Source organism: Lolium perenne, chromosome 6 (assembly GCF_019359855.2).
Source record: "Lolium perenne isolate Kyuss_39 chromosome 6, Kyuss_2.0, whole genome shotgun sequence".
Classification (NCBI taxonomy): domain Eukaryota; kingdom Viridiplantae; phylum Streptophyta; class Magnoliopsida; order Poales; family Poaceae; genus Lolium; species Lolium perenne.
In genome coordinates this window covers 224,378,486-224,447,774 of record NC_067249.2, presented here as the reverse complement: position 1 = coordinate 224,447,774, position 69,289 = coordinate 224,378,486, and the positions used below count along the sequence as shown (strand labels likewise).

The 69,289-nt window shown below is 46.4% G+C and overlaps 7 protein-coding genes, 1 long non-coding RNA gene and 1 pseudogene across 10 annotated transcripts in view; 4 read left to right on the top strand and 5 right to left on the bottom strand.

Moving 5' to 3' along the window:
• Positions 1-514, top strand: part of LOC127305824 (DIS3-like exonuclease 2) — a 6,246-nt gene extending 5,732 nt beyond the window's left edge. Inside the window, exon 6 of the mRNA XM_051336351.2 lies at positions 1-514. This exon is cut by the window's left edge and continues 388 nt beyond it. Within this exon, the coding sequence (XP_051192311.1) occupies positions 1-20 (20 nt within the window). The 3' untranslated portion in view covers positions 21-514.
• Positions 515-14,942: 14,428 nt separating this feature from the next.
• Positions 14,943-17,459, bottom strand: LOC127305823 (uncharacterized). 2 transcript variants are annotated; one of them, XR_007854190.2, is made up of 3 exons: positions 17,016-17,459; positions 15,986-16,085; positions 14,943-15,323 (listed from the first exon to the last, which is right to left on the bottom strand). It is a non-coding gene; the product is annotated as an uncharacterized lncRNA (long non-coding RNA). The 2 variants fall into 2 exon arrangements; XR_007854189.2 differs by lacking the exon at positions 14,943-15,323 and adding an exon at positions 15,424-15,869.
• Positions 17,460-17,706: 247 nt separating this feature from the next.
• LOC127305818 (uncharacterized) lies at positions 17,707-19,267 on the bottom strand. Its single transcript, XM_051336346.2, has one exon. It carries the CDS (start codon positions 19,083-19,085, stop codon positions 17,850-17,852), a length of 1,236 nt encoding a protein of 411 aa, XP_051192306.1. The 5' UTR covers positions 19,086-19,267; the 3' UTR covers positions 17,707-17,849.
• Positions 19,268-27,764: 8,497 nt separating this feature from the next.
• On the bottom strand, positions 27,765-31,981 carry LOC127305820 (uncharacterized). The gene is made up of 8 exons (XM_051336347.2): positions 31,555-31,981; positions 30,204-30,712; positions 30,053-30,125; positions 29,729-29,809; positions 29,581-29,644; positions 29,199-29,286; positions 29,001-29,085; positions 27,765-28,065 (listed from the first exon to the last, which is right to left on the bottom strand). The coding sequence occupies exons 1-8, from the start codon at positions 31,660-31,662 to the stop codon at positions 27,982-27,984; spliced, it is 1,092 nt and encodes a 363-aa protein (XP_051192307.1). The 5' UTR covers positions 31,663-31,981; the 3' UTR covers positions 27,765-27,981.
• A 5,099-nt stretch (positions 31,982-37,080) lies between these two features.
• LOC127305817 (uncharacterized) lies at positions 37,081-39,730 on the bottom strand. 2 transcript variants are annotated; one of them, XM_051336345.2, is made up of 7 exons: positions 39,506-39,730; positions 39,150-39,387; positions 38,888-39,062; positions 38,512-38,545; positions 37,836-38,393; positions 37,597-37,709; positions 37,081-37,472 (listed from the first exon to the last, which is right to left on the bottom strand). In XM_051336345.2, exons 1-7 carry the CDS (start codon positions 39,557-39,559, stop codon positions 37,346-37,348), a joined length of 1,299 nt encoding a protein of 432 aa, XP_051192305.1. In that variant the 5' UTR covers positions 39,560-39,730; the 3' UTR covers positions 37,081-37,345. The 2 variants fall into 2 exon arrangements, with proteins under 2 accessions (XP_051192305.1, XP_051192303.1); XM_051336343.2 differs by lacking the exon at positions 38,512-38,545 and adding an exon at positions 38,595-38,790 and having other exon boundaries at positions 39,506-39,729.
• A 7,161-nt stretch (positions 39,731-46,891) lies between these two features.
• LOC127305821 (annexin Gh1) lies at positions 46,892-50,287 on the top strand. Its single transcript, XM_051336348.2, has 5 exons — positions 46,892-47,058; positions 47,179-47,324; positions 47,436-47,654; positions 49,217-49,429; positions 49,839-50,287. Exons 1-5 carry the CDS (start codon positions 46,983-46,985, stop codon positions 50,130-50,132), a joined length of 948 nt encoding a protein of 315 aa, XP_051192308.1. The 5' UTR covers positions 46,892-46,982; the 3' UTR covers positions 50,133-50,287.
• A 5,333-nt stretch (positions 50,288-55,620) lies between these two features.
• On the top strand, positions 55,621-58,552 carry LOC127305815 (F-box/FBD/LRR-repeat protein At1g51370-like). Its single transcript, XM_051336342.2, has 3 exons — positions 55,621-57,309; positions 57,411-57,554; positions 57,707-58,552. Exons 1-3 carry the CDS (start codon positions 56,179-56,181, stop codon positions 58,112-58,114), a joined length of 1,683 nt encoding a protein of 560 aa, XP_051192302.1. The 5' UTR covers positions 55,621-56,178; the 3' UTR covers positions 58,115-58,552.
• Positions 58,553-60,178: 1,626 nt separating this feature from the next.
• Positions 60,179-62,603, top strand: LOC127305816 (FBD-associated F-box protein At5g60610-like; annotated as a pseudogene).
• A 457-nt stretch (positions 62,604-63,060) lies between these two features.
• LOC127305822 (uncharacterized) lies at positions 63,061-67,561 on the bottom strand. The gene is made up of 7 exons (XM_051336349.2): positions 67,419-67,561; positions 67,261-67,305; positions 67,053-67,170; positions 64,564-64,623; positions 63,850-63,958; positions 63,554-63,770; positions 63,061-63,386 (listed from the first exon to the last, which is right to left on the bottom strand). Exons 1-7 carry the CDS (start codon positions 67,461-67,463, stop codon positions 63,210-63,212), a joined length of 771 nt encoding a protein of 256 aa, XP_051192309.1. The 5' UTR covers positions 67,464-67,561; the 3' UTR covers positions 63,061-63,209.
• Positions 67,562-69,289: the final 1,728 nt, after the last annotated feature.

The following is a 69,289-nucleotide window of genomic DNA, read 5'->3' as shown; positions in this document are numbered from 1 at the left end:
TTTCATCATACTTCAAGTGACAAGAAACAGCCCATCATAACAGGAAACGATCTGTGAATTTAACTTCCTCGTAGTTGAACAATCGTAGTAATAAAAGGTGACAGAAGAGTAGCGTTATAGTGTTGTTCAGAGTTCAGCAGGCAGGTGTCAAGGTAGTGCTGTAGGTATCACATTACTGTTCTCCGTTTTTATTCACCCCCCTCCCCATGGCAGCCAAATGATCGTGCAGTGAAGTGGCTTTCCTTTTTGTTCCCAGGCCATTTGACAAGGCGATGCATATTGGCCGTAGTATTGTTATGTGTTCTCTAGTACCTCCTAAAGTACTTTTTTGTTTTGTTTTGTTTTAGTGTGTGAGTCCACCTGCAGTTTTTTTTACTGGTGGGTTTATACATGGTCTATTTCTTCTGAGAAGGAATAGCACTGCTGACTGCTGAGCTCTTCCAAGTCCCGGTAACTTGCTGAAATCCGGACTAAAGTTGTTGCGACAAAGAAATAAATGTGTTGTTACCTCTTTTGTACTGTTTGCGCTCAGCGTCTCCAGTGAGTATACCAGTTATCTTTTATTTATTTATGTATGGTGTATTGATTTTGATCACTGAAGCAGACTTACAGTTACTTCGCGTTCTGAGTTTAGTTAAACTTAGACTCTGTAACCTTTGATAAAAAAATTAAGAGAAAATATCGGCAGCTACAATATAACCTATTGCATTAGAATCATGATTAGATATGTTTTCATATTATACATATTTAATATTATATATATTAATATTTTCTCCTATAATTTCAGTTAAAATTTATAAAGTTTGACTTTAACTAAACCTAAAACGTGAATTAAATAAAAATGGATGGAGTACATAGGATCATCCTTTTTGCGATTCCCGATATGTATTTTCAGGGGAGAGATCGGTTTTATTCATTGGTCATGGTCATTCTTCTGAAAATTACATGTGCTCAATTCACTAATTTGTGGATTGGATAAACAAGGTAAGGCACTGTATGCAACAAAATAAATTTCATCCTAACACAAAAACATATCTATGTCGCAAACATCCACGAGGAGAATTCCTTTCCCACGCACGCTACTTGGAATGCATCCTTATAGTTTGCCGTTGCATGTATAGCAAAAAAAGAATTTGGATCGTCGTAACACACTTGCAAACACAGAACAGGTAAATAATACGCTTAACTATTTTTCATGTCTCCAGCAGGCATACAACAGCACACTTCCCACATCTTTGGCATTTTGCATTGCTTGGAGCTTCATATATGATACTTATACAACACCAAGCTTCCTTCCTGTAGCCTCAGCAACGGCGGAGCTTGACTTAGGCAAAATAATAGAAAACGTAAGTATTTTGCAAAATATACTGTAAAAATGGTAAATACATAGTATGGGAAAAAAATCTACCCAATTTCTAAAAAGTGCTTGGATGCTGGTTGGTAGTTTGAGCACTCGGTTTTTGTACGTCCGATCCGTCTGATCGAAACGCGTTGTGAGTTTGGTTTCCGACAAATTCCCACCTGGCCACGTCCCGCACGTCCCACCTACTACTGGCTTCCGCTGCCTCACGAACCCCCGCCGCCGCTGAATTGGCTTCCGACGCGCCGCCCGCCGCCGGCCTGGTTCCCCACGAGCCACCCGCCGTCGACGGGGTTCCCCGTGCGCTGCTCGCCGCCTGCCCAGTTCTCCCGCGCGCCTCGCGTAGCTCACGCCGCCGGACGCCGTCCGGTTCTCCTGCATGCTCCCGCCGCAGGCAGTTTCCCCTGCTCGCCACCAAACCGGATCCCCAGCACGCCGCCGCTCTAGGCCCAGTGGCTGCCGGTAGAGACCCCATTCCCGCCCCAGGGCTCCGGCCATCGCGTCCGCGGAGGTCGCGTTCTGTCGACTTGCGCGTGCTTGCCTAACAGCCACCAGCTGCGTCGAGCCGTTGACCACGTCTTCCTCCTCTAGCTCAGCCTTGTTACGCCGTTGAGGTGGTTCGAGCTGTATCACAGGATGGCTTCACAGCTGCTGCTGCGAACTGACGAAGCTCCGGCTCTAGCAGAGGATGCGCTCAACCATGTACATCCTCGATGTGAAACCATCTCTTCATTTTTTTCTTCAATTTTGTCCTCCAACTTTACCAAATTTACGCATAAATACATGTACTGTCCTTTTTCACATTTTTAAGGCTTAGGTGAATGTTGCATGGTTTAGCCCCATTCCGCCAAAGATCGATCACCGCACGCATCTGATGTTCGATGTCGAAGCTCCTCTTTTACCTCGCTCTTTTGCTCCCGATGCCGCCGTATGCCGACCTGAATGGTCCGTCCATCATCCTGGAGCTCTCATAGGGGACAGTCAACGCCGATCTCAATGGACATCCCCTTCGGCTCTTGCAACATAGTCTGACGTGACACCCCATTCGGCTTCCTGCAACTCGTGTTGTGCCTTGTGCCATGGCTGATCATTTTAAGTTGTACCTTGCGGCACTAGGTTCCCTGGGGTTGGGCACCGTCGGTCTCAAAACGACATCTTCTTCGTCTTATTGCGGCTCATGTTGCGCCTAGTTTCATGGTTCACGATACCGGCCACATATGTGTTGTGGAGTTGTACCTCATGTCGGTGGCTCCACGAAGATTGCAATTTATTTCTTCGCACATATGTTAAGTTGTATTTTGTAGGCGGTACCATTGGTTCCACATATGAGCTTAGTTGTATTTTGCATATAATAAATTGTACTCTCACACATTTGTTAAGTTGTGTTATGTAGACTGTAGATTGTTGCTTCACACATGTTCTAAGTTGAATATTCACTATTTCTAAGTTGTATACCCATTAGTATTAAGTTGTATACGCACTAGTATTAAGGTGTATACCCACTAGTATTAAGTTGTATACGCAATAGTATAAAGTTGCATACCCACTGCCCACTGGTATTAAGTTGCATACCCACTATAGTTAAATTGCACCCATTGTCCCTGACCAGAACATAGTTGAATGGCCTCGAGTGAAATTGCATGTTCCGGTGTCTAAGTTACCTACCGTTAGTACTCAGTTGGCTACCGGGATTTATTGTGAAGTAGTGCACCATTGTTGTGACTTGCCTACCACATCCTCTAAGTTGCGCATTATTTTTATCGGCGGTATTAATGGTTCCACATATTAGCTAAGTTGTATCTTGCACATAATAAATTGGTTAGTCCCACATTTTCTGAGTCTGTTTTGTAGGCGATATATTTGTTGCTTCACACGTGTGCTAAGTTGCATACCTACTAATTCTAAGTTGCATATTAACTTTTGTTTAGTTGCATACCCACGATGATTAAGTTGCATCCAGTGTCCAATGTAGTTTCACCATGTCTAAGTTATGTACCACCACTACTAAGTTGGCTAGAAACATTATGGTGAAGTTGCGAACCATCATCGTGAACTTGCAAGTCCCTACGTCTAAGTTGCCTACCTTTAGTACTAAGTCGGCTACCGTAATTTGTTGTGAAGTAGCGCACCATTGTCGTGAAGTTGTCTACTAATGCATCTAAGTTGCATATTATTTGATATATGAACTTATATATTGTTGGTACTAATTTAGCTACCTCGTAAACCAACTTGCCAACGATTAGATTGGTATTATTGTTGCGGACTGTTATTGTTGAGTTGAGTATCTAGAAAACTAAGTTGCCTACAAAATACAGGAATATAGTGAACTTGCGTATCAACGTGCCTAAGCCACGTACTGGTAGTACTAAGTCGGCTAGCATCACTCTTGTAAGGTTGCGTAGTTTCTTCATGGAGTTGCATACAACTGCCCCTAAATTGTTTACTGTTTTCTAAGTTGTATACATCGTAGTGTTAAGTTTCATAACCATTATTGCTAAATTGTATACTCCTAGTGCTAAGTTTCATACCCCATATGTGAAATTGCATCTTGCGTAATTTACCTACAAAGGGAATGGCTATCACGGTGTCGAAGTTGCTTACTACTAGTACTAAGTTGACTAACACCACACCTAAATCTGCTAGCACCATCCCTAAGTCTGCTAGCACCACACATAAATTGTGTACATCTAGTACTTTGTTGGCTAGAACTAATATGGTGAAGCTGGGCTCCATTATCGTGAACTTATGTATCATCGTGTCTAACTGAGTTGGTTTTGCGTAACAACTGAGTTGCTTTTCCGTAACAACTGAGTTGGTTTTCAAAAAAAAAATTTGTCAAAAGATATATAAATAGGATCTAGTTTCGAAGATCTTGTCGCAAGAGGTCCAACGGAGAAAATGAAATGCAATTCCAACTTACGGTTTAAGAGTTATGACGTTTTGAAATTTTATTCGCATGAAATTAAACGCACATGTGGTGATTACTGGGCAATTTCCTATGAGCTGTAATAAACTTTCCATTTTTGGACGTGGGGCCTTTCCTTTTTTAAACGAGTGCTAGGTTCCACAAAGAAGCACCCGGATGGGGTGGATGCTGCCTAGCCACGTCCAAAATCTATGAGGTGGGAGGGCCATGGCCCCCCTTGGCCCAACTAAGAAGACTTCATTTGGGGAGTGCTCGAGAGAACCAATTCATGTTCCCCTCTCAGCCTGCTACAGTACCCAAGTGGAGATTACCCTCGTGGATTCCATCGCCCTTGACCCCTCCTTTAGATCCTTCGCCGGCCTCTCTCCCCCTCGCCGCCGGCGGCCATGGTGGCCGGCGCTGGGTGGGAGAGGGGTCTGGCTCCTTGTAGTTTTAGGTTTCTTAGTGATAACCACGCCGCCGGGCTCCCCGGTGTTCCACACACCTCCGTCTTCACCGACGCGCACACCGGTGCTGCCCCATGTCAGCCCGCTCGCGCGCACGCCAACGCGCAGCAAGGAGGGCTCCTCGCCCTCGGTCCGGCGGCTCCCCGATCTGCTGTTTGCACCGGTGCAGCAGCCGCTGCTCTCCCCGCCAACGTCCTCTCCTCCGCTGCGGCCTGTCAACAGGCGGAAGACACTCGCTGGCATGTCCATTAGCCGCACGCTCAGCTTTTCGCTCAAGCAGGCAGCCATGCGCAATAAGGCGAGGCGTAGGGCAGCTCCCGTTGCCAGGAAGGCCGAGGCGGTGCTGTGCCGTGGCCTTGGGATCATCAAAGACGGGGAGGAAGTCACTCAGCAGGCGATGGAGGAATTCGCAGCGAGATTCCAAGGCCAAGTCACTCAGGAGGTTATCGACGCCATGCGAGTTCTCTTCAACATAGGCTCGGATGATGACGACGAGGTCGACCAGGCGATCATCCAGGACGGTGGCGTGGCAGCGCTGGAGCTGGCCCAGGAAGAAGACTGCACTGCTGATGTTTGAGTTGTTGCTTGATCTATTGGTTGGGTCCTGCCGGTTCCCAATGTTAGGACAACCACGTGTTTCGCTGAGTTCTGGTAGTAGTGCTTTTCGTGTTAGGGTCAGCTGCCTTCCCAGGCTGGTGCATGTACCAACGTTTGGGAATTGTCTCCAGGCGCTGCATCATTTGTTAGAATCCTGCTGTATGGGCTTGCTTTGTATCCAATGTTAGACATCCTTCTTAATATTCTCGGGTGGAATGTAAGGGGTTTGAACGACCAAGACCGTCGCGACACTGTCCACGAAATTATTGCAGCCTCATCCTGTCAGATTGTTTGCCTACAAGAAACCAAGCTTGACTCTGTTTCGTCGGCCGACGCCTCCTACATTGGGGGATATCGATTAAAGAGTTTTGCCGAGAGACCGGCAATTGGGACGAGAGGTGGGATTCTCCTCCTTTGGGATGATTCGGTGGTTCAAATCACAAACGTTACTCTCTCCGACCATTGCCTTTCGGCGCATGTGCATCTCCTCAATACGGACCATGAAGGGGATTTCAAGATCACCGGAGTGTATGGGCCAACCGCGTCTTGCCGGAAAGACTTTTTCTTCGCCGAGCTTGTTGGTCATAAGCCGCCGCAAGGGGAACGTTGGCTCGCCCTTGGGGACTTCAATCAAATTCGGAGAGCTAGAGATAAGAACAAGCGGAATGTTGATCGGGGCCGGATAAATCGTTTCCGGGCGGCCCTCCAAGCCTCCGAGCTTACGGAGATTCACTTGCAAAACCGGCGTTTCACCTGGTCCAACGAGAGAGTAAACCCCACGATGTGCAAGCTTGATGCGTTCTATTGCAACTCCGAGTGGGACATCCGCTTTGGCACCCATGTTTTACATGCCCTCTCTTCATCTTTGTCGGACCATTGCCCGCTTCTTCTCTCCGATGTCCGTGGCCCACGTACACCGAGGTCCTTCAAGTTCGAGAACTTTTGGGTTAGGATCCCCGGCTTCAAGGATGTCGTGCAACAAGCTTGGAATGAACCATCCTCTCATGTCGAGCCATGCCAAGTGCTTTTTCATAAGCTTCGTCGCACGGGGAAGTGTTTATCCAAGTGGGGCCGTGGCCTTTTCTCCAACGGGAAGGTTTTGTTGCATGCCGCGCTTTTGGTGATCTTGCACTTTGATATGGCCCAAGAGAATAGGATGCTCACCAATGAGGAGATGAGGCTTAGGGCTCGGCTAAAAAGAAAGGTCATTGCTTTCTCGGTGGTTGAAAGAGCTAGAAAGAAGCAAAGCGCCCGGATTGCATATTTGAAAGAGGGCGATGCAAACACGAAGTTTTTCCACCTTCGGGTCAATGCGAGAAGGAGGAAAAACCACATCCATAGACTAAAGCTTAACAATGGGTGGGTCACCGAGCATGTGGCCAAAGAGGAGATCATCCATAACCACTTCAAGTCCACCATTGGGAGAGGGGAGCCAAGAATCAATGACTTCAATTGGGACACTTTACACTTCGATGATCCGGATTTGCATAGTCTTGGGGAACCTTTCACCGAGGAGGAGGTCCGGAACGCCATCAATCAAATGCCCGGGGACAAGGCGCCGGGGCCGGATGGGTTCACGGGCCTCTTTTTTAGGAAGTGTTGGGACATCATCAAGGGCGACCTCATGAATGTCATACATCTTTTCGGGAGCCTACACGCCGAGAATTTCCATTGGCTCAACTCCGCCAACATTGTCTTGTTGCCTAAGAAGGACGGGGCGGAAGATATCACCGACTTTAGGCCAATAAGTTTGATCCATGCCGTTGCCAAGATCATCTCCAAAATGCTTGCGCTAAGGCTTGGCCCTCTCATGGATGAGCTTGTCTCCAATGCGCAAAGTGCGTTCATAAAGCGGAGAAGCATTCATGATAACTTCCTTTATGTCAAGAACCTTGCTACAAGATTCCATAAAAGCAAAACTCCGGCCTTGCTCTTCAAGCTTGATATTAAGAAGGCCTTCGATTTCGTTCGGTGGGAATACATTATTGACTTGCTTCAAAGGAGGGGTTTCCCTTGCCGCTTCCGTAATTGGATTGTGGCGCTTCTCAAAACCTCCACTTCTAGGGTGCTTCTCAATGGGATTGCCGGCACCCCCATTGTTCACGGCCGTGGGTTGCGCCAAGGTGACCCGCTCTCACCGCTCCTTTTCGTGATTGCCATTGATCCGCTCACGCAAATCCTTGAGCATGCCACCACTCTCGGCCTCATTCACAAGCTCCGAGGTCGCGGGAACATTCTTAGGACGTCTTTATATGCGGACGATGCGGCCGTTTTTGTGGCACCCTTCAAGGAGGACATCCAAAATTTTGCAAGCATCCTTGAGGGCTTTGGTAATGTGACCGGCCTATGCACCAATTTTCAAAAAAGCTCGGTGGTCCCTATTCGGTGCGGCCATGTTGACCTTAACGAGGTCCTTTCGGGGATACCGGCGTCGCGTGCATGCTTCCCGCTAAAGTATTTGGGGCTCCCTCTTTCGGTTTGGTCTCTCAAGAGGGTGGACTTCCAACATCTTGAAGACAAGTGCGTCGGTAAGCTCCCAACATGGTGTGGGAAGCTTGTCGCTACCGCCGGCCGCGCAACCTTGGTCAAGTCCGTCATTGCCTCGCAAGCTACCTTCTACATGACACCTCTTATGCTTCCCCCGGGCACCTTAAAGTTCATCAACAAAATTGAAAGGGCTTACCTTTGGTCCGCAAAGGATACCACGACGGGGGCTAAATGCAAGGTAAATTGGGTGAAGGTGTGTCGCCCCAAGAAGCTTGGGGGTCTTGGGATTCTTAACATGGACAAATTTGCGACGGCACTTAGGCTTCGGTGGCCATGGCTTGAGTGGAAAGACCCCAACAAGATTTGGGTGGGCTCCGGGAACCCTTGCTCTTTTGAGGACATGGAGTTGTTCTATGCATCAACTTCTATCGATATTGGCAATGGGCATAAGGCACCGTTTTGGCACTCCCCTTGGCTACACAATAGGAAGCCAATTGAGATTGCCCCCTTAATCTACAATATCTCTAAACGGAAGAATTGGAAAGTCCATCTTGCCTTGAGTAACAACAATTGGGTTAAGAAGATCGACTTGGAGAAAATCAACAACATGGAGCAACTCAAGCAATTCGTGGAGCTTTGGGTCCTTCTTGACAACTTTCAACTTAGGGAGGAGGTGGAAGACGACATAACTTGGAACCTCACGGCGAATGGCGTTTACTCCTCCAAGTCCGCGTATGAGATCCAATTCATTGGCTCCATTGCCTCCAACATGAACAAGATCGTGTGGAAGGCTTGGGCGCCCCCGAAGGTCAAGTTCTTTGCTTGGCTACTCATGCAAAATAGGGTGTGGACGGCGGACCGTTTACAAGCTAGAGGTTGGCCAAATTGCGACCGTTGCCCCCTTTGCAACCAAACCCTCGAGACCGTTGACCACCTCTTCATTAAGTGCCGTTTTACCATTAGGATTTGGGGTGCCATCAAGGAGTGGATTGGCATCCCATCCATCCATCCAACGCAATGGGCCGACCTCTCCATAAGCCATTGGTGGAACATGATGGCGGGAGGCACCGCTCCTAGTAGGAAGGCTATATCCTCGCTCGCGCTCCTTGTTACTTGGGAAGTTTGGAATGAACGCAACGCAAGGGTCTTCCGCAACAAGCATACACCCTCTCATGTTTCCATCGAGAAAATTAAAGCCAAGGCCCGTTTGTGGGTTAGAGCGGGTGCCAAGCATTTGGGCAACATCATGCCGGGAGAGTGATCCCTTGTAATAACCTTGGTTCCTTTTGTAAAACTCTCCTTAATTAATAGATTGGGGCAAAGCTTTTGCCTCCGTTTCAAAAAAAAAAAAAAAAGCTTCCTCCCCGGCAAATAAAATCGAAGCCAGATCTGGAGACTATCATCTTCCTCCTCCTGCCATTCTTGGTGGGGATGAGGCGGTGATTTGCTCTTCAGCTGACTCCCCCAGGCCGGATCCATGGCAAGGAGTAGCTTCGGCTCTCTTTGCTCCTTTTTCCCCTTGTCCTTCTTTTCTGAAGGAGTCGATGTCCTGGCGAGGCAACGGCTGCTCTCCGGTGAAGCGCTCCGACGACTCTCCAAGGTGGAGGCGCGATGGGAGATGCAGATCTGGCGAGATCTTCTCCAATAATCGCCGCAGTAAGTTTCTCCGTCAAGGTCTTCATCAGCTCTGCTGTTCCTCTCATCGTCATGGTGGCGAAGGAGGTAGCCGAGCTCAGCTTGCTTGGTGGCGGGGAGTTTCTTGCTGCTTCGGAGCTTCTTCCTGGGCGCAACACACAGCGATGACAGTCGCTGTGATCCTTGGCCGTAGTGGCGGCCCATCTGCAACCTCCATGGCGGAGGCCCTCTTGGTCGGCTGCTGGAGCTCGACGCCGCGGGGGAGTCAAGTGGTGCGTCCCCGACTCTCAAGTGGTAGCCAGGGGCCTGATCTTCGCGCCGGACAAGAGTATTCGAGCGTCATGTACTCGGGACTCGGCGGCGACGCCATGAGTCCGCCGGCGATGGGTGGCAGAGAAGCACCTGGACTCGATTGCTTTTCCTTCTTTTTAGTCAGGGTGCTTTGTGCAAAGTGGAAGGCCTCTTCTTCAAATTCTAGGTTTTTCAGGGCAGTAGATGCTAAGGGGCTTTTCGGTAAAATGTACCTGCCACGTGTGTTAATATAAATGTTCCACTGGGGTCTTTTGACCCCATTTCTGTGCAAAAAAAAAAAGAAGACTTCATTTCACTGAGACACTTCATTTTTCTATTTTTGGTCACCTGGTCATGATTTTGCAGATGGAACTAAACTTTCGGTATGACGTCGCCATCACGACTCATCTTCGCCATGGAGGGCTTGGAAGAGCATGGTAAAACCATACGTGGAATTTCGACAAAGATTGTTGAGGAGGCTAAGAATAGCAATCATGCTTAATCTTTGATTAATATTTGAGATTTTAGGCTCAAAATTAATGATAATTTTGAGTATTATCTTTACTATTAAATTCAAAAAGACAGTTGTAAGTTCAGAAATACCAGCTATCGACCCACGCACGGCATAAAACCTTGGGGCATCTCCTCCCGATGGATCGGCACCAAAAAAATCGGTTGACGTACTTGTTCGAGACTTCGAGTCCGGACTCCGATCTACTTCAAAACCTATATATATGTCATCCTAGGGCATCACCGTCCGGACGGTCTGTTTGTGTCTTGTCTCCATCGGTGTCCTCCTGCCCCCACGATCTTACGCGGCCTCTGCACAGTTGTTGTTCCAGATGCACATCCATCGAAGAGACGATCTCGGATGGAATTAAGGGTAGAGGATGTGCAGGACTAGGACGTGCCACGCCATGTATGCCGCTGCTGCATGTCAATCCATTTCCGTGTGAGGCTACCACGCGCATGCATGTATGATGCTGCTAGCTAGGTGATGTTCCTGTCGTGCTTCTCTGAACTCTGAGGACACGAGGAAGGAGTTGGACCACGAAGGAAGAGTACGAAGAAGAGAGGAATGGAGTCTACAAGTTTAAAAATTATCTCGCCCAAGGGCAAAACGCTTCCACGGAATGAGATTAGACGCGCACTTCGCTATGACCATAGACCACTCACGCCTACCTCTCTGCTGCTTTTTTCCATGGATAGTTGTATATAATCTCGTTTTTTCCATGGATGATATATATTAATTTGCAAGCGAACATGATGGCATGGTAAATGTGTCAACACGAACAAAAGTTTGAAAGGGTCACACATGATAGTCACTGAGATAAAGTAAATGCAAGACGGTATTTGTCGCAAGCCAGTCATGAGTTGAATGTTATACATATATCGTAAATTCTTGATGTTTTAATCAATGTATATATGTCTAAATTTGTCGGACCGTGGCAGCTCACGAGTATTCAGCTAGTCTGTAATGGGGGGCCATGGCCCCTGGCTCCATGGAAAGCTCCACCACTGCCTGAAAACAATTACATTATCAATTCAGCGTCTAGTTGTACTATTAAGTGCAATCATAAATCAATGAACAAGTGAAGACGATGAAAATTTCATCTGTTTGTTATTTTGAACTTGATTGTCTGTCAACATAGTTGTAGCAGATAGGAGTGGGCACATCATAATCATATAAGCAATTACTTACAAACCATGACAATAAAAATCTTTTCATCTGCTCAACTAGAAAGATACTGAAATAATATTGAAAATAATAGTAAATCATATCAAAGTGAATGGACATCACGAGGTGTAGAAAGCATACAAAGACATCTTTTATATTTGCTCGGATTAAGAAAATGCCTTAGAACTGGAATTAAACTAGAAAGTAATGTCGGTCCCGCCATAATTGGATTATTTTTGCACCAATCATGAATGATTAAGATTTTGTGGGATTACTCCCTTTGCTCTTAAATAATTGAAGTTATAGGTTTGTCCTAAGTCAAATGTCTTTACATTTGACCGGAACTATGAACAAATGTTCCCTTCTTACCACACTGTTGTTCATATAAGTTTTAATAAAATATCAAACGATGTAGAAAGCTAAACCAAGTTTATTGAAAAAGTTACCCATATCTACATTACCATGAAAATATACACCATGATGAACGTAATGATATTGTCTTGATATTCTAGATATTGATATTTTTTCTATAAGCTTGATTAAACTTTACTCGTTTGACATTTGAAAGAACTTATACGCACACACTTTTGCAAGGAAGGAGTATGTCAATATCATTGGGCATGTGAAATACCGTTGGGCACATGTACTGAAGTTGAGCATGTGAAATATATTTAACATGACATGATAAGTCTGGTTGACGGGGGTGTGTCCATTCTTCAATATGTAGATGATATCAGTTTGTTCATGGAACATGATACTGCTAAGGTTATTAATATGAAGTTGATTCTATGTATTTTTAAACAATTATCTGGCTAAAGATTAACTTTCATAAAAGTGAGTTTTTTGTTTTAGCAAAGCGAAAGAGGTGGAGCATCAATATATGCAAATATTTGGTTGTGAATCTTGCGCTTTACCATTTAGATACTTGGGTGTACCCATACATCATAGAACCCTTCATAATGCGGAGTGGAATCCGGTAGAGAGTCGTTTTGTTTCGAAGCTTGGATGTTGGCGCAGCAAAATGCTATCGTACGGAGATAGGCTTGTACTTATAAATTCAGTTTTAACAAGCTTACCAATGTTTATGGTCTTTTTTTTGGAGATTCCAAAAAGGGTTAGGAAAAGGTTAGATTATTATCATTCCAATTTATTTTGGCAATCCGATGAGAATAAAAAAATACACTCAAAATGGAATATGGTATGCAGACCAAAAGAGCAAGGGGGCTTGGGATTGAAGTGCTTGAGTTAAAAAAATAGATGTCTGCTCAGTAAATGGTTGTTTAAGCTCACAACTGAGGAAGGACTGTGGCAACAATTATTGCACAATAAATATCTTTAAAATAAAACGTTGGCGAAAGTTGAGATCAAGTCCACAGATTCTCCTTTTTGGAAAGGTATGATGCGTGTGAAACATGATTTTTTCACTAGGGGGTATTTTAAAATTGAAAACATCACAACTGTGCGTTTTTTTGGAGGATGTCTGGATGGGGGATTTGCCTCTGGCACAACAATATCCTTCTCTATAAAATATTGTGCAACATAAAAATGTTTTGGTTTCCACGGTACTCGCTCATACACCTATCAATATTTCATTTAGAAGGGGTCTAAATGACCACAAGTGGGGTCAATGGTTGCATCTATGTGAGCGGTTAATTTCAGTAACTTTATCGACTGAGTATGATAGGTTTGTTTGGAGACTCACAGATTCTGGTTTGTTTACTGTTAAATCGATGTATCTAGATTTGATGGATGATCATACTAGATTTCTTCGAAAATACTTGTGGACATTAAAGATTCCCTTAAAAATCAAAGTTTTCATGTGGTTCCTTAGTAATAAAGTACTCCTAACTAAAGTCAATCTTGCTAAGAGGAAGTGAAATGGGTGTCAAAAATGTTGTTTTTGTGATTCTGAGTCAACCATTTCTTTCTTGCCGGCCCTTTTGCCAAAATCGTATGGTGCATGGTTTATCTAGCTTACAATATTCCACCACCGATGAATATCACTAATATGTTTTGTAATTGGTTAAATGGAGTGCGAAAGGTTAACAAAGATAGGATTCGTATTGGCGTTTCAGCTCTTTGTTGGTCTATTTGGAGAACTCGAAATGATTTTTTTAATGAACAAAAGGGCACTAATTTTTGGCCGGTTATTCGGCGAGCTGTTCATTGGGTTCAGCTGTGGGCTTTCCTTCTCCCGGAGAATCAGCGGGAGGATATGGATACTGGAGGCAACCGACTGGTGATGATTGCTCATGATTCTTTTTCCAGGCTACCGGATGGCGGCATATTAATAGAATAGATAATGGCTAATCTGTTTATGTGCCTCATTGTTCTATGGTTGATTCATGTATGGACCTTATCTGATCCCCTTATCTGACCGTCATTGTAAACTTTTACATACTACTGTACCCGTACTTTGAAATAAAATTTTAGCTCTGTGCATCGATTGATGCAGAGGCTGGGGCGCTGCTCCCATATCGAAAAAAATGTGATTATAAAAAAAAAGCAAAAAAATGTTATGTGTACATAAGCAGCGCAGCTCCACTCACCACAGTTGCATATTTCTAGACCAATATCCAATGGTCGTGTAAAAAGACGGGTGAGACTTGTATAAGATCTTCTCGTTAGGTGAGATTGTAAGATCAGATCATAAAAGCATATTTATGAAATGCGAAAGAATCAAACAAAATTATACAACATACTTATGGACTGTATCTACAACTCTAAAAAAAAATCAGCTCAGAACTCAATCTACTTTTAGAGAAACAAAAAAATAAATTCTATTATGAATAGTGTCAGCTTTGGGTGAATAGTTTTACACTATTCATTCCCAGGTTTATCTTTTTTGGCTCTCTAAATTTATGTTGAATTTGAAGCAGCGATTTTTTACGTTCCATATATAACATAGATGTATCTTATCAATTTTTTGAGAATTTTTGAACATGTTTTTTGTCTTAAAAAATTTGATCTCATAAATCCTATCTAAAGCAAGATCCCACCCAATTTGTCCCCGTAAAAAGACACACATCTGCATCACATTCTATCAAATTGTCCTCACAGTCCAGAAACACACATAAGGCCTCGTTTGGCAACAGTGGATTCCAGTGTTTTGGAGTGTATAATACAACGTGTTTTTGGTGAATACACTTCCGTCACCCAATTCCCTTTCTCCCACCCAATACTCTCACACCACAATACTCTCCACCCAATCCCATCGTTTGGCACACAGGGATTAATCTGATCGCATTTGAATACAAACTGGGAGCAAATGGCATGTTGCATTGTGAAGTAATAAAAATCAAAACTATATACCATTCAATATGAAGTAAAATCATAAGCTTTACACAGACATTTCTTTATAAGCATTTCGAAGACAGTAACTTTATGATGCAGTGCAGCAGCATCTACAATAACACACAAGTATTCATAGAGAACATCTCATAACATGGCAAGAAGCATTGTGCACTTTGATGCTACAAAGATCTTAGAAGACTGAACAGGAGAAGCTATGGTGAGCACCTGAACCTGGTGTAATATCAAGTATTGTGCACTTTGATGCTACAAAGATCTTAAAAGACTGAACAGGAGAATCTATGGTGGGCACCTGAACCTGGTGTAATATCAATTATAGCTCCATCAAGTAACATCATGCACACACACCTCCAACAATATGTAATCATATCCATAAAACATAGGCAGGTCTGGAAAATAAATAGTGCAAATTACAGTGCTAAATTTAAATAGTGCAAATTGCAAATATATTAACATGGCACTTCTTGTGCTCAACTTTGGAAGCAGAGATGACAAATTCGCCAGTTCACAATCTTAGAAAACATACACTAAAAACTACTAGCTATGGAGCGTCCTCCTCTTGGATTCCTGAAGTTCAATTATGGTGCATTCCTGAAACAACAGAGGGATAAACAGTGAGTAAACTGTATATGTTACTTCAGACCGATGTCTTTAGTCTACCATTAGATCGACTAGTGTACGTGCATACAGTATACGACCGGTGTCTATATCGTTCATCAGATTACAACAGAGGCATAAAACGGAAAATATGTCACTGATGTTCATCATATTCAACTATGCTTAAACTTTAGTTGTAAGTCTTCATAAGAAGCATTATGTGAGATCATATAAAGAAAGAAGGCAAGCTTCTCTTCAACCTTGATCCTAGTATCTGATAGCAATCCTTCATCTCTAAGATAGTTTGCCAGCCATATAAAGATGTGAGGTTCCATTCTAAAAGCCACCAAACAGTCCTTAATATGGCCACTAAGGATTTCTGTGACTTTTCGCTTGCCATATAGGAAGGAGGGATGGCGTATAGTTTTTTCCACTTTATTACTAAGATGCACATACAGTGCTGGAATAATAAAGAACAACAACTCATCCTCATCATCGGCTTTCCTCTTTCTAATACGCTCTATGCTCTGTAGATCCATTCTATCAATGAAGAAAAACATGTACCACAAGATCAACAAAAATATATGCAGAAACAAGGTATACTATGTGTATACAACAATGAAAGAGCAAATTAAGAAACAAAGAATTGCTTTTACCTTTGCCAGGATGAGGTAAACAGCTCCAAGGGTCAGGCACAGGGTCCCAGCTTGGTGGACCCTCCTCCTCTTCGATTGAAATCCAATAAGGCTTGGGTTCCTGAAAAAGAGGCATAAACTGTTAGTAAGCTGCATATGTTACTGCATAAACAGGCATAAATGGTTACTAAACAGAGGCATAAATAGTTACTAAACAGAGGCATATAATCAGTGGACATGGACAAGTTCACTCACACAGATAAACATAAGCATAAACTTAAGATAGACCAGACCTAGGATAAGTCAGACGGTAAAAGGGAAAATCTACAGGAAATAACAAAATCGTGAACCAGAAGGCAACTATCCAACAGATATGAAATCATAACTACGAATCAACAAAGCCTAAATAGGAAGATGAGCAAACGGAAACTACTACGCTTTGTTTTAGCAGATGCAAGTCAACAATGTGTAAATAGTATGCTGACCAAGCAGACTTGTTTTAGCAGGGCAAGTCAACAATGTCTAAAAGCTTCAGGACACGACATGTCCAAGCCAGGACAGAAACAAAAACAAACACCGATAACGTCCATAACTTTGCATTTGAGTTATCTGACAGCACACCTATCAGTACTCATAGCAACCAAGCCCAACACTTAGCAAGATTCTGCAATATCAAGCTCTGCTTGAACGCCTGAAGTATAGACGCCTGAACCCCAGGCAGAGATTGTATGCTTGACCTGCTGTGAGAAACTACAAAGTACTCGCCATGTATATACCAAAACACCATACCAGAGCTCTGCTTGAACGCCTGAAGTATAGACGTGTTATGCCCTAACCCTCTTTTTGAGCTCAGCCGTAATTGATGGGAATTTCAGAACTAACAATGCATAACCATCGGTGAAGATGCCTACTTGAATATCATCAAATCCACAACATTTTCAGAGTATAACTGCACAACTACGGATCCTACAGGCAACTACAAGGCTCAACGAATTAAGCCAGATAAAATTTTCCATGCACAGGTAAGTCACAGAGTATAACAAATTCATACCGGAGTGAACGCCAGTTCAACGGAGCTGCTGGTGGCCGAGCTGACGGCGCAGAGGATACGGTGGTTGGAGGTTCTGTTGGGGGCGACGGCGAGGAGGCGGCGGGATCTGGCGACTGAAGAGGTCTTCGTGTCGAGGAGGTGGTGGCGGGAGGACGCGGTGGCGAGATCTGGCGGCGGCGAAATCTGACGGCGGCAAGATCGACCGCGCCGTCGGTGAAGCTCCACCGCGACGGTAGTTTTGCTGCAGCCGCCGCCGACGCGCGTGTAAGAAACGCGTCACCCTGCTCGCGTCTTGGAAACCCGTCGACCCGACGAGTTTGTGGGAGTTTTCTCGGGCTTACACGCCTCTATACCGGGCTGCCAAATGGGCTGTAGCGAGTATTTCTGGGTAATGGGCTAGGCTGGTAAAATACACGTGAATCCACCCAGAACCCGGGCTGCCAAACAAGGCCTAAAGGATATACTCACGACGGAAGCTTCAGCATATAATCAAACTGAAACTTCAAATGCAGGTTGCGACATGTCTTACTTGATGGGAGGAGGATTTCTCTTATAATTGTGCTGAAGAATTTTATCCTATGAATCAAACAGCCTTCACAGGATTCCAATCCTACAGAAAATCGTTAATAATCCCTTGAAATGACCCATTGCCCCCGAAATTGATGAAATTGTGGCGTAACACTAAAAAGTCTAAAACAGATATTTGGGCTGGCTAATGAAATCTTGTTTGTTCACATAATCTGATATTTATTGTTCCAAAAATCAAAGAACACAAACCAAACTAAGCACACCGAAACCGAAAATAATAAATAATAAATAAGAAAACATTGACTATCAATCGCTGTAAAAGCTGTTTCCGGCCTTGCCGTCGATCTTGCCCTCCTTCTTGATCTTCTTGATCCTGCGCCGGCGACGGTCGGCTTCCTCCACCCGCCGGACGGCGCGCTCAAGGGTATCAACCCGCTCCGCGAGGGCCCCGATCAGCGCGCACTGCTGCGCGCTCCGCTCGCACAGCGCCGCCACCATCTCCATCATCTTCTTCGCGTCCAAGCCCTCGGCGGTTGCAGCCTCAGTCGTCTTCTTCTCCTCTGTCTCCTCTGCCGCCGCTTCCTGCTGCTCTGCTTTGGGCTCGCCGTCGATGGCGTCGTCTCCCGTCACCATCTCCCATTCCCCTTCCGCCTCTGCCGCGAGCTCGCCATCGCCTTCCGCCTGCTCGCCGGCCGCCACCGATTCCGTAACAGTCGACTCGGTCGCCGCGGAGTCCGGCTCCTCTGCTCTGCCACCGTCAACTTCCATGTCCATCTCAGTGGGTGTTGCATCAACAGAGAAGGAATCCGATCCAATCTGCTCCCCGGGCTGCTGCAACTCCGGCGTCATCCCACTCTCCAGTGCATCGTGAGCCTCGGACATCTCGACGGTGTCAGCCGCCATGGACTCCGCGTCCGCGGCCGCGGGCGGCACCTCCTGGTGGGCCGGCGTGGCCTCCAGGGCGTCGACGGCATCCTGGAGCGCGAGCACCTTCCTGGTCACCTTCTTGCGGTACTCCCTGACGCCGCGCACGGCGTCGAGGCGGAGCACCAGGCGCATGAGCTCCTCGCCGACGCCGATCCTCTTACGCGAGTCGGCGCTTAGCGCCTCCGCCTCGGCCGCCACCCTCGCCGCGACGGCCTCCGCCTCGCGCTCCACGGCGCGCACCTCGCGCATCATCCTCCGCGCCAGGAGGCCGCGCGCCGCCGCCTGCACCTTCACCGCCGCCGCCTCCGCCGACGGCGCCCGCTTCTTCAGAACCGGCGCGGCCTTCCGTGGCGGCTCCGAGTCGGGCCCGGTGACTTCGATCGGGATGGAGGCCGGTCGAGTGGACGTCGGCCTGGGACGCACGTACTCCCTCATCATCGGCTCCGGGATCTCGGCGTCCCGGAAGAACGCGCCTTGGCTCCGTGCCGGAGCTCGGGCGGGGGCTGGGCGGGGGTGGTAGTAAGAGTCGTAGGAGTCGTAGGGGTAGGTGTAGGTGGACGGCGAGGGGTAGTAGTAGTCGTAGGGGTCGTAGCCGAAGAAGCCGCGAGACGCCATTGACGGTGGCTTGTTGTGCTTGGGGTTGAGGTTGAGATGAGATCGATCGTCTGAAATCGGTTACGATTTTGGATGTGTTTGTGATGGGGAGAGATTGGTACCGGAAGGTCTATATATCCGGAGAGGTTGGAAGGTTCCAGAAGGCGTCGGATGTTTCTGGAACTCCGGATTGCTTGCTGAAGGGGCGGGTTACCCGCGGTCTCCTGTTGGTCCTAGAAGATTCGGGAAGGAGATATAGCGGGTGGTGGATGACGCGTGGGCTCAACCGCATTTTTTTGTTTTTTTTTTTGAACAGTGTGAGGCGCCGTAGGCGCCAAATTTTCATTCAGCTCAAGTACAGTTTACAGCATGCAGTACAATTCCCTGTAGAGTGAGATTTTGTAGAGCTAGAACTATAGGGCAGTTATTTTGAAGATGAGCTAAACTAGAACAACTAAAAATAGGCGCAGACTGAGCTTGTCTGATTGCCTGATGTGCACAGCTGTGGGCAACTTCATTAATGTCTCTTTTGATGTGATAAATCTTCGGCTGAAGCTTCCTGGAAGCATGTTTGTAATGTGCAATCTGCTCTCTAATCTCCCAGGGAACCTGATAATCCGTAGTTCTTGTGGCTGCAGCCGCTCTTGCTACCGTCAAGTTATCAGTGAGGAAGGTAACTTGATGTGATTGAAGCCGTTCTGCAATTTGCGCCCCAAGAAGAAGAGCAAGTGCTTCTGCATGCAGCGGTGACGGTGACTTGTCAGCTGAAGCTTGGATGAGTACCGTTGCTTCAAAGTCAGGTCGCTGAAGTTGGCAGTGAACTCCAAGACCTGTAGATGCTCTTCCATGTAGACCTGGAACTTTTGTTGACTTCCACGCAGCATCCGAGAATATCTTGCTTCCCCTAATTGTGAGATCACCTTTGATCGTTTCTCCTTGCTTGATGGCCACCACCTGAGATTGGTCCTCATCTCTATTACCTGAATTTATACTTCGGTTGGCCCCATGGAGAGAATTGCGTAGCACACCACCAGCTTGTAACCTGTCCTCCAATCCCTGCAGAACATCCACCATCTCCATGTTTTGGTTAATAGCAGTTGCTATATGATGGATCTGTTTTGGGTGACTCTCTTTCCTGTTAAATAAGCAATCATTCCGAGCTTTCCAAATGCACCACATAAAAGTTAAAATATTTTTGAGATTGGCATGCGGATGGTTCATTTGTAACATTTTAAGAAGCAGCTCGGTGAGAGAGTCAGTATTCGCAATAAGCAAGTCAGATCTAATAAACCAAGGTTTGCTGAACCAAGCAGCTCTAGCAAAGCTGCAAGTGAAGAAAAGATGTGTTTCATTCTCCTCCACACCACACCTGCAACAGAGCTTACTTATGTGTTTGCTAAACTTACCTGCACGAGCACCTGTAGGTATTGCTTTCCGTAGTAATCTCCACCCAAAAGCTTGAACTCTTGGTGTTATTTGCTTGTTCTTCCAGATTTGATTTAGTAGTTGCTTGGTGGAAGGATGTACCTGCCTTGGCCTTGGTTCTCCATGATCTTGCAGGCTCTGCAGGCAAGCACGATATGCACTTTTTGAATTACATTTACCTGTAGGTGTTAACTTCCAACATAAAAAATCTTCCTCCTGTGAACAAATGATTGGAGTACTTTTTATAGTGCTAGCCATGGGAGCTTGGAAGAGAGAATCAATGAGTTGGTGATTCCAAGCTTGTTGATTTGGAATCCACAAGTCTTTCACTTGGGCTGGGTAGGAATAGTTGCCAGGCTGAATAATTAGAGTATCATAGATGTGAGTCCAATCTTCGCACCACGGACTACTCCAAATAGAGATTTTTCCTTGAGAGATTTGGTAAAAAGAATGAGACTTTAGAATAGGCAGGATTTTGATGATGGAGGCCCAGAAGGATGATTTGGGAACATTTGAATTTGGTCGCCAAATAGAGGAACCTGGAAAATATTTGGATTTTAACACCGCATGGAGGAAGTCATTAGGCTGATCTGCAATTCTCCAGGCTGCCATTAGAATGAGCCCCTGGTTCATGGCTTGCAAATTCCTTATTCCAAGACCACCTTCATTTTTGGGAGAACATATGTCTTTCCAAGCTCTCAAACAAAGGCTCCTCGAATTAGTTTCTTCCCTAACCCCCGTCCACCAAAAATTCCTAATGATAGCTGTGAGTTTGGCTATGAACTTTTTGGTGAAAAGTATGTTAGACATGTAATAGACAGGGATAGAAGAGAAAACAGATTTTATAAGCTCGAGTCTGGCTGCATGAGAAAGCTGGTCAGCCTTGTAAGTCGAGAGTTTAGATTTGAATTTTTCGAAAACAAAATTGTAAGAAGCAGTTCTATCCTTACCAGGTATGATGAGAGGATGTCCAAGGTGAACGAAATTGTTGTCAATGTCTGCGACAGGGAAAACTTGCTTTATGGATTGACAAGTACTGGCCGGGACATGCTTGCTGAAAATAATTCCAGATTTTGTCCAGTTCGGTGTTTGCCCTGACTGGATACAAAAAACATCCAGAATTTGCTTCATTCTCAAGGCTTCTTGAAATGTCGCTTGTCCGCACATTAGAAGATCATCTGCAAAAAGAAGTGAGTGGATTGGAGGGCAATTTGGCCCTAGAGTTATCCCTGCGAAAGAGTTAGCGGACATAGCTTCTTGTAAAGCAATAGATAATTCATTTATGGCAAGAACAAACAAATAAGGAGACAAGGGACAGCCTTGTCGGACACCTCTATCTCCTCGGAATTTTCCAAACGGTTGGCCATTAATGACAACAGAGAATGTCGGTGATGAGACACAAGAATGGATAAGATTAATGAAATGACAATGCAGCCCTTTACGAGCTAGAGCTGCAACTATGAAATTCCATTCTAGTCTATCAAAAGCCTTAGCAAGATCGATTTTAATCATGAAAGCATTGTTTTTCCAGGATGTGAGCGCAAAAGAATGTGTGATCTCCTGAGCAATGATGATGTTGTTACTTATGCGTCTACCTTCTATGAAAGCTTGTTGAGAAGGATGAATATAATCCGGCAAGTGAGGCTTTAGTCTATTTGCAATACATTTTGCAATAATTTTGTATATAACATTGCAAAGACTAATAGGTCTATAATCAGCCGGAACCAAAGGAACAAGCTTCTTAGGAATAAGGGCAATATGAGTATCGTTAATGTGAGATGGCATAATACCAGTTTGGAAGAAATTTCTTACCAGTTGCATGACATCTGATCCAATCCATCCCCATGTAGCAATGTAGAATTCTACATTGAAGCCGTCTGGTCCTGGTGACGCATTTATTTTCATCTCTTTGAGTGTTTCCAGAACTTCATGTTCATCCGGGATAGAATATGTGTAGTCATGTGTATCTTCAGGGAGTTGCGTATGTATGAAGGGCCTGCCATTGTTAGGTTGTGTGGAAGCAAAGATACATCTGAAATAGTTAACAAATGTATTGCTAATTCTGTCAGGCATAAATTGTAGGACGTTGTTTTCATCCTTAACAGATACTATGGTATTCCTTCTCCTTCTTTTAACAATGGCACGATGAAAAAAAGAAGTATTTCTGTCCCCATCTTTGACCCACTGTTTCTTTGCCCTTTGCATGTAAGAATCTGTTAATTTTGTCATAGTTTGCTCATACCGCGTTACCAAAGAGGCTTCCATAGCCTGATCTTGTTCATCCAAAGGCTTCATTTGGATTTGTTTGATCTGGTCCTCGAGATCGTTTAGCTCCTGCTGCAATGGTTTCTTCTTCTTGCACCATATCTTAAGAGAACCTGCAAGATGGTTAGTTCTATTCGAGAAAGATTTGTTTTTTGAAGTGAGCCAAACGGATTTAGCATGGTCTTGGAAATCTTGTTCTTTCAACCACCAATTTTCAAACTTGAAGTGTTTTTTTATTCTACGAACAGGTCCCTCCGTAGAGAGAAGGATGGCGGCATGATCACTTAAACTGTGAATAAGAGGCATGTTATAAACATTGGATATGGGATAAACATCACACCACTCAGCATTAACCAAACATCTATCTAATCTTTCGAAAGTTGGCTTGGAAGAGAATCGTTTATTAGTCCAAGTGTAGGCCGGTCCACTGAAACCCAAGTCAAAAAGACCACAATTCTTAACAAAAGAGCGAAAAACATACATACGAGAACGATTTATATTAGGGGAGTTCTTGTCCATATCATACAAAAGTTCATTCATATCCCCTATACATAACATGGGCATGCTAGAGTTATCATGAACAAAAGAGGTCACTTGATCCCAAATGTAATTAGTCTGGCGATGATAGGGATCACCATAAATACAAACAAGCCCAAATTTCAGATTATTAATACTATTTAGGCAAGTAGCTAAGATCACATGGAAGTTGGCACTATGAATAGAAACTTGAAGGTCATCATTCCACATGAGCCAAAGCCCACCCGAGCGTCGTCGAGAAGATACTACAATGCTATTACACATGCTAAATCTAGTAACCAGATCAGATGGCTTAACTTTGAAAGATTTAATTTCAGATACAAATGTCACCTGGGGTTTCACGGAGCTGATCATCCGGGCAAGGTGACACATTTTTGGACTACCAAGATCTTTTCCCATACCTTGACAGTTCCATCCAAGAGCCTTCATGGCGCTTGAGGCACTTTGTGACTTTGTCGCTGATGTCCCTGCCTCGGGAAGAAAGGGTGATCCACTTACTGCACTGCACTACACCGGAATCAGTGGAATCACAAAAGACTGCGTAATAGGTTGAGCACTGATGGGATCTGGCCAGAGGCGCACAGAACTGCAACCGATGCTCTGTTTCTTCTTCCCGTCCAACGCAAGAAAAATCTGGATCGGGGTTGGGGACTTGGGGTCCGGAGGTGATGATGGGATTGGGAATTGATCCTCAAGAGAAGTAGTTGACTGAGAAGGGGGATTAACGAGCAAGCTGGAGCAGATATCCGGCAACGGCGGGAGAAGATCGCTGGCGAAAGGAAGATCGGCGGAGCAGCAGCAAGGTTACGTAGTAGAGTTCTCTTCTTGGTTCTAGGTGTATTGGAGGATTAAACTTCTGGGGATCTTCAGATTGACGCTGGTAAGAAACAGATCAAGGGGTAGAAAGATTGGATTAGAGAAGAATCGGAAAAGAGAATAGACCTGGAGAGGAATCAGCAAGGAATCGGCATGTCGCCAGTCGCCACTCGGGCATTTTGACGAAGGGAACTAGGGAAGGAATAGCCTCCCGCCCCTGACGATTGGAACATGGGCCTTTGGTGGGCGTTAAACTGGGCCCAGATAAAAGCCCCGTCTAAATCTGTGATTTGTTGGTAACGTTTCTTCTCTCTTCAGAGTAACGAGTTGGTACAGCAAAGTGATCTGACAAAGAAGCTACCTGACTCTTTGCTCAAAAAAAAAAAAAGAGCTACCTGACTCGGCATCAACATGAAATGTTGTGCCTAGAGCCCTAGAACGATATATGTAAAGTAAATTTCGCATGAAGCTGATCGTCCCCTCGCAGAAAAACCATGGCATAATAGGTTCTGTCACAACCCACAAGGGTAATGACTTGGAGCGGCATGTGACCATAGTTAGTTGTTGACATGGGCATCCAATTTGGACGAGCCAATAAAGTTCAGCTCAAAGAACACAAAGACAAACTTCCTATTTAGATCATCCAAGTCACCCTGAAGAACACCGCGGATAAACACGAGTCGTAGAAATGACGTGTGAAGTAGTTCATTACAGTTTTCTCATGTATTTTGTGTGTAGCGGTTCGGTTCAAATTCCATATTCCACAAGGATTCAAGAAACTTGATCTTTGCTTGGTAGCATCGCATTGTAAAACTTGAAGTACACGTTCGTCGTGTACTTCAGGGCTGACTTGGTTGGTTCCTACTTAATGATTTGTTTGAAAAGAAAAGAATGTTCCCTACTTAAGGAATGACATGTCTCCCTAAAATAAGAGTGGGCATTGCTAGTCTTTTAGTTTCAGCTGGATATTATAGTACTTTTACCTAAGTCTAAGAGTGTTCCTGTAAAATGCTTGATTCGAGAAACATGCACTTTGAGGTGGACGTTTTGAGCCACTATTGCACTTTGAACGATATTGAGCAGTTACCGGACCACCTTCTGACACACGTGAGACTCACACAATAGTCACATGGTGAAGGGCTCACACCCTTATCTTGGCACAATATATTTCTCCATGTGCCCGCCCTGCGGTAGGAGAGACTCGACCCTAAGTTGACTGCATCAAGTTGGGTGCACCCCGATCAATATGATAAACAACTGTGGCGGGCTTGAGTTGGAGAAAGAGATGATAAGGAGATATCCACTCTCAACCACAATCTTTTCAATGTAAAGAGTGTACCCCGACTATCATATTGGTGAGGTTGAAGTTCAAACCAAGTAAAATGCAGATACACAAAATAGAAAGTTGTGAATGAAAAAGGAACTACTAACATTTATGTTTTCGTGTCAAGTATACCCGCCTACTACACATGTTATGATTGACCTCACATCGCCATGTGTGGAGTGACAAATTATGCGGTGGAGCTCTCACATTGCCACGTGTCAAGTAACAAATTATGCGGTGGAGGCTCCACGTTGCCACCGCTCATAGGTGCGTTAGACTCATATTACACATGTCATTTTCTTACGGGTCCTCTTGCGTGGCATAGATAGGTTATAAATTTTGTGGCGCTTTATTTACACCTAAATCTATAACAATAAATCTACGCAGGCACATCTAAATCTATAACAATAAATATAGGCATATATTTACATCTAGAGATACAAAATTTATGCAGAAATTTCTTAGAACAAAATTAAAACAGGAGGAGTAGGGGGTATATAAGAGAGTGCAAAGCCAAGATGACTCAACACAAACCAACCACTCGATCGAGATCGACGCACGAACCCCGCGACAGGAACCAAGCAAAAGAAGTAACCGCGCGCCGCCATCGCCATGGACAGCACCGTGGACGCAATGGCGGCGGCCTACGACGCGCTCATCGACGCCGCGGCCGCCGCCGTCCGCGAGCCCGGCCGCGGCCCGGCGCTCGAGGACCTCAAGCGCTGCCTCGACGCCTTCAGCGAGTCCTGCGACCGCGCCGAGGACCTCGTCCAGGCGGCCGCCGCCGGCCTCCTCCCCTCGCCGTCCGCTACCTCCCGCCTCGACGCGCTCCCCCTCGCCGTGCACGCCATCGAGAAGGATCTCGTCCAGGCCGCCGCTGCCGATGTCGACGAACGGGACGAGAAGGAGGTGGAGGTGGAGGAAGAGAGGGATTCCGCGCCCACGCCGCCGGTGCCGGTGCCGGTGCCGGAAGCGGCAGAGGACGAGTAGAGCGTTCGACCAATCGATGTCGTCCCTTGTTGTTTGTGATGTTAATCCTCTTGGTTCTTTGTGCTAATCGGGTGAGTCGTCTGGATCGTGATTACGATGATGAAAAAATAGAACTGAATTAATGTTAGAACGGAGTAGATTAATTCATCACATTTTCTTTTCTAGGAGAGAAACTGCTTTAGCTGTTATGACCGTCATATTGTTGTGTAAGGTTGTTTTCGAATTCGCAGCGAATTTAGAGCGAAATAACAATGGAGAAAATGAAAAGACAGTCCAGGGTAGAAGTAACCTTGGCTTTGCACATCGTCCGCTCTCAACTTCTCATGATCCTAATGCATGCATGTTGCAAATCTTTGTTCGGTATTGTACTTGTATCATCAACAGTCACGCACATAAAAATAACAATAACAATCACCCGGCTGCACAAAAGAAATGTTGCATAATTCGCAAAGAGTTAAAATATTCCCAAATCAAGGCCAGATCCGCACTGAACCGGGCGGCCTAAAATGGATTTTTAATGGAAACATGATTGATGAAGTAACACAACATTTGATTGAAGTAACATTTCCCAACAAGAAAAACTACAACATATTGTACTACGGAAGCCCGAAGACATGAAACCCTAGGTGAAAATTCAGTTAAGAATAAACCTTACCAGAGGGAGGATGGGTCCATCTACAATGGGGCGCTTATGGCCCGACGCTAGGAAATAATTACCGGAGCATCGCTGCAAAACTAAGAGACTAGCGTTTGAAATATCAATGCAAATTAGACCTACTAGACCACCAGCGCTTACATGCACGGAGTAACCGACTCCTTAAGCGCCCAATTAAGAGACTAGCAATGTTCATGCCCTAAGAAGTAAAAAAGAATTCCTACTCACGAAAAGATCCCTGGCCCTAGGAGTAGAAATCTCAAGGCGGAACTGAACCCCTCACGAGAGGTCCCAGGCCCGGGTGCCCAGCATATAGGGCATCAGTTGGATCCACTAAAAATACAGTAATGTGTCAATCTCTAATGAGGCTAACTTTGCCATTTAAATTCCACCATCAAGGTACATTTGAACTTAAAGTCTGCGTTCTTGTATAAATGTGTATAAACCCAGTTAGGGATTCAAAATTTTGTGGCAATGCAGATCCATGATGTATCAGTGTTGGCAGTGATAGCGCAGTAATTTCCCCAAGACCGAGGCAACTGTAGCTTTCCAGATAAACATAATTTGAGCTATAGATTATTTGCTTCAAACACATCGTAATATATTCTTTACTGCATTGTGCAATAATCTATCTTGCACATACATTCCTGTGAATCAGTCCCATTTTTATGAAGAATTCACAGGGCACTTGCCTACTGTAACTCTGTAGCAGTGATGATACCAAGATAGCAATCAAAGTAGTTCAGTAAGTCTGGCAACTGGCATAACAAGAAAATTACAGAATTTACAGACCTCAATAAGACAAGCTATCACTTCCCAGTTACTCCTAAATGGGTCTTGCACACTAAAATTATGGCAACGCCTACTAAAAACTGTACAGACATAACACACACTGATCCGGTAGCTCAAAATCGGCAGATCCCCGGCTTCTCAGTACGGCACAGTGTGAGCATCTCTTCATACTTGGAAGGATAGACAAAGCCCCACAGCTGCATTGTACAGGAAAACCAAAGTTACACATCCGTATCCCTAAATAGAAATCCACAAAAGATTGCAAGAATTTATCCACTTCACAACATTCACGGATATCATAAGATACAGAAATATAGATGTTCCGAGGACCTTGTGTTTCAGCTGCAACCCTAGCTACACTTGCAACATGCAGCTTCTTGAGTCTTGACCATAAGGTGATGTCTGAACTACGAACAATTATTTTTCTTCATTTTATTAGCATCGCGGTTGTGTCATGTAGTATATGTATATTCTGAAGGGGGTAGAACAGGCTTTTACTTTGTGCTCAGTAACACGATGCAGTAAATCTCATGCACATAACCCTGAAAAAATCTCCCTTGATTTTCAGTGGGCAATGTAACTGTTGCATATGTTAGTTGTGTACTTGTGTTCGGTGGTGTGCAGTTGTGCGAGACGAGACTATTCGACCAAACAATGTGGGTCAAAGGGCATGAAAAAAGAGCTTCAAAGAGGAATTGTGAATTGGATGACCAGTGTACTTTACGATATTCATATTTTGGAGCAGTATGGATGTAACTGAATTCATCCCCAGGAGGAAAAAGGGTGAAACTACTTCTTATGGATTGGAGGGAGGTACTGAACATCTTGTTAGAGTTCCTTTCAGGGCATGGGCATGTGTGTTTGTCATGTGTCCATCAGGACTCAGGAGTATGGAAAAGTGTACTTTTGGAAATTGCAATAATGCCATGGGCAAACTGATGAGTTTTTGATGTGGGAAAACAAGCTAATAGTCATAACCACCAACCTACAACTTGCAATAAAGTTTTTGGTTCTTGTTTAAGCCAAATATGGTTTAGATTTTTGCAGTGAAGTAGAGCTACAGATTTCATTATATATGTGTACTTTCATGGAGTCAAAGAACTACTAATCTATGCTTCAGTGTGATAAGTACCTCAACTTCTTTAACCGCAAAGTCCGCGGAATGCGATAAACACTGGTTGTCAAATGTCTCTGAATTTGAACTTGAACCACTCAAACTGCAGAGAGTACACAGAGAAAAGGTGAGGCATTAAGATTGAATTAAATTAGCAAACTGTTAAAAGCATTAAAGAAAACTTTAGAAATGTATATGTGTAGAGGGAGGGATTACAGGTCTGAGTCTAGATAAAGTGCAAAATGACTGCCACCTCCTAGTGCCAAATAGTCAGTAGAGCACACGGTGAAATACTTATTAGCACCTGTAACAAGCAATTTGTTCAACAGTTTAAGAGAATGAGCCAATACATACAAATAACAAGAAACAATTATATGCAGTCTGTTAGCTCAGGGTACACACTGATCTTAATGGAACTTTAGTAAAATATGCTAACATTAGAATGTATCATGATGAAAAGGATCTCGAGGAGCAAAATAAATTATACACAAGTCGACTAGCCCTGATGCACAAAACTGACAAGCAAAATCATATATCTTCTGCCAGCTTTTTGGTGTTCTTACTGAAAAAGCAACGAAAGTAGAGAGATATATATTACCGGTTGGTCGATATATAGCAGGATTGCTGTGTAAACTAGTGAAAACAAAGCAGTTATTGGTCCCCTGCAATAGTTATTAATTTCCATTAATATCAGTTGAAGCTAAGTAGGTGATAGTAAGAATATTATTAGAATGTGTGGGTGGAACCTGATATTTCTTTGTGCTGGATGGCTGTAATGGAGCCTCAACTAAACCACCAAAAACTGCCCCTTTTTTGTCTCCAACTACCTGTTAGAGAACACATTGATAAATAAATAAATAAATAATAGGAAATTAGCAATTAGCAGCTAACAGCAAAAAAGAAAGCACATGAGATATTGCGGAGACTTGTAAGAGACCATATTGTGGAAACATATAAATAAGTACCATTACCCAAGTAAATACTCTTTGGAATTAAACAATATTACTAGTACAATTGGCCACTCCCTTTCAAATACTTGTGAAACACATCAAGCTACTTAAGAAACGTACCAAGAGTGAGTAACCAGGGCACAGCTTACTCCTTCTATATAAAGTAGATAAAGATATTCCATGCCTCCATGTGCTGCAAAATTGTGAACACAAACATTAGACATCAGTTGGCACGTGCAGTCATAACGTATAGGGATAGCAGACTTTAAACCTGTATAGCAAAACCCAGCTCCTTCCTTGAGAGAGAATAGGAAGAGAGGAATAAAGAATGGATCGCATCATCTCTGACAAAAGGACAGATGGCTCTGACATGACTGGCAAATTGTTCAAGGAACTAACTTCCTTTGGTTCTTCGAGCTCCAATACAGGTGCAACCGGTTCAGCATGAGTTGCCACCTCTCTGCCAATTTTAGGCTCTGCACTTTGCTTAAAGCCGCTCATCCTAGCTGCCTTGTTAATGATTTTTCCAATGGAATGCTTCCCTCTGCTTATCAGGCCTGACTTCCCCTTGCTTGCCTTTCCGACCGGTGTTAAGGTTGGGTATCCAATATCTTCGCTCTGCTCAGGAATTATCTCCATTGAAGCGTTAAAAGAGCTAGACGGCGACAAAAATGAGATCATGAATGCTCTAAAGGAAGATGTATCAGGGCCATCAGGAATATCAGAGTTTTGCTCAGAATCTTGCTCATCCTCTGAATTTTCTTCCTCTTCCTCTGCCTCCTACAGCGACCAAAGAAAATGAATGTTGGTCAAAACTTCTGGGATTGTAATAGGATAGCTCTCTGCTACGATACCCTGCGGGGACAGCGTTTATTCGCTGACCCTTACCTTTTCGTTGAGACTCTGTGAACTATTTGGTTTCTAATTATTTTTGAAAAGGTAATTTTCTGGAACATGGGCTACTGACTGGAAGAATCAAGATTACTTGGTACTATGAACTGAATGAATAACATGACGTGTAATTGCAGTTCACTTGTTACAGCTCACGGTCAGAACCATCCATAAAAGTTTCACCGAATGCAGGAGATGAGAGCAGGGAAGTCGTCAAGCACTGGAATTATAGCTTTGAAAAGGAACCACTGGAGTGGAGCTATTCATTTCCTGAGATTTGAGGACCATGGCGACAGAAGAGCAACTTCATTGCTTCGGTTGCTATGCTAGTCGAAACATAGTAGTGAGCTAATTTTACTATCGTAGCAGCAAGTATGACGTTGTAAAGAAACATAGTTATTCTGTAGTTAAATAGCAGTCTAGACTGCGTAGAATCTGTATTCCTGACAAAATCATTAAAAGTTTCCAGCACGAAATGTTGTCAAAACCTCTACCCTAATTAGCAGCGAGCAACAGGCAACAGCGGGCATCCCTAAACCCCGAACAATCGAACGCCAAACCCTAGCAAGATCACGCCCCAGCGGGCAGACCACGCCTACTGGGAGCAACCAAGTCGCCCCCGTAGCGCGAATTGGGGGACGGGAGCGACAACCGAACACGACACTGACTGGACCGAGTCGACTGTAGCAGGAGGGGACGGGGAGAGGAGGATGGGGATCTGGGGGTCTCACGGGGAGGTGCGAGGAGGGCTCGCGCTCGGAGACGGGGTTGAGGATGACGGTGGTGAGGTCGGAGACGAAGTGCGCCGCCTTGCTGCCCAGCGACGGCAGGTACCCCATCCTCCGCCTATTCCTGGCGCGCGCACGCCGCTGAACTCAGGAGCGGCGCGCCGCGCCGCGGGGGTGCGCTCGTCCGCCGCCTCCGGTGCTCCCGCGGCTGATCCGGCTGGGAACCGATCGGGCGGCGACTGGGGGAGGCGGTCGCGCCGTTGCTGTGAGCCTTGATTTGGACCTCCTTTTTTTTTTGCCGTTAGGTGGTGAGGATGGGTTGGAATAAAATTCTGTTGCGGAAGGAAGGATACAGTACAGGAACAGGAAGAGGATAGCTTCTTCGTGTTGTCCGCGGCACAGAAAGACCGTGCGCCGGCGGTGCAGGTGTCAGTCAGGTAGCTGACGCCGGCCGGTGGTCGGACGGCTTTGCCCCTCTGCTTCGTGTCCAAGCTTTCTGTTCCCCCTTTGGCTGGAGTTGGAGACTGGACTGTGTCAAGTCCAAGGATTCGACTCGTCTCGTCTCGTCTCCCACGTTACCATTGTCCATTGAGTCCATTCGCACAAGTGTCTGTCAGCACACCAACTGATTGATCGACTCGGTACGGGTGTCTCGACAAGCAATGCACTGTTGGACCTTTATTATGCTTTCATGAGTTGTCTTGGGGAGACTTTGGCAAAACCCCATGGAAACTTGGTGTTCCAACTTTTCTTTAAAACATGGTAATTTCATTTTCATTGATGAAGGAGAATTTTTTTAAAGAGTTACTACAAGGTCACCATTCGCACAAGTGTCTGTCGCCACATCAATTAAAGGTGACATAGTCACGCTGAAATGACTGTTAAAGCAATGACTGATTGATTGACTCTCTACGGGTGTCTAAGAAAGCAATGCAGTGTTGGACCTTTATACGTACGTTGATGAGTGGTCTTCGGATGACTTTGGCAAAACCCCGTGAAAATTTCGTGTTCCAACTTTTCATTTGAAACAAGACAGTAGATTTGCCAAAAAAAAAAAAAAAAAAAAACGGGTAGAGGCCCAGATGCCCTGGAAGCTTCATTCATTCCGCTGTGGGTACAATTTTACAGCAAAGTCCCTAAGAGATATGGAAATAAAAGATAAGGCTAGTACTTCTACAAGAAAGACATTGGGGGGAAAGAGTAAAAACGCAATCAGGTCCCTTGTCTTCTCCACCGCAACTGCGAGACCTCGAGGCTCGGGTGCCTGTGCTGCTGGAACAAACCGCTTGGTGCAGCGCTGGCTGTGGATCCCTTGCCAAGGCCGGGGAAGATCCTCCACATCGGCACGATGGCTTGGAGGAAGAAGAAACTCGGGCCACCATCGTACCAGAGACCGGAGTGGCTCCATCTGCCATAGATAGCGACGTCGCCGCCGCTTGGGAACTCCGCGAAATTTGGTCGCTTCCTGAGTGCTCGCTGGAGATAGCACTCGACCACCCTACCGCCTTCTTGATCTAGAAGCGAATAAGCGCTCTCCATACTCTCCCCCGCCGCCACGGTGGTCGAGAGGAGGATGAAGACTTCTTCAAGGCCTCCAGGAAGAAGGAAACACCGCTTGAACCTTGAGCTCGCACCCGAGCTCAACCCGCTTCCTCCCTCGCCACCACGGCCGGTCGAGAGAAACGGGGAACTCGAAGACGACTGTATGGCGCCACGCTAGAGCACCAGAGCAGCAAAGCTCGACCTGGGCTTATTAGAGGAGATGACTGGCTCCAATTCCTCCACATGCTCCACCTCCTTCCCCTAGATATTAGCAACGGAGAAAAGCTGTACCAGGAACAACCAGATCTGGCCCAAAAGATCTGGCCTGATCTACTCCAAGACTCCACAATAAGAACAAAAACTAAACTACAGAGGATCGGCGCCTCCCCTCCACCATTTACGACCGGCAGCGCTGACGGGAGCGGCTTCGGTTCGGCCCGGAGTGCTCTCAAAACACTATAGCTACACGAGAGCGGTGGAGGGGGGTCTCTTCTGGCTCATCTGTGATTTGCCATTTTTATTGATCAATGATATGTTTCTAAAGAGTTCTTACAAACCAAGCTTGAGAAATTTTTTAAGGCCGAAATACAAGCCTACTCTCGCGGTATAATGTTACTAACCGCAATAGCCGATGATGAACTCCACAGCATCGCCTCTTCTTCGATCTTGTTGATTATCATGGCCGCGGTACTGGAGTGGTTTCTAAAGGCCGTTCCATTTCTTTCCTTCCAAACTTTCCATGCCAAAGCATTGCAATGGAAGATAGGGCCTTCCTTGATTAACTCCTCTTGTGGATAGCCCCTCGCCACCAAACGTTCCTTGAATCTCTCAAGCTATCGGCCATCCAGCAGTTTTGTATGACGAAGAATTGCAATGGGGGTGGGGGGGTCTCCCAAGGTTTCCAGATCATAGAAGGCATCGTGGGTGATGTTTGGCCCAGCATTTGCATCTTATATATCGACGAAGCGAGGTAGTACCCTTCCTTACCAAACTTCCAAGCAATAGAATATGAGGCGTCATGGTTGAATTAAATAGTGGAAAGTATTTCCCACAACTTGGTGGATTGAATTATGTGCTCAACCGCAAGGTTTTGTTGCGTGTTGTTTTGCGTGACCCAAAAATCATTCTCCATTGCCATCTTGATCGAGCATTTCCTTTTCTTTGAAATATTGAGGTTAGAGGAATATCCTTTGACCTCATGCCATGAGCCAAGCTGACTCCCAAGATAAAGATTTCTCTCCATTGACCAAGGAAACCTTTGTGGCTGCCGCAGAGAGATCTTCATCATTTGGCCGCAAGGGATGCTAAGTGATATCCAAGGTTTGGGATATCCATCCTATCATTCCAAATCCATCGCAACCGCAAAGCCATGGCAACCATTTTTAGGTTGAGAAATAGGAAAAAGCTATGCCGACGGTTAAACCGTCGGCACAGGTCCAGTCTAGCCGTCGGCACAACATTTTTTTTCCTTTTTTTTCCACTACAGACCTGTGCCGACGGTTTAACCGTCGGCATAGCTTTTTCCTATTTCTCCATGGCAGTCTTCAAAAAAAAATAACTAAATCATTCTAATTGAGAAAAATAAGTATAATACATCAAATTTTGCAGAAAAACAAGATCTATCATAGAAAAATATCAAAAATGGAATATTTCGAATACCTAAATAAATTTTCTTAGAAGTGAGCTATAATGTCCGAGGTTTCATGGCTTTCACACACGCCAAAAATGAAAAATGGTCGCTCGTGGGTCGGATTAGAAATCCACGTCTGGGGTATTGCTTACCATTCTAGGGCCCACACACGTGCCAAATATGACCTCGTTTCGGCAAATTATGCCATGTCGAGGCCGTTTCCCACCTCCCCTGAAATCCATAGAACCCCGGACGTGATAGCTTTTTTCGTGAAGGGTTTTCCAAAATAATTGCCACATCCCAGTTTTGACAAACGGAATAGTTACTATGACATATAAAATGACACCACGCGGCTTAGTGGGATTTTTTGACTTCGTTCAAATTGCCATCTGGCCAAAACAGGCACCCCCAAGACATGCGGTATCGCCGTACCGGGCGTGCGGGTGCACCCATTCGCGAAAAAACTAAACGGACAAAAATTAGCACATATAATGATGCGTCGTAGAACTAAAAACATTTTTTCCGGAATTTCTGGAGCGACGGATAGTTGAGCCCTAGTTCAAATCCGGTCAGTTTCCAGCGGATTCGGCGGGACACCGCCGGAAGCCGCATGGGTTCTCAAATAGCTAACGCGTGTACATGCCATGTGATAGGTGGTGCGTAGGTGGTCTACTATCATCGCACGGAGGTTTCACGTCATACTAAAATGCGCCCCATGTAGCTGCTTCACAAATAAAAACCGTTTTGACACGCTAAAAATGAAACGATGGTCGCCCGTGGGTCGGATTAGAAATCTGCACCCGGGGTCTTGCTTCCCATCCTAGGGCCCACACACGTGCCAAATATGACCTCGTTTCGGGAAACTATGCCATGCTGAGGCCGTTTCCCACCTCATTTTCCCTGAAATCCATAGAACCTCGGACGTGATAGCCCTTTTCGTGAAGGATTTTTCAAAATAATTGTCGTATCCCAGTTTTGACAAATGGAATAGTTACCATGACATATAAAATGATGCCACGCGTCTCCGTGGGATTTTTTGACTTCGTTCAAATTGCCATCTGGCCAAAACAGGGCCACCGGGACATGCGGTATCGCCGTACCGGGCGTGCGGGTGCACCCATTCGCGAACAAACTAAACGGACAAAAAATAGCATATATAATGATGCGTCGTAGAACTAAAAACACTTTTTCCGGAATTTCTGGAGTGACGGATAGTTGAGCCCTAGTTCAAATCCGGTCAGTTTCCAGCGGATTCGGCGGGACACCGCCGGAAGCCGCATGGGTTCTCAAATAGCTAACGCGTGTACATGCCATGTGATAGGTGGTGCGTAGGTGGTCTACTATCATCGCACGGAGGTTTCACGTCATACTAAAATGCGCCACATGTAGCTGCTTCACAAATAAAGCCGTTTTGGCACGCTAAAAATGAAACGATGGTCGCCCGTGGGTCGGATTAGAAATCCGCACCCAGGGTCTTGCTTCCCATCCTAGGGCCCACACACGTGCCAAATACTAAAAATTTGAAATACTATGCCGACGGTATAACCGTCGGCACAACAATCTGTGCCGACGGCCAGTCTGTGCCGACGGTGATCGGGCAGTCCCCGACCAGAACTATGCCGACGACGCTACGCCGACGGTCACCGTCGGAACAGCCTATGCCGACGGCCTTCTTTGCTGTGCCGACGGCTGTCGGCAGACTGGAGCTCTCCCGTAGTGTCCCAATTTCCTTTGCAGTTTCCACCCGAGAGCTTCTCACATGCCACCCAATGGAAGTCCCTTCAAATGCTATCGATCTTCATTAGAACCTCTATAGGAACAAGGAACATCAAGTACTGTGACGAAGTAGATGCCAATACTTGTGGGCGTCGCTTTAACAAGCATCATTCGGCTGGCCATAGTGGCATATGCCTTCCTATCCAAGGGATGAGCTTGCCGGCCACCCTATCTTCCAAATCTTGAAAGTGAAATTTTCGGAGCCGTGTCACGAGCAAAGTCAGACCCAAAGAATTCATTGGGAAGGAGGCATGTTGAGCAAGGAAAGCTTGAAGGATGTAGTCAAGGTCAATATTCTCGTAGGAGCCACATGACTTTTTGCACAACTGGTAACAAGCCCGATGACTTGGCCAAAGCTTGTCAAAGTAGTTGCCAAGAAGTTGATATCATCATTTTGGGAGCCACAAATATGGTGGCGTCATCGGTATATATATAGAGAGGTGTGGATTGTTGGAGCTCTCCCACTTAGTCTTTTGGCAGTGTTGTTCCTGAATAGGTAACGCTAACACCCAACCACAAGAAACTTGATAGAAAATCGGATGAACTCATCTCAAATCTGTCCATGCAATTACCAAGCAAAGTGGACGACAAATTTCTGTGAGCATATCTGTTATCTTCTCTGAACATTACAATATATACTGCTAGCATCGTGGTACTGCTTTAGGAAGAATATAAGTAGTACTAATAAACACATGTTTTTTTCCTTATAAAGAGCGCTGTACTACCCATAAACACATGGAATTAAATTGATCACGCATGGGCGCTCAAACTTCCAAAGCCTATATCAGACCACTGACCACATTTACATGTACTTTCCAGTTTCCAGTAGAACCAGACTAGAGATTATCAAGCGACGCGGTTTGCCTGACGACCAGTCGTCTTCCGGTACAGCGGTTTCTGCAGAAGAAGCTGCGCTACCGAGCGATCCATAGGGCTGCCCTGAGTCTCGGTCCATACGCTCGAAGTCTTGATCCTGGCCAGAGGTACCAGAAGCGTCAGTCAGCATTTGGATGTGACCAACCCGAGAGCCATGTTTTTAATAACAACAGATGGTATGAAATCAGAGATAAGTTTCAGAAGTTGACAGATACACTTGCCTGCTCGCAGCACTTGATGAACCCACATTCTGGTCGACACAATGCCTCTGTTCGACATTGTTGGCCAGTCGATACAGGGCATCTCTTATGCACGTCTTGGTTCCCACATCCAACTGCAGTAGCAAATTACATGTATATGACGTTAAGTAGCATAAGCACTGAATATCATTCACGTATCACATGAAAAAAATGTAATGAAACATGGTATGCAAGTTGGTGTGAGTCTCAGTGACCCTGACCTGGTTCATGCCTTCCTGAAGCTTCTGGAACCGAAGATTCTTCACCGGCGCAGCTTTAGCAATCGACGACGGGAGAGGGCTCTCACGTAGTCCTCCCGAACATCCTCTCCCCTTCGAACCCAACTCCAATCCTGAGCTGTTCAGACCAGCCCCATCGCCTGCAAAGCACACTTCAGGAAGAAGCTGATGGTGCATCTGAGGCTGCTTCACCTGAGGGAAGTACATCTCCAGTGGGTTTTCGGACATCTCATCGAGGAACATGTCCGGGGTCGTCGCGTGCGGCTTCTTCTTCTTCTTCGTGGAACTCTGTGGAGCGTAAGCCGAGGCGACGTCGTCTGGCCAGGAGCGAGCGGTGGCGGAAGAAGGTATCATCTCGTCGTTGCGGTACATGGTGCTGGATGATGTTGAGACGAGCATGTCGTCGAAGGGGCAGAGGAGGTCGGCGTCTGAAACCCGTGGGAAATGCTGGATCTCCTCGGAGGAAGAGCGGTTCAGTGGCGACTCCTTTTCTTTATTCTTGGATGGCTGCTGCGTGTTCATGGGAGTTGCCATGTTGATCTGCAGAAGGTGAACAGAGAAGTTAGCATCCAAGATTCTTGTGAGAAATTATGAACGAAGATCCCCATATGGAAGAACGCAAAGATCTGGACTCTCGAGTCGACGAGAAGATATATACCGTCAGCTGTAAATCCTTTGCATCATCATGGAACCTTCAAAATTTGAGGAAAAGTAATCAGGGGCATAAGAGTCTGAAAGTACCTGATCAGTAGTGTCAGGAACTGTCAAATCTATCAGTATGGGATAAGCCGCGCTCTTGCTTGCAACAGTGGATGGATTCAGGTCATTATCAAAGCAGATGCTCGGTACGAGCTGAGCATCAGGCGAGCAGATCGAAGGCCACATCGGGTCATCGAAATAATTGTTGCCCCCTAGCTCAAACGGCGAACCGAGTTTTCTTCAGAAGACGAGAAGTAAAGAAAAAAGGTTTCAGATAAAAAGAGAGGCGGCATTGGATTGTAAAAGGCTGCACGCTCAAGGTCGAAGGCAGTTACCTCAGCTCCGTGTCGACACCCTCCAAGGGGGCCAGCTCAGGCCAGTCGAAGAGGAACAGGTCGCTCCCTTTGTTCCTGTGTTCATCCTGTGATCGCACCGTATCCCCTTGCGGTGGCGAACAGATAATGTCTGAAACGTTGCCGATTCCAGCAGGGAACAATCCCGCTTCCGCACCTGCACGCATTCGATGAACACAACTTCACCTAGACGTACTAGTGAGTAAAACACCGGCATGTAATCGGGGCAAGATCGGTGGCGTACTCATCGTGACAGCAACGTCCTTGTTCTGAATCTGCGCACAGAAGTTGCCTTTTCCATGGGGCACGACGTCGGCGGCTGTACCGCCGCCGTAGACAGTAGTGCTGTTTCTGGCGGTGCCACCTCCCTGCGGTAGGATTCCTGGATTCGCCGGGTACATCTTGGATTTGTCACGGCCTTGAAACAGCGGCATGGCGTGATCGTTGCTTAGAGCAAAGTCGCCGATGGCAAAGTGAGAGACCTGAATGAAAAGGAGAGAAAGAAAACCGATCAGCCCTCACACAAGAGTTTGAACGTTGGATCGACAGGAACCTGCAAACGGACGAGAACAATCAGTCTCAGAGAGAGCAAGCCCGTACCTCGTCGCGGGGCTGGAAGAAGCCCCCTCTCCTCCCGACCACCGGCGCATGCATCGATCGGAAACCGAGCGAACAGCCGAGGATCAGAAACGGGACGGGTGGATGGTTGCGGCAACAGGAAGGCGAAGCGAGCAGCCCGGATGGACGAAGGTAGCAGGAAGCAATGGAAAGCAGGCGCGCGAGTGGAATACTGTTGACGGTGGCGCGGCCGTAGCTTATAACATGCCGCTCGCAGCTGGGTTCGCTTTGCCGCGCCGAACACCCTGTCGAGCTCTAGCCTTATCCCTGCACTAATTGGCCGGGGTTTTCGCCAGGAGGTAGGCGATGCGATCGGGTGCGTAGAAGCTAGCCGTACTTGCGGCTTCCGATGCTTCACCGTTCCGTGCAAGGAGTTAGGCGTCCGTGGCGTCAGAGAACCATTCTCCGGTGAGGCGCTGGATGGTGGGAACGTGTCCTAAAGTGACAGAACGAACGAAGGCCTGTCTGGCTCCGGGTGGAGAGAGGACGACTCTTCTGTCTTCTCTCCCATTGACAGAGCTAGCCGCTCGATCGGCCTAACTCCATTTGCCGGAAACGGAAGGGGGCAGCGCCTCTTTTCCGGCGTGGCAAAGGAGACAGCGACGCGCGCGCGCGCTCCGGCCGGGGGTGGTCGTAGCTAGCTGGTGATTGTTGAACGTGCTCCGTCGACGGATCGATGCTTGCTCGCCAGCTGCCTCGCTAAGCGGTAAGCATCGATGGATCGATCGAGGCCTCGCGCGCGGCAAGGTGGCCGGCCGGCCGGCTTCTTTCACGAGAACGGCAACCGGCGGCCGGTGCGCGCGCGCGCGCGGTGATCGTGCTAGCTAGCTGCTCGATCGATCGGCTCCACACGATGCGTCAGCTCCTCGCAAACGTGTCGACGGCCGGCTGGACGCGCGAGCTACCTAGCTCTTGCCTCCGGGAGGTTAAGTTCGGCAGCGCCTTTTGGTGCTCCGGTCGATCGATGACGTTTCGCGGCTGGGAGCCTGGGAGGACGGCTCGGGTGAGCGAGTGATCGATCGAGAGCGCGACGTCGACGTTTCATGTGCAGTGAGTGTGCCTGTGCATGTGTGTGTAATCTGACAGTAGCGTGGGAGGTGACATGTCACGTGTGAGAACGACCTTGTCTACCGTGTCTCGTCAAAACGACTAGACCGACGAGCGTCTTGTGTTTACTGATTTTTTATAGGGTGTCTCTAACAGTCTCAGTCGAATTACTTTAGCGTGTTTTAATATGGGTCTAAACAAATATAAACAACAGCAAACACGAATCTTCAAGCAAAAACAAAATCTAACGCTAGAAAATGTGACTGAGACATAAGCTACGTCTCAGCTAGCTGAAACTTAGCAATTCCGTTTTTATAGAACGCTACGTACTATCTAGAATGGGGCTCTCTCTGTTTCAAAAGAATTCCATATGAATTACGGAGAATTATATTCCTCAAATTCCTTTTCCCCATAGAACTTTGTCTGGATTTCCAATGGTTATTTTACATGCAAATACTCCATATGAGAAAAAAAAACTTACACTGTGTTTGGTTGCGCCGGAATTCGGCTCGGAATCAGCCAATCTGGAATTTGGATTCATTTCCACCGTTTGGTTTGCGCTCGTAATCGTAACTCGGAAATGGAACCAAATTCCAGCTCGGAATCCTCCTGTGCAAACGCGCCCGCAAAATTTCCGAGGTGGGAAGCTCGGAAACGCGTGGAATCGGGAGGCCGACCGAATCGGTACGCTGCCCCGTTCCTCCTCGCGACAGAAAGGGAGGCATGGCCATCGCCACAGCTGGGAGCTGCCCCTACCACCGCGTCCCCCGCCGGCCGCCGCCCCCGCCGCGTCCCCCCGCCAGCCGCCGCTTTGCCCCCGCTGCCGCCGCCCCCGCCGCGTCCCCCGCGCCCGCTGCCCGCAACCGCGTGACCCTGCAACCACCACCAGAATCCCCATCGAGCTCCTCGTCCCCGTCGTCTCCGGCTCCCAATCGAGCAATCGAGCTCCTCTTCCCGACCGCCCTCCTCGCCCCCATCCCCTCCCTCAGTCCTGCCCTCCCTGCTCGAGACCGCCTGTCCTAACCCTAGATGGCGGCGGCAGGGTGAACGGTGGCGGCGGCCGACTGGGCGGCGGCGTGCTCCTCTCCGGCGCGCGCGGTTGAGCTGGAGGCTGGGCGGCGACGTGCTGCTCTCCGGTGGCACTGGGTGAGCAGCAGCGACTCCAAGGGGAAATTCCATGTTGCTCTCCATTTCTATTTCCATGTACAGACCAAACAAGATTTAGAATTTGGTACCAGACTTGATTCCAAGGGAAAATTCCATGCACATACAATTCGTTTCCATCTTGGATTTGGAATCTTTGGTCCAATTCAATTCCGAGCTCAAATTCATACATCCAAACACAGCATTATGGATATTCTCCCTCTTTCAATGACAATTATGTCATTTACCTATTCCTTCGAACAAGTTCCTATGTTTCTCCCGAGGCGCAACCAAACAATTATTACTATAGACATATGTGTTTTCTATTCCTATATCATTCAACATGCATGCATGGCATGCCTTCTTAACCCGAAGTTTTCCCTATTTTTGTGTTTTCCAAGTAGGCCCTAAAATACCAAACCCGCGTAGATTCAAAGTAGTAACGAAGTAAAGCACATGCTTCTCGCTATGGAAGGCAACGACATCCCATATAAATAACCATTTTGCTTAAATCAGAGACTCGACCTCCTATATGTGGTAATAGCTGACTATGTGTGTCCTACGTGGCACCCTGCACCCGACCTACAACAGTATCTGACTCAGAAGCGTGAGTTAGCAATCGGCCATGTAGGAATCGTCCACGGTTTTACGTGTCCACATCTACATGACATGTGAACTCGACTAGTGGGAAATTCGGAAATTGCGTGAAATGTGATACAGTGTGATAGTAGGAGGGTCAAATGTAGCGAACTATGCCTATGTGTGAACTAAATATGCAAACCACGCTAGTTCTAAAAAGGATAGCATATATACAAACTGCACAACTTATCGTCCACATCAAATGCCTAGGATTCATCAAGTCGAACGCTACAACTTAAAGTGACGCAAGAGCAATGACGTACTTGGTCCTGTTCTCTCGTATAAGCGGTGACATAAAATGCAAAAAGGTATCCATGTCTAATTGAAACGTGTCGGAAATGCTCGAGTCTAGCTATATTAATTCCTTTTCCACTGGTTATACATACACGGTCAGGCGTGCTGCTGGTGTTGTGGACTTGTGGTGTGTAGCGTGCACGTACCAGATCGGACACATGCATCTATTGAGCTGTGTCTCAATAACACAGCTAAGGGTCGTCAGCTACCTCTGCGGCTCTGCCTAACACGGCGAGCGGCACCGTTCCTAGCTCCTCTGTTTTTCTTCCTTTTGTTGAACGCTTTCACCTCTGTTCGGCGCAGAGTTTGACTGTCGTCGTAGAGTGACGGCCATTTGATTGGCAGTGCGTCCCAATTTTCCGTAGCTATGGGCTAGATCTGGTCCAGATTCCGTTCATGAGCTAGACCGGGCCTTCACTGGCTGGTTGTGATGGGCTAACGAACAAGTCTGTTCTTTGTATTGAAGATTTTTCAAACAATTCTGTGCTGGAATGTAGTATCGGCGTCTAGGACCCCTCTCCCTCTCCGGGAAAAAAAACAATGATCGTGTTGTCTAGGATAGCTTAGAGAATCTTCACCCGTGCCCCTCAACTGGCTATTGGGGGCGTCGGACAGAAATGGATGCCTAGTCATGGCCCCAAACACATCTTCGTTCATGCGCGACCCAAAATTGTCGGGCACCCCCAAGCCAATCCCGCCTCACAGGGGTGGCCTGGTGTGCCGAACAGAAGGCATTGCCCATGTAATGTAGGATACCAATAGGAGGATGCTAGCAGCCCAATTTCCCCGCCACCTCGCCTCCCGTCTCTCGCCTGCTCGAGACCTCTTCCAACCCTGCCAAATCGCCATTATTATTGTCGCCGCCATCCCCCTCTCGCCGCCACCTCCAGCCTGTTGCGCGCCACGTCAGCTTCCCCTCTCACCGACCCTCTCGTCTCGCGGTGACCTCTCACCCCGGCTTGCACGCAAGGTGCTCCACCCTTTGCTTCAGTAGGCTCTCATTGTCAGATTTTTGTTGCTCTCACCGGCTTTCGGTCGATTGTTTCATTCATAGACTACGGATAATGATGACATTATGATGATGCATGCTTTCATGGAAGAGGAAGCCAATGTAGTCAGTAGTCACCGACAAAGATGAAAATTGGCAATCCTTGCATATCTTCTACAAATGCAAGTAGACGAGCTAAACAATGTTGCTCCTAGTTGTGATCGTTCAAAGCTTGTGAGAAGGAAGAGCAAGGAAAGATGCCATGATATATGTTGACTATTTTGCTAACCACCCGAACTGCAACCCGAAGGAGTTTCAGTGCTGTGTTTGGATGAAAATGGAGCTATTCATGAAGTTGATGGACGATGTGAGGACGTAAGATACCTACTTTGTGATGAATAAATACGTTGTCTTAGTGCTCGAGTTCTCATCAATTCAGAAATGCATAGCTGCGATGAGGATACTTGCATATGGAGACCCGCAAGATGACTACCTTCGCATGGTTGGGTCCATAGCCATTGAAGACATATATCGATTTTCAAGGCAGTGGTTGTGTTTGGACCACACTATATGAGAAGAAACAACTCGTATCATGACACAAAATGCACATGGGATTTTCTGGAATTCTTGGAAGCATTGATTGCATGCATTGATCATGAAATAACTGTCAATTTGCCTAGCAAAGTTTGTACAAAGGGTATCATGGATATTGCAGTGTGGTGCTTGAAGTTGTGGCTCATTATGACCTCTGGATTTGGCACCTCTTTATTTTGCATGGAGGGATCTCAGAATGACATCAACATGCTTCACGCTCATTGGTGTTTACGAGACTTGCTGGAGACCATGATCCAGAGTGCAACTATGAGATCAATGGCCATCACTATACCAAATGGTACTAACTAGCCGATGGCATCTATCCACGGTGATTGACATTTGTGAAGACAATGATTGAGCCTCAAGGTCAGAAAAAGGCTCACTTTGCTTCGTGTCAGGAGGCTTGCATGAAGAATGTCGAGTTACCGTTTGGTGTGCTCCAATCTCGTTTTGCTGATGTTCGATACTACGACATGATCATCGAGAGTGAGAGGGAAGATCCGCTAGCAAGGGATGATCGTTGATATGATCACCATGATCCTATTGCCACTGTTGATCACCATGTGTTTGCTGATTTTCCCACGATGCACTAGGAGACGAGTGATGAAGTTGTTCATCACGAGCTACGAAATGATCTGGTAGATCACTTGTGGGCGCTCAAAGGAGCCGTCGCTTCGACTATATTTTATTTGTATTGCATGAATGATTTTATTTCTATTTTAATTATTGTGGAACTCATATTTATTTATTTTATATGTTTTAACTTTGCAAAATGCTATGATTTTGTAAAAAATGAACCAAAAACCCTTTTGTGTGCGCCATATAGGGGGGTGCTACTAGGAGAGGCGTCCCCATACATGGCTGGTACTTATGACAGCGCACACATACGCCAAGTCGTCGATAATGGCGCAGGCTATATGAAAGACCCAGCTGAAGCTTGTCTTAGCTCGAGAGAAAAACCACTCTGTACAAAAACAAAGAAAAACGACTAGATGCCTGGTGTCATAGTTTATGTAGGCAAAAGATGGTGCCATAGCGGCGAGCACATCGTGCGTCCTTCCTCTGCATGATCAATCAACAATCTGGTAAGCCAGCGCTGTCACCAACTTAATATTCATCACGATTTCACATTTCCACGTCAAGGAAAAACATAATTATCACGACGTTATCATCGTCAATTTATAAACCAAGTCCAAGTGTGAAGTGTCCATACCGGCCGGCCACACCCTGTCCTATCCAGCACGACGTCGCTCTCATTTCCTGTCCAAATCACGACGCGGCACGGACACGTACCCGAAGTCGTTGAAAGCAGCTCTAGCAGATCCATGAACACGCCGGACACGTACGCTCGTTAAGAGCAACTTTAGCAGATCCGTAAACACGTCCAAAACTGTAAAATGATCGCTTATTTTTGTTCGAAAAATAGAGACCGATCAGATCTTGTAAACACGCATGATCTCTACATTCGAGGTATGCACAACCAAAGCGAGTGTGGCATGTACTCCTCGAATTTTAGCGAGACAGAAGTTTTAGCTCGCGCCAACACCTTTCACACGTAGACTCGCCGAGCCAAATTCCGGCCATAGATACCACCACCGCCACCTAGCCCAGCCACCCTCTATCCCGACCACCGCCGCAGAGCTCCCCAATGCGCCACGGATCTCCCCAATTCCGGTCATAGATACCACCACCGCCGCCTAGCCCAGCCATCCTCTAGCCCGACCACCGCCGCAAAGCTCCCCAATGCGCTGCGGATCTCCCCAATTCCGGCCGTAGACACCACCATTACGGACCTCCCCTATTCTGGCCGTAGACACCACGGCGACGTAGCCACACGCGAGCATGCACGGGCGACCTGACCACACGCGAGCGCCGGGCGATCACCATAGGGCGAGCACGAGGCGGCCGACACGGGCTGAGCGCCCGTGATGGTGGCGGGGCATGCGGTCGCTGGAAGTGGAAGGTAGGGAGAAGGGGGGAAAGGAAAATGCTGACAAGTGGGCCTATGCGTGGCATATTTTCAGACTGATGTTTTACGGTTCTCTTTCACGGGTGCACAACATGTTTTCAGCCCTTAAATCACGTATGCCGTGCTTTTATATGCGTTTTTTAAAGGCCGATATTTGCAGGATCAGCTAGAGATAGTCTAGGAAAGACTAATGAAAACATGAGCAGGTGATGGACCTGTCGGGCCCGGCGACACCCTCTCCACTCACCCTCTCCACATGTGTTTTTAAGGACTGATATTTACATGATTTGCTAGAGATATACTGAAATTAATGGAAATTTGCAAGATATATACTGAAATTAATAAAAAAAATTGCTAGAGATATACTCAAATTAATGGAAATGTGCTAGATATATAGTAGTACTCAGATTAATGCAAAATTGCAAGAGATATACTCAAATTAATGGAAATTTGCCAGAGATATACTCAAATTAATGGAAAAATAAGAGCAGGTGATCGACCCGCGGGCCCCCCTTGACAACCTCTCCACTCACTGCACTGGGCCATCGCACTGTCGGTCGACGCCCATGTGGCGTGGCCCGGCCGGTAGGGCGTCAGCGCGTCGCCACATGCTCCGCCACGTCCGCGGCACCTTCCTCCAATCCAACCACTCCTTCTCTGCACCGCGCATAAAAAGGCCGCGACTCGCGACGCCTGCTCCCCGCGCGCACACCAAGCACGTTCGGACATTCCTTCCCAATCCCGAAATCTCGCCTAGGGAGACCCACACGAACCGCACCGGAGCAATGGCCACCCTCACCGTCCCCGCCGGAGTCCCGCCCGTCGCCGAGGACTGCGAGCAGCTCCGCAAGGCCTTCACAGGTCCGGCCGCCTTCGCTCGCCGTCTCCGCTCCGTTTCTCGGCGTGCGCGCGCATGTGCCTGGACGTACCGCTGACGTGAAACGCGATCCGCTTCATCTCTCTGCTTTGTTCCGCGTGCAGGCTGGGGCACCAACGAGAAGCTCATCATCGACATCCTGGCGCACCGCGACGCCGCGCAGCGCCGCGCCATCCGCGCCGCCTACGCCGAGACCTACGGCGAGGAGCTGCTCCGCGCCCTCAACGACGAGATCCACGGCAAGTTCGAGGTACGCATCCCCGCCATCAGTCGAAACCCACCCGCGCGCGCGCCGATCCACCGATCCGTGCGTCTCCGTTTGCCTGATCCGGTTCGCGCGTGTGTGTGTGTCCCGAAACAGAGGGCGGTGATCCAGTGGACGCTGGACCCGGCGGAGCGCGACGCCGTGCTGGCCAACGAGGAGGCCAAGAAGTGGCACGCGGGGGGCCGCGCGCTCGTCGAGATCGCCTGCACGCGCACGCCCGCGCAGCTCTGGGCCGCCAAGCAGGCATACCACGAACGCTTCAAGCGCTCGCTCGAGGAGGACGTCGCCGCGCACGTCACCGGAGAATTCCGCAAGGTACTATACTCTCTCCGAGATCTCTCGACTCCGCGAGCTCGATCTTGATCTGCCGAAATGCCGTCTTAAAATTGCGTGCACCGCCATCAATCTCTGCTCAAAATTACAAGAGGCAAAGACGCCCACTTAATTATCGGTGGATCAATATGTGCGTAGTTAATTCACCATGATCATGTAACGTGTTTAATTATTTTCCAACATTTCACCCTATTGCTGCTGCCATGATTAGTGCCGTGGAAGACGACTAGCAAAGCAGCTAATCATTCTTTCCATGTAACTGATCGATCTGATGCAGTTTTTTCTTTTCCTTTTGCACTTCTCTCTGGACGCTGATTAGATGTAGTTCTAGATGCGCGGATGGTATGTGCTCGATGATTCCATCTGAGATGTGTAAGCTGCTGCAACTTGTCGAACGAGATCTGGATTACACTAATTCGCCCGCGGCGTCTCTCCATGTGAGGTCGACTGGGACCATTTTATGATTCTAAACTCAGTTGCTACGACGATCTACATTTTTTGGTCTGTAAGATATGCTACCGATCGACATATAAAAAATGATTAGAACCTGAAATTACTTAACTGTAATTCGTGCTACTGCTGCTAAATAGCACATACAGTGCCCAATTTCAAAAATATTTCTTCATCTTAGCTTTTGGTTCCTCTGTAACTGCATTTTGTTGGGTTGATCGGACCACTCTCTCCTATAAACATGTTACTCTTCAGTTAAGCTTGATATCACGATATGCGTTCTGTTTTAGGATATGCTGCTGAACCAGTTAAAATAATGACTAAATTCTGAAATACTACATCGTAATCTATGGTAAAAAAAAACTAAAAAATGGCATCACGACCAATGTCGTCCTTCGTAGGGCTCAACTCTCACTAGATTAGTATGCAAATCATTAATCCATTGTGTCGCGTAACTTGATCATGTTTGATTTATGCAACATGTCACCCTCTATCTGTCTTGATTAGTATAATGTGCCGTGGAGATGACTGGTTAAGCAGCTAATCATTCTATTCATGTATCTGATCTAATGCAGCTTTTCCATTTTTACTGCATCTGGACACTGATAAGATAGTCCTAGTCTTCTAGAGCAAGGATGGTATATGTTTGATGATTCTATCTGAGATATTTGCACTGTTGCAACTCGGCATATGATATCTGGATCGGGGGTCTCTCGTCATGTTAGGTTGATTGGACCATTTTATGGTTATAAACACAATTACTAGCATGATATGCATTTTTTTTACAATGTGCCACTGATCGGATACAAAAATGATTAGAATCTCAAATTCTGATCATCCTAGTGCTTCTAAAGAACACATACAGAATCCAATTCAAAATGGTTATTTCTTCATCTCAGCATTTGATGCCTCTTTTAAGTGCATTTTGGTAGGTTGATAGGACTTGTCACTCTTTAATTAAGATTGATATTATTGATACGTGTTCTGTATTTAGGATTTGCTACTAATCCAGATAATAAGTAATGATTATATAATAGTGGTGCTAAAGAACACGCACAGCCCCCTAATTCAGATATGTTATTTCTTCATCTCAGCTTTTGGTTCCTCTTGTAAGCGCATACCGCTATGACGGCCCAGAGGTGAACACATCGTTGGCACACTCTGAAGCCAAGATACTCCAGGGTAAGATCCATGACAAGGCCTACGGTGATGAGGAAATCATCAGGATTCTCACTACAAGGAGCAAAGCTCAGTTGCTTGCAACATTCAACAGTTACAATGATCAGTTCAGCCACCCCATCAATAAGGTGAATAAGAACTATCTATTTCCTTTCAGTAATAGTTCCCTTTTCCATCAAAAGATAAAAGGTGCTGCATCTTTGGGTGGAACTATGTGAATGATGAATTTCATCAGCCATCCATCAAGCTGAATGATAATAACAAAAATTTCTACTCCCATCAATACAACTTTGTACTGAATCTCTGACGCTTATTATGGATCGGAGGCAGTACAACTGATTTATGTATTCATCAACATCCTCTCTATTAAACACTTGCACTGTACAATTTCATGGAATTTAAGCATCAACTACATATCTTTGTTTCCAAATAGTAATAATAGTACTTACATGTTGACAGAAGAGTAGTTCTTTACACTTTACAGTTTGAGGAGACACTATTTCGTCGTTCATAACTTTTTTTGCTGATCACTAATAGGACTTGAAGGAAGACCCCAAGGATGAGTACCTGGCGACCCTGAGGGCGATCATAAGGTGCTTCACCTGCCCCGACAGATACTTTGAGAAGATTATCAGGCTGGCTATTGGAAGCATTGGTACAGACGAGAACTCCCTTACGAGGATCATAACCACCCGTGCCGAGGTGGACCTGAAGCTTATCAAGGAGGCTTACCAGAAGAGGAACAGCGTCCCACTAGAGAAAGCTGTTTCCAAGGACACGACCAGAGACTATGAAGATATGCTGCTTGCACTCCTGGGAGCAGAGTACTGAGGCGTATGTCTGATCTACCTTCTTGTGTGATGGGGGGAATAAAGAGTGCTTAAAACTGTGAGATGTGTTGTTTTTTCCTGAATGATTATAAACTAGCCTGCATGGCAGTGCTCGTCTGGTAAATTATATGATTCCATCATTTGAGCTGCGGAAAATACCATTGGTGCATTCTAAAGTTCACTCTGGATGATTAGACCGCAGTTCAGTTAGAGCTGAAAAATCATTGTCTCTACTGGTATGATTCATGATCATGATCAGCTAACTGAAGTAGCGACAGGGGAGTGGATTGGTCTCAACCAATTAAAATGCCACCCTAAACTATGAAATCAGCTCTATGAACAAATATTGCTAATCTCTTATACTAGTTTGCATAATGTTTACGTACATCCCGATCAAAGTGCCAGCTTAAAGTTTCATTCATCGTTATCTTTGGTTAAAGGAAAAAAAACATGGCGAATAATGCATCCTTCTGGTCACTCACCTCTTGGTGGATGGTATGTGAATCTTTAATTCATTGTGTCGCGTAGCTGGATCATGATGTATTGTGTTTGGCTTCTGCAACATATCACCCTCTTTCTGTCGTGTTTAGTAAAGTACTGTGTCGTGGAGATGAGTGGTCAAGTAGCAAATCATTCTGTTCATTTTTCTTCGATAAAGAATCATTCTATCCATGTAACTGATCTAATGCAGTTTATCATTTTACTCTCTGAACGCTGATATTAGATGCACGGATTGATGATATATGTTTGATAATTACATGTGAGATGTTTATACTGTTGCAAGTCGTCAAACAAGATCTGGATTATTTTAATTTGCCAGCGGCCTCTCTCCATGTTAGGATAGTTATAAACACAATTACTACCATGATATGCATTTCATTTGTAAGATATGCTACTGACCCAGATATAGAAAGTGGTCAAAATCTGAAATTACTTGAATGTTCATAATATCCGTTGTATTTGTAAGATACGCTACTGATTCAGATATAGAAAGAGGTTAAAATCTGGAAATTACTTAAATGTCCCTGATATGCGTTTTGTTTGTTAGGTTGATTAGGCAAGTTGCTCTTCAGTTAAGCCTGATAGCACGGTATGCGTTCTGTTTTTAGGATGTGGTACTGGTCCAGATAAAAATAAGGATTAAAATTCCGAAATACTTAACTGCATGTATGAAAGCTGCTAAAGAACACCTTCAGTCCCCAAACTCAGATATGTTGGTGCCTCTTGTAAGTGCATACCACTATGACGGCCCAGAGGTGAACACATCGTTGGCACACTCTGAAGCCAAGATACTCCAAGATAAAATCCATGACAAGGCCTATGGTGACGAGGAAATCATCAGGATTCTCACTACAAGGAGCAAAGCTCAGTTGCTTGCAACATTAAACAGTTACAATGATCAGTTCAGCCATCCCATCAATAAGAGCATCTCCAGCCGCGTCCCCCAAAGCGTCCCCCAAAGGGAATTGGGGCGCGCTAGACCAAAAAACCGTTTCAGCCGCGTCCCCCAAAGCCCATTTTTGTCCGGTGCGCCCCGATACGGTGTCTGGCGCCCCGAGCCCGTCCCCGTCCCACAGGGGACGCACCGGGGACGCCGGACACACCGAAAAGCGAGGTGGGGAGTGGCGGGGCTGACTCGTCAGCGGCACAATAAATTTTAACCTAACCGTCGCCTACCTCGTGACGGAAGTTATTGGTTTGCAGCGACGGTGCAGTTCCCGCAGCGACGCGTCCCGTCGCGCCTAGCTCTGCGTGCCGGCGTTAATGAGTGCCACCGCTCCTCCGCCTCCCTCCGGCCTATAAAAGGGCCGCCTCTCATCGTCCCTCTCACACACAAACCCTAGCGCCTCTCTCCCAAACCCTAGCCACCACCATCTCAACAAGACTCGACGCTATGTCTGGTAGAGGCGGAGGCCGACCTCGCGGCCGTGGTCGTGGTCGTGGCCGCGGCAGAGGTGAACGCTCGCCGTCGCCTCCCACGCCGTCGGCTTCATCGTCGGAGATGGACGTGGAGCCGAACGTGCTGTTCGAGTTCGCCCTCGTCCTCAAGGGTGACCCGCGCGGCATCCAGAGGCTGCCGGACTCCTTCGCCGACTACGTCGCCAGCGACGACCGCCCGCGCACGATGCATCTGCGGGAGGCTGCGTGCGGCTACTACCGGTGGATCATCGACGTGATCTACGACGCTCGCGGCAAGATGTACCTAAACATCGGCTGGGAGAAGTTCGCGCGGCACCACAGCCTCGAAGCCGGCTTCATCCTCCTGTTCTCCTACTTCGGCGACAAGGACATGAGCGTCAAGGTCTTCGACGAGACGCGCTGCCGCCGGGACTACCACGGCGATAGCACCGACGAGGAGGACGACTGAGTGTTGTTTCTTCGCAGCGAAACACATGCACGGAAGTTTCTAGATGTTCGCCTCATCGGTAGAACCAACAAGGGCACCATCCTCCCGCTGGATTTTCCAGTTTAGGTGACTGGGTGTGCCCTCGAGTGTTCTTTCTTACCAGCGAACACAGGAAACCTTCGATGCACGGCCTAGTTAGGTTTAGTTTCTTTGCAAAATTTTATATTTGTGTCCACGACGGTTCAAACTATGTATTAGTTTGTGGAAAACCATGTTCCTAACTGTGTTTTCGTGTAAACCATGTTCCCAATTATGTATTAGTTTGTGGAAATTGAAATAAAATGTCAAAAAAAAGTATTTTAAATGTTTGAGGGAGGCGTTTGGGGGACGCGGCTGGGGAGCGACGCCCCCCAAAGACGGCACGAACAAAACACGTCCCCCAAACGCTCAATCCGGCGCGGTTTGGGGGACGCGGCTGGGGATGCTCTAAGGTGAATAAGAACTATCCATTTCCTTTCACTAATAGTTACCTTTTCTATCAAAAGATGAAAGGTGTTGCGTCTTTGGGTGAAACTATGTGAATGATGAATTTCATCAGGCAGCCATCAAGCTGAATGATAATAACAAAAACTTCTACTCCCTCCGATCTGAGGGAGTACAACTGATTTATGTATTCATCAACATCCTCTCTATTAAACACTTGCACTGTACAATTACATTGAATTTAAGCATCAACTGCATATCTTTTTTTTCAAAATAGTAATAACACGGAGTAATAGTTACATGTGACAGAAGAGTAGTTCTTTACACTTCACAATTTGAGGAGGCACTATTTCGTTGTTCAGAACTTTTTCTGCTGATCATTAATAGGAAACACCCACACACATGCTTGTGTGTACAAATGCATTCTCTGTTTCTTACCACATAATTGCAAATAATGTGATATCCATAGAATCACACTTTTATTTCGTGAACACTTTAAACCCTCTAGAGAAGATGCCATCGCATTGAGAGGGCCACTGTGCTTGTTATACGTATATCATTTCAGTTAGTATTTCATTTATGGAAGATAAATCAAAGAGGCTGATTTTGTTTGAAAGTCGGTACATTTAAAAGATGACACCTTTAGATTTATACCATCAAAAGATCTATATCTAAGTTTATACCACCGAAAGGTTTGTCACCTTGCTGGTTTTATCACTCTGTCTGCCCTCTTTTGTTAGATAAATTACTTCCTCTGTTTACTAATATGAGATCTTTCTACAGGTATAATTTAAAGTAGATTAGATATGGATCAAAATGTGTGGACCTACACCCTAAAGCTAGAGGTGGACTAACGAGCTGCTCGGATCGCTAAGCCTATGATCATTAGCTCGTGATCGTCAAGGCTTTGATTGTTAAGCTCGTTAAGAACAACGAGTTGAAATCATGGTTTGGCTCAGCTCCTTACGTGCTTGTTAGCGCTCAGCAGCTGACATGCGTATCTACCTAAGCATGCATATCTACCTCTCAGTGTTCATATCAACACGGTAAGATAGACATATGCAGCTAAGCTAACTAGGCCAGATACCTAGTATGAGGATTAGGCAATGCAAAAGAAAGCATGTGGATCAGAACCGGATATCGTCTTGAACTTGGACACCAGCTTCTTCCGCTAATCCATTGCCCCGACGAGCAGGTACACACCATAGTGTCGTGTGCGGAGCGAGGGGTCTGGCAAGGCGACCAGCGGACGAACATCTAAGGAGGTCAGCACAACCCTAGGGTGCCGCCGCATATGACTAAATGAGGAAAGTTTGGGAGGGCTACTTCGTTAGATCATTGGGTCGCTCCATTGGTCTCCCTTGATGGACTTGGTTGTTGCTTGTTTGCCTCACCTTAAAGGGGCTAGGAGCCTAAGTACCCAACAATGTGGCCCACACTAACTTGTTACCAATCTTAAGCAGCTCACGCACATGTTTGGCTCAATTGTTTAGCTTGTTAACTTTATCGAGCAAAAGAAAATGTTGCTCAACGAGTACTTTTTTTTAAGATGTTGGATCTTTATGTCCAGCCCTAAGTGAACCGCGTCTAAATAATGCATTTACGAAAAATTCTAAAATGTCTTAGAACTGAGTGAGTATTTCTTTTCTGGATTAAATAATTTAAAATTTCCTGTTTTACCCCTGTAGACATATGAACTGAACCCACAGCGCTGTTCAGCACAACTTCGAACAGAACCACCGTCCACGCACAGAGAGAAGCTCCGACCACCGCATTCACGGATCCGTTTGGTTGGTGGACAAACGTGTATGGTATGGGATGGATCAGATTTGGTGGATGGGATTGTCCCAATTAAAGTGATCCCTTGTTTTGTTTGGTTCCAAGAATTTGAGGGGTGGGATGGGATGTGATTAGCTTATATTATTCAACAGCTGTTGGTTAACAAGGCAAATTGCAATTAGCCAAAAAAGGGAACGGTGGAGTTCGACGCCTCAAGCCACCGCCGCACGCGGGTACATCTCCGCAACCTCATCGCCCTGGGTGGGGTGCGACGGCGCGCTGCCGCGGCCGCGCCCGCGCGCGCTCCACAACGTGGCCGCAGCATCAGGAGTGCCGCTGCGCGTCACGATGTGGCCATGCTTTGGCGGGAGGTAGCTGCGCATGTATCCATGAGGCTGGCGGCGACTGGAGGCGTGCGCTCGCGTGTCGACGAGGATCGTCATGGCGGTCCGGCGGCTGGAGGCGTGCGCTCGCGTGTCGACGAGGATCGTCATGGAGGTCCGGCGGCTGGCAGCGACGCGATCTGATGGAGCACGGAGTGCGACGCCGGGAGCTACTGGTCGGGCTCGAGGCGGCCGCACTGGCAGAGACCTCAAGGAGGGCGAGCGCGAGGGTGAAGAGATGCGGCGGCTCGGACGCACCGGCGACGAGGGAGGTGACTCGGTGACGGTTTTCCTGTGGCTCTTTGCGGCTAGAATGGTTTGGTTAGAGAGGGATTAGAAGCGGTCCACACAATTAGCAAAACATGGATGAGGAGGGCCGGCCGATTTTGCCGGATCGGTTGATCCACGTTTTTGGGGGAATATTCTCCTATGAGGGATGGTTCCATCCTTCTCAGTTACAACCAAACACTACCGCATAATGGATGATCCCATCCCATCCCTCTTTTTCTCACGAACCAAACGCACGCCTACTGACCTACCCAGCACCGACCACCGCGGCGGAGGATTTCCTCGGTGGCGCCGGGCGCGCCTCCATCCCAGGCGAAGCCAGCTCCCATAGGCATGGAGAGAAGGGCCCCAGCCGGCCGCCCGAAACCCTAGCCCGAGCGGTCCGTGACATCGCCGGTGCGGCCGCCGCCGCCACACCTCGTCCGGCCGCGGTACGATCTCCGCGACGTCCCCAAGCTCCTCCCTTGTTCTTCCCCGACGCGTGGTATCCCCGAAAGGAGCGAGCTTTTCCCTTGTTTGAAGGATAACGCCCGCCGTCGTCCCGCTCGGGAGACCCACCCAGCCATCCCCACCCTCCTCCCCTTCTCCGTTCACTCCCTCGCCGCCGGTGCCCCGCCGCGTTGGTCCCTCTCCCGTAGCGTGCTGTAGGCGCGGCGGATCTGTCTGTCGGGAGCCGGTGCTGCGGCTTCTTCTTGGGAAAAACCCCAAATCCCCAAACCCTCCAATCTCAATCGCGTCGGCTCCTGCCATTCCGCCATCCCGGCAGCATGTACTACGAACATCAAGGGCCTCGGTGCAGGTGCCCCCATGGAGCCCAGTGTTCCGGAGTACCGCCCTACGGTGGCCTTGCGGCGGCGGCCTTGAACAGCCGCGTACGGCCATTCCCCATGGATGCAGCGACGGAGGCCCAGCTGCGGGGAGTTGGCGTGGTCACCAGAGGACTGGATGCTAAAATCGTCACCCTGCTCTCCTGCGTCCACGCCGTCCTCCCCTCTCCGCCCGTCGTCTCCAGCCACGCCGACCTCTCTGCATCCCTTCTCACCCCACCTTTGGACGGCGGCGACCGCATCAGCGACCTCCCCGACAAGATCCTCCGCGACATCGTCTCCCGCCTCCCTGTCAAGGACGGCGCGCGCACCGCCGCGCTCTCCTGCCGCTGGCGCGGCGTCTGGCGCTCCACCCCGCTCGTCCTCATCGACACTGACCTCCTCCCTGTCGGAAGCGGCTCGGGCCTGCAGGTTGCGTGCGCTGATGCAGCGCACCAGGTCGCGTCCGCCGTCTCCTGCATCCTGCACGCTCACCCGGGGCCCTTCCGCTGCGTCCACCTCATCGGTAGCTACCTGGGGCAGTACCCCGAGGTGCTCGCGTTCTGGCTGCAGCTCCTCGCCGCCAAGGGCGTCCAGGACCTTGTCCTCGTCAACCGCCCGTGGCCGCTCGACATGCCCCTCCCGCGCACCCTGTTCGACATGGCAACCCTCACCCGCCTGTATCTCGGCGTCTTTAAGTTCCCTGACACGACCGGCATCCGGCGCGCTGTGGCATTCCCCTACCTCCGCGAGCTCGGCCTTTGCTGGGTGGCCATGCTGAGGCCGGAGGATATGGATTTCATCCTTGCCAGGAGCCCTGTGCTGGAGATCCTCTGCATCCAGGGGAACATGCTTGTGAACCACCTAGATCTTGTCAGCCGCAGCCTCCGGTGTGTGCAGATCATTGAAGGCGTTGATCTGAACATAACAGTCAAGTACGCCCCACATCTTGAGCGGCTCATTATCTGGTCATCATTTATCCAAGATGACCTGCCCAGGTTGGTCAAGATTGGCCATGCCCCCGCGCTAAGCGTAATTGGCTATTTGGAACCGGAGAGGCACGCACTAGAGATCCGCAACACCGTCATCAAGGTGCATACAACGAACGATGTCAAGTTTCCATTCTTCAATTCCACAATGTATGTTTATGTACATGTGTGATCTGGTCTCACAAAAATGGGTGCATTTTGCAGGCTGGGACAAGGGCGAGTCCGTACACCATGGTCCCAAGCGTCAAGATCCTCGGCTTAAGAGTCTACTTTGCCATCCGCGACAATGCTAAGATGCTGCCCAGCTTCCTCAGATGCTTCCCCAATGTTGAGACGCTTCATCTTGAGGTGACACCACACTTGCTTAACTTGGCATCAATTTCCATCTTTGGGCACTAGCATCATCAATCTATACTGCTAATGCTTCCATCTAGAGCCAAAGTTTTTCTACTTTTTGTTTGAGGTGAGCTGAAATTTCCAACTGATTAATCAATCTACAGTCCAAGGAGACTTATCAGCCCACTGGCAAGCTGAGCTACAAGTTCTGGCAGGAGGTTGGTCCCATCAAATGTGTGCAGTCACACATTAAGCTGATGGTCTTCTATGGCTTCCGAGGGGAGCGGGGCGAGCTTTCCTTCCTCAAGTACTTCCTGGAGAGCGCACCGATGCTGGCAAAGCTGGTTATTATCTATAACAAGCGAAGTTTTACTTCATTGACTGAGGTGAACTCCAAAGTGCAACCTCTGTTTGCTGCAAAATGGGCCAGCCAAGACTGTTCGCTGTTGCTCTTGGAGAGTGCATTTCAAGAAGGTGAAGACAAGTGGTTGCTGAACTTCAAAACAGGATCTGATTTCTCTACAAGGGACCCGTTTGCGTGCGCTGCTGCTCTTGGTGGGTGCCATTTTTAAGGAGAAGGCTTTGTGTTCAGTGAAGATTGGAAAGAGGTTTTTGAGTTTCTACTAGGGGCTCTTTTGAGTTCAGCGGGTGATTAGCTTTTCTAGGGAAACACATTGTTATGCTCTGTTGCCGTAGCTGTAGAGATGATCGACGAATCTACTCCGAACACCTCAGCTTACACATTTAGGATTAGTGCTATTTGTGATTTGATTAGGCAAAGAGATGCTAGCATTGTAAAAGTAAGCGGTGAGGTAAACACTGTAAGCCCTCTAGACTAGGTAGGTTACAGGGTCGAACAAAGCTTTAGCTCAGGGATATACCCCAGGAAGCGATTGCCTTCGATTGTAAACCTTTTTTTGGTCAGAGTTCCTCGTTTTACTCGCAAGACGACCTTTCAGATGTTGGTGCAAAAGACTGTTGCTCAAATGCAGTTTCCTGCGGTTTGTTTATTGAGCTTTGGCCTCTCGTTGATCATGTCAGAACTCACAATTCTGCTGAATGTGTTGCTTGATGCTGGCAGACAGAGATATACTCGCGGGCTATTTCATGCTTTACGAATTTCCTTTAGTTTGTTCCATGGAACGTGTATTCCTTCTGATGTATCCTGGTTGATTTTGCTCGTTTGGAATTGTTAAATTATCATCAGAGCTAAGCTATCTCATGTTGTACTTACGAGTCATTCTGCTGTTTTTTGAGAGAGTTATTCTGCTGTTATGTGCACTAAATCAGTTGATTCGGTTTGTGTACATTGTTACGCGAATTTGCTGTGGTTGTTAGAACAATGCATCCCAAATCCAACTTTCGTGTTCCTCCAATCTTTTGACGAAAGCAGTAGCACTGCTTTTCATTCATAAGAGATAGAAAATAAGTTCAACTATGCCCAGGACAGGAAGACTGAATCACACCGTACCATTCCATTGCGGTCCTTTTATTCCTGCAATTCTCTGTTTAAAAGGCGGCCTTCTCACCGCATGTCTTATTCAGTTACTATGTTTTTTCCCCTCCTTTGCTTCCTCTCTACGGATGATTTCTACCCATTGAATCTACAATGAGCTATCAAGATTAGTCGCTGGACTGCATCGTACAGTACGTTGTACTTCTACAGTCCGCGGTACAATAGTGGCGTAAAGTTGGTGTAATGAAAAAAACAAGAGAAATACTAAAATGTACTGAGATTGTCCACCCCATGAAACAAATTACGGGGTAAAAGAAATTAGGCTGTAGCTAATTTACCTCCTCTAAACTAGCTCGACTTTGGAGAAATAGTAGATGAACCGGTAGACTACAAAATAAGTTCAATTGACCATTCTTTTTAGAACTAGTAGTATTTATAGGAATTCCCTTCAATTGGCCATAGTACATGTTCAAGAACAAACAACTCATAATATAAATGAAGATGATAAGATCAGCAAACTGGGCGATAATATCTTTAGCGGCCATGCACAGCAAGCTGAATTCACCAACTTTAGAATTTCCAAGTGTCAATAAACAACAAGCTTTCATTGTTTATATTTTCGAACCACAACCTATCAAGACATTGTTCTCTTGGTCTATTGATTGATATACCAAAATGTTTGTAGTGTCAATTTTAGTGTTTAGAGAGTTATGCATTGGTTAGAGCATGTCTAACAGACCCATTAAAAGGGCCAAACCCGTATAATAACCGCCGAAATAAGGGGTTGGGTACTACCCGGCCGTCTAGCAGACCCCGTAAAACAAGCCCCCGCATCGATTTTTTACAGTTTTGGCTACGAGGCGGCTCTTCGCCCCTTACTTGTACGGGGCGGGAGGCTGAATACAGGGCCAACCCCTCATCCCATTTCACTAGGGCGCGCGGATATTTCAGAATTCCCAACCGTTTTCCCCACGCCGCCACCATAGCCACCCGCGCGCCGCCGCTGAAAACAGAATATTCCGTAGGATTCTGTTTTACGGAGTGAGGATACGGGATCTGCTAGCTCGGACGAGTTTTCGGCCAGCGAAAAGTAAATACAGGACCCTCTACTCGTGTTTTAAGGGGTAGAAAAATAAGGGGTACGTTAGACATGCTCTTATATTCGCCAAAGGAAAACCCCAAAATCCGAAACCCTCGTCAGCTACTCCGGCAGCGGCGGCGGCGGCGGCGGCGATCACCAGTCCCAATGTACCGCGCGCACCAGGGACCTCGGTGTGCCGGAGCGCCGCCCGTGGGAAGCCTTGCGGCGGCGGCCCTGAACAGCCGCGTGCGGCCCTTCCCCATGGACGCGGCGGCGGAGGCCCAGCAGCGGGAGTGCGGCGTAGTCACGGAGGGACTAGATGCGCACATCGTCACCCTGCTCTCCTGCGTCCACTCCGTCCTCCCCTCTCCGCCCGTCGTCTCCAGCCACGCCGCCCTTCTCCCCCCACCTTCGGACGGCGTCGACCGCATCAGCGACCTCCCCGACAAGATCCTCGGCGACATCGTCTCCCGCCTCCCCGTCAAGGACGGCGCGCGCACGGCCGCGCTCTCCTGCCGCTGGCGCGGCGTCTGGCGCTCCGCCCCTCTCGTCCTCATCGACTCCGACCTCCTCAGTCCTCACCGTCGGAAGCGAGTCGGACGCGCGCGCTGACGCGCGGCGGGTCGCGTACGCCGTCTCCGACATCCTGGACGCTCACCCGGGGCCCTTCCGCTGCGTCCACCTCGTCTGCAGCGGCCTGGAGGAGTACCCGGACCTGCTCGCGCGGTGGCTCCATCTCCTCGCCGTGAAGGGCGTCGGGGAGCTCGTGCTGGCCAACCGCCCGTGGCCGCTCGACACGCCCCTCCCGCCCACCGTGTTCGGCATGGCAACCCTCACCCGCCTGTACCTTGGCGTCTTCCAGTTCCCTGACACGACCGCCATCCGGGGCGCCACGGCATTCCCGCGCCTCCGCGAGCTGGGGCTCTGCTTCGTGGCCATGCTGAGGCGGGAGGACATGGAGTTCCTCCTTTCCAGGAGCCCTGTGCTGGAGATCCTATGCATCCAAGCGAACGTTCTTGTCAAGCACCTAGATCTCGTCAGCCGCAGCCTCCGGTGCGTGCAGATCATCGAAGGCATTGATCTCAACATCGCAGTCAAGAATGCACCACACCTCAAGAGGCTCATCATCTGGTCATCGACGGTCCGAGATGACTTGCCCAGGTTGGTCAAGATTGGGCATGCCCCCTCTCTAAGCATACTTGGCTATTTGGAACCGGAGCAGCACACGCTAGAGATCGGCAACACCATCATCAAGGTGCATAAAGCGATGTCATATTTTTTTCAATTCCACACTGTATGTTTATGTACATGTATGAACTTGTCTCACAAAAGTGGGTGCATTTTGCAGGCTCGGACAAGGGCGAGTCCGAACACCACGGTCCCAAGCGTCAAGATCCTCGGCTTAAGAGTGTACTTCTCCATCCGCAACAATGCTAAGATGCTGCCCAGCTTCCTCAGATGCTTTCCCAATGTCGAGACACTTCATCTTGAGGTGACACCACACTTGCTTAACTTGGCACCAATTTCCATCTTTGGGCACTAGTATCATCAATCGATATTTGCTAATGCTTCCATCTAGAGACAAAGTTCTTTACTTTTTGTTTGAGATGAGCTGAAATTTCTTACTGATTAACCAATCTACAGTCCAAGGAGACTTATCAGCCCACTGGCAGGCTGAGCAACAAGTTCTGGCAGGAGGTCGGTGCTATCGAATGTGTGCAGTCACACATTAAGCTGTTGGTCTTTTATGGCTTCCGTGGGGAGCGTGGCGAGCTCTCCTTCCTCAAGTTCTTCCTGGAGAGTGCAAGGATGCTGACAAAGCTTGTGATTGTGTTCAACAAGGGAAGTTTCGCTTCAGTGACGGAGGCGAACTCCAAAGTGAAACCTCTGTTTTCTACAAAATGGGCCAGCCGAGACTGTTCGCTGTTACTCTTGGAGAGTGCACTTCCAGCAGGTGAAGACAAGTGGTTGTTGAACTTCAAAACAGGATCTGATTTCTCCACAAAGGACCCGTTCACGTGTGCTGTTGCTCTTGGCGGGTGCAGTTTTTAAGGAGAAGGGCTGGTGCTTACTGCTTACTGAAGATTAGAAAGATGTTCTCCACCAGGGGCCTTTTTTGAGTTCATTGGCGATCAGCTTATTCTAGGGAAACACATGGTTAGTCCTCTGTTGCAGTCTCTACCTTCAGTGGAAGGCAACGTTCTGGATCATTGGCTTGTGTTTTTTGGTCAGACTTCCTGGTTTTATTTGCATGACGACCTTCAGAAAGTTGATGCAAAAGACGAGTGTTGCTCAAATGCACTTCTGTATGGTTTATCTATTTAGCTTTGGCCTATTGCTGATAATGTTAGGACTCACAATTTCTGCTGAATGTGTTGCACTACGCTGGCAGACAGATATTTTCGTGAGCTATTCCATGCTTTATTACTGATTCCGTTTAGCTTGTATCATGGAATGGATGTTTCGCCTGATGTGCCATGGTTGATTTTGTGCGTCTGGAATGTTAAATTATTATCAGAGACAAGCTATCTTCTGTGCAGTAGAAATCATTTGCATCAGACATGTACTGTTCACATAGGTAGGGATATGATTCAGATCCGAGTCACAGACCGGAAGAGATTTGTACAATTATATTCGAACAAGACAACCACATCATCTTGTTCTCTAGCAAATTCAACTAAGTTGCAGTTGTTGGAAGAACGAATACATCCTGAATCCAGCTCCTTTTGTTCATCCAGTGTTCCTGAATCCAGTTGCTTTTGTTCATCAAGCGTGGATCTCTGTTTGAATGTGGCCTGTCACCGCAGTCTTGTTCAGTTCTTCTGTATTTGTTCTCCTTTCCTCTCTACGGATTACAGTAGCCTAACTCTTGGATGATTTCAAGCCATTGGTTCTACAATGGACTATCCGGATTGGGCACTAAAGTGCATGGAACAGTACATTCTACGGTTCACAGTACAATAGGCAGCACGCTGAGTTAGTGCAATGAAAAGAACACGAGAAAGCCTACTCCCATGGTCTCTTTATAGAATATATCCAAATTGTGTTTTGCGAAATTGTCAAATGGAAGTGGTAATATTGGACCAGCAAATATCTCTGGTCCAAGTACAGAGGTGATCCAATCGGACCTTCACAATGTTGCATGCTGGTGATGATGTCGATGTCTTCTCCTCCGAGCTCGTGAGTCCCTTCTCCTGAGTATAGTAGTTGTGCGCTTAGGGGTACTATCATCCTGATTCTCCATGTTGTTGTCTGGAAAACCCAGTATACAGGCCAGTGGGTCATCCATGAGATTCCCAAATGATGTCTACAAACATAAACATAAAATGATGCTGTGATTTTACTTCTGTTAGTATAATGCAAAAAAGGCATAAGCTTTTGCATGCAAAAAGATGCATAGATTTCCCTCCATAAAACAAGGATGCCTCTTTGTGTTCTGAGTTCTGATAAACTTCAAGATTAGTTATAACTTACGTTTTTTACCGTCGTCTCGGCAGATATTGTTTTGGCCTTATCTGCCGAGTTGTTTGCTTCAGTCTCCTGCCTTTCCACATAGGTGCCGTCAATATACATGTTACGTGGGATCCACCTGAACTCTAGTTTATGCTGATCAGTGTAGAGCTCCTCGGCATAAAAATGCCTCCGTACTGCTTCAACCGATGATTTCTCATCACTATGCTTAGTAAGTATTCTGCAAGTGAAACAATCAGTTAGCTAGCTACTACACCTGACACAGCAAAAGTAAAGTATCGTGACTTCACAAACCGCACATAGTAGATAGCTCTGTTTTCAACCGTTCATCTCCTTTGTTCAATAAGTATAAAGTACATGTATGCAACGATCTATAGTACACCATCTGCCCTGCAATCAAACCAGCACCTGGAATATCGTTCATCAGATTATCATTCCACTAGAAAAATGTTTAGTGCACACACAAGAACAAACAAGACTCAATTCACCAATAATTTTGAAGGTAGTAACCAAGGTCATTCACTAGACCCATTTTTCTGTCAGGCCAAGAAAAATAGTCTAGCAGCTAGAAGGTTCAATTTAATTTAAATCTTTTGGCCGATCATCTACTGATGCCTGTATCTAAAAAACTGCATGCTTCCTCAACTAAGCCAAGTTGTTTTTACAGTAAACAGAGGGTAATAAGGCACAAAACTGGGAGAAACCAACACGTGCCCTTCCAACTAGAATTTTTGCAATATGAATTACGAAAGCAACCTTGAAGAAGTCCAATAACTGGTATATATTGTTATTGTGTTCCCAAAATTGTTTCCAATTCCAAGTAAGGCTAAATCAATATCAGTTAAATTTCAAAATTTGAAATACAAATGGCAAACCAAGATTTACTAGCTCTGGGAATGGTCGGAAAGTTGTACCATCGACCGTATATTTTAAGAACTGGAAAATATATAGCTTGACTATGCATTTGAATGCCACTTCCAACACAAGGGCCAGTACCAGGTTCATAGCCTTACCAGCACTCACTCCAAGCCTTAATAGTCGAGGCACAGGTTGACCTCCAACAATTTTATGTACTGCAAAACAGAAAAAAATATGTAAGCATGTGTGGTACCAACAGCAAGTCCCTGACAGGAAGCTCAACAGTGACAGTATTTGCAGCATAATTTAATCACAGAAGTTTGATTTGCACTGAAAGTAATCTGTTTCAATTTATTCGAAAGGAAATAGGTGTTACTTCTAAAGAAAAGCCACTTACGTATTAATAGAATACGGATAAGCTCAAACGACGCATATACGACCCAAACTACATGGCACAATGGTTTATAAAACAGAGGCAAGGTGTTGCAGGCATACATAATAACATAAATAGGCACATCAATATCCTTTTTAAGTAATAAGAACGACAAAATAGATAACATTGTTTACTGACAACACTTGGCATGTATCATGGCACATGATACATGCCACAACCCAAACTACAGGCCACAATGGTTTATAAAACAGAGGCAAGGTGTTGCAGGCATACATAATAACATAAATAGGCACATCAATATCCTTTTAAGTAATAAGAACGACAAAATACATAGCATTGTTTACTGACAACACTTGGCATGTATCATGGCACATGCAGGGTGAGCACCCACACATGCCTCCCAAGAAATTAGGCCAGCGATTTTTCTTGAGAATATATATTAGTTAGGCTAAATTAAATATTAGTTCAATTATTGTGCAGCAAATAACCAGACGTTTTATGTGCCCTGAGGCTTGTTTTGGTTCTTGATCATGCGCGTTTGTGCAAATTAAACTAAAATAAGATAACTTGAGTGTAGAAGATGCAGCCAAGAGCAAAAGGTTAAATTCATGTCCACGTTTCTCTTGCCAAGCTCTCACCAGTAAATTGTGGTTACACGGAGAAAAAATAGCAACATGCGAACTGTAGATTCAAAACAAAAAGTATAAAATCAGGTAATTTTTTACTCCCCTCTGACCCATAATATAAGACGTCATTACAACCATTATACTCCTATATTGCTTGTAATAACATCTTATATGATGGGACAAGGGAGTATTTATTATCTTTCCCCAGAACCTATTTGAAGGCCATGGTAGGATCTTCACAAAATGTATGCATGGTTCTGATACTTAAAAAAAGTTAGATGTATACAGATTCCTTACATGTGCCCAAGTTTAATGGGACTCTTTCAAGACCGTTATGTAGTGCTGTCAATTTGTTTTTCCATTCATATACTTTTCACTCTTGCGATATAAAGAAGCTCTAGATTTTCTGGATGAATTGCAAGCATGTGATTGGACATTTTATCTTTTGTCTACTTCCCAACACTGCACTCCATAATAAGAGCTTCATGTCTTCTTGCAATTGTCTTGAGGTGGAACTTAAGAGTAGTGAATTTGCTAAAATACAACATTAAGATACATAGATTAGAAATTAAGGTGGCAAGATCAACTGATTACAAGATGTAATTAGTAGAGAGCATTGTAGTGTGGTATGAACACTATGTTTTCCTAAGTAGGTAAGACTAAGGGCTTAATTTTAGATTTTGCACTGGGCCACCAATTTCTCAGGTACGCTCAAGCACTTGTTAATATCAAAAGAAGAACGGTGTGTACTGGCCAGGAAAAGGGAACAGAGGAATATCTTGCAATTTGAACAACACAGTTCATCGGAGAGCACATGGCACATCAGAGAAAACTGTCACTATCTAACAGTTGTATATCAGTTTTTACATATCCTCACCTCTATTTTTATGATGTAAAATTTAAAAAATCACTCTAGGCTGTTGGGCTGCCAGAAGGTTTCCATGTGCATGCTTGATAAATACTACTATTGGCATAACGCCACACCATAATATGGTTGGTGTAAGGAAACGAGAATTACTGAATTAGACATGCACAACTCTTTATGATTTCTACAGTGTTTCAGTGTTTGGCACGTTTAACATAGACGATTATGTTAAGATCTATTACACATTACTATATACATACCACATCAACTGAGATTGTCCATAAGTTGACTAAGAATTTCTTATGACTAAGTAGATGATGCAAGCCATCCGGTCTAATATTAATTTCCCGCAACCCCTGCACAAATCTCAACGCAGAGGCACTATACTGCTCAGGGTGTAGACTTAGACATAAGAAAACCTCAGGCGACGTAGTCAAATTTAGCAAAACCGAACATCATATTGCCATAACGTTGCCATGTGTCGGTGCTGTATTTTCCACAAACTGTTCTGGACTGGCTCTTGCATAGAAGACATCAAGAGGGGACTCGAAACAGATGGCACTCTAGTTTTATTCTAATAAAGCACAATTTCCATCATTTGAGAACACACTCAAATTCATAGCACAACTCTACGAAGTGGCAATAGCTTACGCTGCAGGCTAAGCTATAACAACAGGTTAACCGACTGTTTCTCATTCAGCACTATTGCAATTTGTAAGCCAATTAACGGCCTCACAGATCGAATGGGGGGTTGTTTACCTTGAGCGGCAGCAAACGATGTAGTGAAGCCGACCAGCGAAGTGGCCACGGTGTAGCTCATGTTGGTGAAGATCGAGCAGGCCCGGAGCATCGTGTCCTGCCGTTGGGTCATGTTCCCCTGAAGCACCAGTAGCGCACCCAGATCAAGAAACCATCAACCGAAACAAGAAGAAGAGTAGGGCAGCGGCGATGCGCGCCTCTTGCGAACCTTGGCCCGCATGGAGACATTCAGCTCCCGGACCGCCTCCCCCCTCTGCAATTGCGAAAGAAACCCCCGTCATTCCCACAGGTGAACGGCACTAGGAGGGACGAAACGAGACCATGAGAGGAGCAATTAGGGCGTCTAGTGGGGATGATCCGGCGAACCTTGCCCAGTATCTGCCCGAAGACGTCCTTCAGCTTCGTCGCCATCGCCGCGCCGCGCCTCTCGCTGCAGTAGTGGAGGAAGACTGGGAGAGCCGGAGAGGAACCGTGGAAGAGGAAGCAGCCTCAGATTTAGGGCTTCAATTTCCATGGACCTTCATGTGCTATTGGGCCGAAATTATTGGATCCTACTTGTTTGACTTCGAGACTTGAGGTAGCCCTGGCCATGGGCAACCCGGCCCGAAAAAGCCAGACCTGAGCCTGAAAATGTTCGCCCGACAGCTGGGGAGCTCCTATACGCCGAGCTGGTCGGTGCGGGGGAACGCACCGCACACCCCCTCCCCCCCGGGCGTATATGGGCTCGGCGCATTTAGTTTGATCGTTGTTCGGATGAATGTACGCCCCCGGCGTGGCTTACTGGGCCCGGCCCAACAGAAACATGTAGGATTTTCTTTTTTCGTTTCTTTTCTATTTGTTAAATTTTTACTATTTTAATATTTTTGAAAAATAAAAAATTATCAAAATCTGAATACTTTAAAATTTTAAATTGAGCATCTCTGCTTTGAATAATTTTTAAAAGATTTTCGCTTTTTTTTAAAAAAATTGAACAATTTTCAAATTGGAACAAATTTTAAATTTGAATAATTTTAAGTTTCAACAATTTTCTAATCTGAACAATTTTAAGTTTAAACTATTTTCTAATTTGAACATTTTTTAATTTGAACAATTTTCTACTTTGAACAATTTTCGATGTGAACAAATTTTAAATTTGAACAAATTTTACATTTGAACATTTTTTAAATTTGAACAAATTTTAAATTTAACATTTTAAAATTTTAAACAACTTTTGAATTTGAACAAATTTCATATTTGAACGTTTTTTAAATTTGAACAGTTTTTAAATTTGAACGGTTTTCAAATTTGAACATTTTTTAATTTTTTCTTCAATTTGAACAATTTATAAAAATTAAAATTTTCGAATCTAAAAAAATTTAAACAAAACTAAAAACAGAAAAAAGAAAAGAAAACAGAAAACAGAAAACAGAAAAAGAAACCAGAAAAGAAAAAGAAAAAGCAAAAACGAATGCACAGGCTAAACAGACCCAAATGGGCTTGGCCCATACCCGACCAGGGGGTGTGCGGTGGCCGGTAGCCACCGACCTGGTCGGTGTATAGGTTTTGCCGACAGCTGAGGCGTGCCAGGCATGGGTAGCCCAAAAACCACATTTAACACTATGGCCCGAGGGCTTTCTGGGTATTTGATCGGGTCGGGTCGAGCTTGGGCTTGATTTTCCAGCGTTGGGCTTTCGTCGGTCCGACACATGGTCAAGTATACTTCAAGGTTTTCTTTTACAGTTCGCCCGCCAGAATTTTTTTTTGCTGATAGGAACAAGAACCAAATCCTCCCAACGAATGTGGTTTCAGTTTTTTTATCATCTAATTTTTTTATGTTGCTTTTCGGTCATTCCATGTGTCAAATGATTTTTTTAAAATAAATTACTTATGTAAATGCTTGCAAATACGTACATAAACTTACTTTCATGAACGCACGTACATCTTACCGTATGATTACCTCCAAAAAAGTGTTGGAGATATGCCCAAGAGGCAATAATAAAAGTGGTTATTATATATCTTTATGTTTATGATAAATGTTTATATACCATGCTATAATTGTATTAACCGAAACATTGATACATGTGTGTTATGTAAACAAACAAATGAGTCCCTAGTAAGCCTCTTAACTAGCTTGTTGATTAATAGATGATTAGTTTCATAATCATGAACATTGGATGTTATTAATGACAAGGTTATATCATTATATGAATAATGTAATGGACACACCCAATTAAGCGTAGCATAAGATCACGTCATTA

Excerpts from the sequence above, each read along its gene's own strand:
- LOC127305817 (XM_051336343.2), bottom strand. The coding sequence starts at position 39,559 with ATGCATGCGCCGGTGGTCGGGAGGAGAGGGGGCTTCTTCCAGCCCCGC. Across the intron at positions 39,388-39,505 it reads TCTTCCAGCCCCGCGACGAG|GTCTCTCACTTTGCCATCGG; the intron begins GTACGGGCTTGC and ends CTTTTCATTCAG. Across the intron at positions 37,710-37,835 it reads TTCAGGAAGGCATGAACCAG|TTGGATGTGGGAACCAAGAC; the intron begins GTCAGGGTCACT and ends TTGCTACTGCAG.
- LOC127305820 (XM_051336347.2), bottom strand. The coding sequence starts at position 31,662 with ATGGGGTACCTGCCGTCGCTGGGCAGCAAGGCGGCGCACTTCGTCTCC. Across the intron at positions 29,645-29,728 it reads CCAGCACAAAGAAATATCAG|GGGACCAATAACTGCTTTGT; the intron begins GTTCCACCCACA and ends TAACTATTGCAG. Across the intron at positions 29,287-29,580 it reads TGCTATATATCGACCAACCG|GTGCTAATAAGTATTTCACC; the intron begins GTAATATATATC and ends TGCTTGTTACAG.
- LOC127305822 (XM_051336349.2), bottom strand. The coding sequence starts at position 67,463 with ATGGCGACGAAGCTGAAGGACGTCTTCGGGCAGATACTGGGCAAG. Across the intron at positions 67,171-67,260 it reads ATGTCTCCATGCGGGCCAAG|GGGAACATGACCCAACGGCA; the intron begins GTTCGCAAGAGG and ends CTGGTGCTTCAG. Across the intron at positions 64,624-67,052 it reads ATCGTTTGCTGCCGCTCAAG|TACATAAAATTGTTGGAGGT; the intron begins GTAAACAACCCC and ends TCTGTTTTGCAG.
- LOC127305815 (XM_051336342.2), top strand. The coding sequence starts at position 56,179 with ATGTACTACGAACATCAAGGGCCTCGGTGCAGGTGCCCCCATGGAGCC. Across the intron at positions 57,310-57,410 it reads TCCGCAACACCGTCATCAAG|GCTGGGACAAGGGCGAGTCC; the intron begins GTGCATACAACG and ends TGCATTTTGCAG. Across the intron at positions 57,555-57,706 it reads TTGAGACGCTTCATCTTGAG|TCCAAGGAGACTTATCAGCC; the intron begins GTGACACCACAC and ends ATCAATCTACAG.
- LOC127305818 (XM_051336346.2), bottom strand. The coding sequence starts at position 19,085 with ATGGCGTCTCGCGGCTTCTTCGGCTACGACCCCTACGACTACTACTAC.
- LOC127305821 (XM_051336348.2), top strand. The coding sequence starts at position 46,983 with ATGGCCACCCTCACCGTCCCCGCCGGAGTCCCGCCCGTCGCCGAGGAC. Across the intron at positions 47,059-47,178 it reads GCTCCGCAAGGCCTTCACAG|GCTGGGGCACCAACGAGAAG; the intron begins GTCCGGCCGCCT and ends TTCCGCGTGCAG. Across the intron at positions 49,430-49,838 it reads TCAGCCACCCCATCAATAAG|GACTTGAAGGAAGACCCCAA; the intron begins GTGAATAAGAAC and ends GATCACTAATAG.